Source organism: Amblyomma maculatum, chromosome 6, assembly GCF_055883805.1.
Source record: "Amblyomma maculatum isolate TAMU_Amacu chromosome 6, ASM5588380v1, whole genome shotgun sequence".
Classification (NCBI taxonomy): Eukaryota; Metazoa; Arthropoda; class Arachnida; order Ixodida; family Ixodidae; genus Amblyomma; species Amblyomma maculatum.
Window position 1 is genome coordinate 17,206,756 of NC_139349.1, and position 72,089 is coordinate 17,278,844.

A 72,089-nucleotide genomic window follows, 5' to 3' on the forward strand; every position below is an offset into this window, starting at 1 on the left:
CGCGCAACTTCCGCGTAGATCACCGGCTCAGCTGAGCCCCGTAACAAAAGCCTACAGCGCTCGCAGCCTGCCGACCGCAAAGTGACCGGTTCTGTGGTCAGGCCGAGCTCCACTTCGAAGCAGCTGCTGCCGGCCTATAGGCTCTAAATATAAAAAAAGAATAATTGACGGCGAGTGACCTGTTGCCTCCATCAATAAAACACAGAAGGAAGAGCTTTTCCGAAATTCCAGATTGTAAAGGTTTGCTTGCAGGATTCTCCATCTGTAGTACTCAGTGGGCCACGTAACATACGGCCCTGTAAATGCTTCACTGCTTTTCTCCGCGAGCCATTTCTCAGTTTAGACATGCCTGTGCAGAGAAGCTTCACAAAAAATCATAAGGATGATTACAGTAATCCTCAATGCGAAAATTGAGCGCCTCTATTTAAACGTTTTTCGATATATTGAAGCAAATAATTTTAAAAATGCTTGTGTACGTATGTGCAGTTACAAAGCACTCCTTACTTTCTTCAGGAGCCAAAGAAAATTTCTCAGACGCAGAGCGAAGAGGTTTGAGCGAGCGGAGCAGACCTCGTGGCTCTTCTTTTTCGGAGAAATTCTCTTTGGCTTGTCACTCTCTGGTGGCTCGTGAGTCGTGACTCTTTTTTACTCAGTTGGACTGGCGACGGCATCAACAGCGACGCGGCTCAACCGCCAAGCGGGCGCATAACAGCTGCGCTCTCAAATATGCACCTCTGAAGACTGGTTTCGGCCGGGCACATTTTATCACGAGCAAAAAGAATGATCGTGAAAATTGAACTCGGGGCTAGGCGTCCAGTAGTTCACGTTTTCATTCACGTTCTTCTAAAGTAGCCCCGGTAATTTTGACTGGCTCATTGTCGCCATGTCCACTGTTTGCCGGACGAAGAGAACTCTTAGTGCCGAGGCATTGCCTTACCGATAGAGGTTCACCCTCCGCTCACATTATGCGTCACCTGGCACAACGCCACTCTGGCATCGGAACGAATCTATAGGCACGTGTTTTCTGTACTCTCGGATGCTCACTGGCTGCACCGGCGATTTGTCGCTGCCTGCTCTCGCACTCTATTGGCACAAAAACAAACGATGCAGTACATGCTACGACAAAATGAGCTGACTCACGCACACTTGAGCTGCAGAGAATTGACTTGTTCTCGTCACGGCGCCCGACAAGCGCAACATGCAGGTGTGTGGCGCTCAGTTTCGAAGTGGCCTCCTAATTTGCCACCTGGGTGCCGAGCAAGGCATGCTTGGCCTGGCAAAGGTCTTAAGTGGCTTGTGGAATCTGCAACCCTCCAGAGAAAGTTTGGTACATGCATCTGCATGGGGTCATATCTTCTTCCTTTTTCGTTTCTTTTTCTCCAGCAGCTTGTCTTCCCGCGCAATCAAACGAGGGAACGGTGGGTCGCAGCATTGACACTGTAAGCTGAGTAGCCCACGGAGTCTTACGCAGATGCACCAAGCGCACTTTGTATAGGCTTCTGCTATTGCCTTCGAACGCATGCATGATGAAATTAAGCTGGTGCTTCCGGTGTGCGGATATTTTAGTTCGTAATGTCACATACGTATGCACGACCTGCCTGTATCTTACAAGAAGAACAGGTGTAGGTTTAAGACAAGGGGCCAAGTCAAGGAAGAGAGGGGGGGGGGGGGGGGGTGGCTTGGTGTCAGAACACCCCAAAAAATGTTCCAAGCTGGATCCGCCTTCTTTCGTCTTCTTTACGCTTTTTTGTGACTGGTGGCGTACAACATCTTTCTGGCTATGTCACTGGTTTCGAAGAAATACCACATCTGACGGTCGGCTCTCACCTTTGCGGGTTTTTGTTCCGTTTTTTCAGCAGGCACTGCTTGCTTTGAATGTGCCTTCCAAGCCGTGCGCAAATTCATTTTAATTTTGTTATTATTTTTTTTACAAAATGAACTCTATCTTGTGCGTCTCACCTTGCAGCGAATAATCGGCAAACCGATCGTTCACTTGATGCATACGAACGCGATCAATATATTTCTTCCTCACGTTCGATCTCACCAGTCATATTTTGCCTAAAGGGCTCATAAATCGGTGCGAAAAACTTTAATGGCTGCGGCCAGAAGTTTGCTGCGTGAGCCTTTCTTTGGGCTCGAAGCATACTCCATGGCTTGGCATACTCCTTGAATCATACCTGACAGAAAAACTAGAGTGGTCGTTTTCGCATGGAGAGGGGCGAAACAAGGCGTCGGGCCGAGAATGGCAAGGGCGGTGCGGGAGAAAGCGTTCTCGGACCGGAAAGAGGGGTTTGTGGTGGCTGCCGCGGCCGGTCCTCGGACGCGGTGGCGTCGTCAGTCGCTTGTTATGCCGGCACGGGAATGACTCTGGTGAGTGCTCTCTCTCTTGTCGGACGGACGCTTCCTTCCGTCGTGCGCTCGCGCGCGAGTCAAGCACGTCGCCGCACTGTCCCCGAGAACTGAGTTTGGGAGGTGCCGCGTGTAGAAAGGCGAAGAATAAGAAGGCGGAGTAGAACGCTTCGCTATTCACTGTCTTTGCCGCAACTTCTGTTCCAAAAGAAAAATTCGTTATTCTCGCTCGTCTATGCTAGTTGGGGACCCAACGGTTGTCTATTTGGTAGATGGTAGAAGCCACTTTTATGGCACGACAGCGTACGCTGCGACTGCAGCTGTACTCTCCATTGTTCTTCAGTCGCTTATTACTGCGGGTATAAATCTCGGTGGATACACCAAGGCAGTATGTTGTGTAAGTTTTTTCTCGGGCAACGCCTCGTCCTTCCCTTTTGAAAAGGTCACCAGCACTTCCCACACGAACACCACTCGAGCGCACTCCTCGCTCAGCACTGTCGACAGTTGTAACGAGCAAACTAGACGCTTGTCTATTTAGACATGATCTCTGATATACAAGAAATTTCGACATGTCATTTAAGTTATTTTAATGGAACGCCGCTGCATCATTAGGAGATACTCGCGTGTTGATGTTTAAGTAGTCTTGGAGAAAATGACTTTACGCGCTAAAGCTCGTCGTAATGATATGTTAACCAAGCTGCTAAGTCAGCACTGGCGTCATTACTGGATGCTCTCTATGGCCAATATATATTCGTGTCCGGGCCATGACAGTTTTTGCAGAAGCTTTGGCTTTTGTATCTCAGAATTTGTGGCATAAAATTAACATCTTACTACGATATACTTTACTCTTTTATGAAAAGAACTTATTTTTGATAATGCAATATTTTTAGTGTTTCAGGGTGCTGCGATTACTTGTCTTCACATCAAGGCTTCTGATGATTTATCTGCGCAGTGCAGGAAAGTAGAACTTCAAATGTTACAGATGAGTTCACAGAGAACTGTACAACTAAAAATGTGTGTATTTCTGCACGTGATTCCAGAAAACGTTTCTTCGTCATCGATGTAGTTGTGAGTAGCTTTTATGGTTGACAGTGATGCAGCGCTTATAACAAGCCATATTCTACCTGAGACCACAGAGGTTTAGGCTTCGAGCGCGTAACAAAAGTTCGCTGTGCGCGTTCTGCTCAAGTGGAAGTTTCAACATTAGAACACTAAACATGAAGACCGTGATGCGAGGGTATTAGAAAGGATTCTGCAATCGACTTCCAACCCGAGGAAAAAAAAAAACTGAATATAACTGAACTCAATACAGGCAACTGGTACTCATCGGTGTATACAAGTCATTCGCGTTCCATAAGTTAAAAAAAAAAATCGCAACTTAGACGCCGCAGTGCCCAGGTGGAGCCGGTAGTTAAATGCGCTAACGCCGACCGCTCGCTTCGTTTCCAGAGCTGGCACTAATATTCGTTGCATGTGGGAAGTCAGATGTCTATATTTGCTTTGACAGTCTCTTATCAGACTGTCGAACAGAAATAAATTGTTCAATGTATGCATATTATTGAAAGTAAATCGCGAATAACAAATGTAGAGTTGCACATTTTGTTGTTAGTGGTTTGACATGATCGAAAAAGTGTGGTATTGTAAGGGCAGTTTCCGCTTCTATGAGCACAAGCAGTACAGAGAAGGCACGACAGCTTATAAATGTAAGGAATAAGAAGTGTGAGCGTGTAAACGAGGGCGAAATAAAGCATTGTTTTGACGGGCGCTTAAATAGAGCAAACTGGCTTTTTTAGTCTCCTGCAGCAGCTCTGCACTCCTTAATTGCTCGGGAAGGTAAACGTCACGTTTTCCCCTCCTTTGAACTGCGAGCAGAAAAAGTTGCGTGCTTTGGTTTTGGCCGAAACGTTCTTGAGCCGTTTTAGTCACTCCACCTCTCCCCATGACAAAGTAGCATAAGTGTTGGCCGTTGTGACCTACATTTTCCCAAATCTTTTTCAGTTTCTGCTTGTGTTGACATTCTTTCAAATGAGTCTGTCATGGGAAGGAAAATATTTTATGTGCTTAATGCTTGAGAGGGATAGCGCAATGCAAAAATAGACATCGCAGTTTCAAGGAGTTTCATTCGTATATGCGTATGAAAATAGCAATCTCGAAGCGAAGGAAAACGAAGAGAAAGAAATTTATAGATGAGGGTGCCGGTGTTTTTGTTCAGGGAACGAAAACATGTTACGCATTGCTTGATTCCCTGCTAAAAATGCGTTTTCTGCGGAGTCGATTCGTTCTAGTCTGTCTTTAGTGCAATCTATAGATTCAGAGAGGAACGCAGTAGTGATGCGTTAGTTTCTGAGCAGTGCGCAACAGTTAACGTGCATGCAAATATATTTTTTCTCTCATTTTGCTCCCTTCTCGATATCAATGATAACGTATTCGTGAGTAGTAAAGTGTAACGACTCGTCTAGTTCTAATTTCATTGATCGCCCCGCCATTCATCGCTGCTCTGGTCGCGTCGCCCGTGGGAAACGATCTCAGTCTGGTTGCGACAGGAATGCGTCGAAGATGACAGTTGCTAGCATGAGCCAGTCTATGCATATTCCAGTGTTGTCGAACGACTCAGCATGATATACCTGACGAGCGTTATCGACGCAAATCTTTTATTGGAAATGAAGCTGTGCGTTGGCTGCAAAAAGAATTTGCTGAGGGCATGAATAAAATGGAATAAAACTATAGCAAGTATGGAATAACTGCGTCTTAGTTGGCCGTAGCTAAGAAAATAGATGAAGCAAACGAACGCCCATTGCCGCATTTGCTTTTAAGCAGAAGCTAAAACTTCCTCTTAAGTTTTAATGAGACATTTTACCTTAACGTTTTTCTCGCTAGCGATTGCAAATAAAACAAAATGCTTTAAGAATTGAAAACCGATTTACTTTCAAAAAATGACAAAACATTGACATGTCGCATACGTTAACTGATTGTTGGTGAGCGGAAACCCGCGTTTTTAAATCGCAGGGGCAAAGTACAGACTTCGTACTTCGTGAGGGTATGTGGGTAAAGAACAGACTCCTGAACGAGGTCTGCACTGAGATGGTTAATACGAAGGAAAATAAGGGGCGACACCTTACCATAGTTCGTGATGAGCTAGCAGAAATTAACAACAGCGCAAGAGAAACGAGGGAGCCTGGTACTCTTATTTGCTTCGCTTGTCAAGCATGCAGTACAGCGAAGTGCATCCGTAGTAATTGCTCAGATATTGAGGCTGGAAAAGTGCCTTCTTCCGCGTACTCTTTCCGGCTAGCAAAGTACGGCGCCAACTTGCCATCGCTGGCAAAGCTATGAAAGAGAGCGTCAGGAGGAATCATCATGTTTGTAATATCGGTTGCCTCTCATCCAGAACTGACATGCATAAGAAAGAACGTTCATTTGTTTAAAAAATTTACGCCGTCTGTGTCAGTTCGAAAATAATCGCCCCGTCGCGTGTGGATGTAAGCATGCGAATGTTCTGCTAGGAGGCACAGATCAGACTACGACGCCTCAAACATGGTGGTAGCAACTTTCCAGCAATGTACAGGTTCCATGGCTACAGGAAGCGCTGCTTCCTTCGCCCGCATCTGTTCTTGGAGATAGGAAACACGATTCATCTCTTTATGGCTGCTTTCGGTGCTTTACATTATGCGCTCCCCTGCCAGCTGGGCACGTGCCAGGTTTCCTCGCTTTTTTTGTGGGCTTTTTATCGCCCCGCGCTTAGGCGCGTCTCTTTTTCATGGTGGACAGCCCTTTTAGTCCTTGTCGCTGATTACCCTACCTCATATACATACATTAGTGCTCGCTCCTCTGCGGTAATAGAGCGACGCGTACGGCCGATTTGGAAGCCCGTCACCATCGTGTACGGCTACAATAAATTACCGTTGTCAGCATAAGAGAGGCTTTCTCTCTTTTTCAGTGCTCATTGAAGCTTTTAAGGCAGCTGCATACGGCGGCCATTGTAAGCTATAGCATTTTGAAGAAGCGAGAAAACTCGTGAAAGACGACGGCGATAATTTAGACGCGTGAGCAAGCTATTTGTATATTAGTAATCCACTTATCACGATAATCAGCTGCGATGGACGAGTTGTTTAAGGTGCCTGGCAAGAAAGTCCTCATTTGCACCCGTATTATCTTGGATGCTGTTTGAGCTTCCTGGTTGCAACGTTTTCGCGGTGAAAGCCTTATATGTCTCAATCAACGCAGAACATGTCACCGAAAGTAGTGGTACCAATAGATACGGTACAGTATAAGAAAATAATTGTAAGGATTCAACTAGCCTTGAAACAACTGAGTTTCACGAGCGTTAGCACTCGGCAGCAGCTCCCGTCGCTACTGCCGATTTGGTCTCGGCTTGCTTTAGCTCTTGGTAAGCTTCTGGGCAATGGAGTATTCCGGAATCTCGTAGTTCGATTGTCTTGGCAGCCTGTCTGGCACGGCGGCGGTCTCCGTCTTTAATGAGAGTGGCTTCCTCTGCGCCACGCCGCCTGGTGGTTTCGCCTGACACTACGCTCACGGACTTCGTCAGCACTTGCCCAGGTGCTATATGTGTATGGAGTATATACCAAGCCTAAATGAAAGAGCCACTCAGATGATGCTTTATGAAGACGATGATGCTCACTGCAAAGCGCGATGGTTTTCTTTAGTTAGCATTTGATGAAGACGGCGATGTTTGCTGCACACCGCAAGAGATCACGGCCAAATGTTCCGACACAGATGACCTTGGCTTTGCCATGGGAAAAAAATAGATATTCCGCTCTAAAGCAAGCTTGCTGATTAATGCATTGAATTAAGGCCTAGTATGCTGCACGATAACTAGTTAAGACCAGATATCCTTTCATACCTTGGTCCACATTTGTCGTCTTTCACTAGCGCCACAGGCCCCATACTGACTGCTTTTGTCGCCTGTGGCATGCCAGTTAGTCGCAGGACATCAGTAATGGACATCAATAGGGCCCCAAATTTTTCGTCTTATTCAAAATTGTCACGCAATCGTTTTTCGCGAAGCGCTGCTGGTGAAGGTGCAACATTTAGCTGCATCATTGGCATGCATCTGCGAGCCTAGCTAGCGGTTGTGATTCGAACCGATCGATATATGTTCTTCTAAATGTATGCCCTAAGCAGCTCGCCATATCACGTGATCTAGCGTAGCCGGCGTTTTCAGAAGAGGAGTGGAGTGGTCGCTCCCATAGGTGCAGAAAGAGTACACAATGCACCAAGCAACCGATTATGTGATGGTGTGATGGCGCGCACTCCAGAAGGACGCGTGAGAATCCAATGCGGTTGCGCGAGCTAGCTTTCACCTGCGTAGACGTAGGCGCTTCTAGTTGTCTATAAATTTTTCCTTGCCCTAAATCATTAGGACCGGAGATATCTGAACTGTTCGAACATTTTTAAAACTTCAGGCTCGGCACATCTCAGTGTTAGCTTCCAAAATTAGGAACAATATGCCGCTCAGTTCACCAACAGTGAAACCTGTCGGCTTTTCACATGCCCAGTTTAACATTGGTATGTTCGAATCTTTGCAAAACGGTACGTGCTGCAGACATTGTAGCACTACTATGTCAGCTTTTATAAACACTAAGGAATCAGTGTAGTCTGTATTCAGGAAAATCCAAGGGATGCAAAGTTGGTCGCAAGGGAGGGATGCAAGGCCAGGGATTTAATTGAGCGGCATGCCAGTTCATCAAGAGAACTAAACCATCAAAAGCAGCACATTTCCACAATGTGTGTACTTTTCATTTGACGTGCGAGTGAAGAGACTGCCACGGTTGAAAATAAAACTGCAATCTCATTATTCGCATGGACATAGAAGTTTGCGACGCTTCCCACAATACACCGCTGAGCTGCATTACCAGATATTAGGGTGCGAGTGGAACCTTTTTCTAATATGCATTTCTTCACTTACTCTCTGAGATCACTGAACAAGAGCGATGCAAATAATTACGTTTTTTTTTTTTTTTTTGTGCCTACACCAACTCATTGCTAAAAACATTCCGAGAGCACTGTTGAATCTACACAGCAGAAATGCGAAAGCCTAAGCGTTGCTGGTGCACACGGTGCATCATTTTTTTTCTCATCATTATCCATTAAATGCACCGTCATTGTCATCGCTACTATCATCTTCACGGTAGACAAGCAGAAATCTGATATGCTTTTCACTATCCCGGGCGTGGAATAGTTAATTAAAGCGTGCGGAGGCGATCCGGGGCATTAAGGCTCGATTCTCGTTGGAGATAGGATTCTTATTTTTCTGATCACGTCATCATGATGTCATTTGATTGGCAGCTATGGTGTGACCAGAAGGACGCCAACAGTATAAGCCTTTAAATGCTTTCGCCTTAATAATGTAGAAAGAATACTTCTGTTACCACAGAAAACTGTAACACTTAGGCATGTGGTTATTATGACTTAGGCATGGGGTCATGACGAAACAAAGATATGATCAGCGTTAACGGGAAACTTAAAACACAGTGGCTGGCTTAAAACGGCACTTATGTTGGCGCCACTTCTCCCTTTGTCTGTGTTATTACTGCGGTCAAATGTCTAGTTAGCTGAAGGCAGCACATATTTAAAGTAACTCGTGAACTGAGAGCGTCGAGGTTCACACCGGCGTCGCCTTAGTATCGAAAAAAAAAGATGAAACGGAAATAATACGGGATCCCTGGGGCCTCGTTTTGCAATGTCTCTTTTTCGTCTTTTTCAAACCTCGGTCGTTGGTGTCGCCCGACTCGGCCGACACACAACCAAACAGTCGCGACCAACGACAGCTGAGCGGAAAAAATGAAATGGAAACGTTACAACATACGTGCCCTGGCCAGCTCGCCATAGAGGTATGACCTCTTTAATGCCTACAAGGGCGGAGCCTGCAGCATTGTTGACCGGACTGGCAATTGCCGGCGCAGCGGCACCGCGGCGGTCCGGCATCGTTGGGCTCAGACGCTATCAGCGACGCAGATACTCGGGGAGACAGCGAGACGGACGAAATAGCGAGTTTCCGCTCATTTCCTGTTTGCGTGGAAGTGGCCATTGGGTCGTGCCGTGTTTACAAGTATACAATCCTATTGCCCTCGAAGTCATAGTGCGACGTTCGAAACAGGGCTCTTGCAAAGGGCTGGGTAACACAGGCAGTGCTGCCAACCTGGAGATTTTGTTGAACCAGGAGATGCACCATATATAGTGCGAGTGTAATATGATTCAGTGGCTCCTAAGCCCAGGTACCTGCAGTGACTATCGTTTAGTTTGTGGTTTGAAAGGTGTTGCCACTGCCACGACTAGTTCTCAAAGTGGGATGTGCGAGTATAACGGACGCCGTAGTAGCAAGCGTAGTACACTCCTGATTAATTTAGGCCACCTGGATGAGTTTTATGAGGGCTCACATTTCATAGCAAACTGCCTCCTTACGTTTCGCCTCCATCGAAATGCAACCGTCACGGCCGCGATCGAACGCTTATCCCCATCAACGTTTGGGGAAATAACTCTGAAATTTCTTCAACCCTAATGTCGCAAAAGGAAGTGTTTACGCATCGCTGGCTGCTTACAAAAAAAAAGCAAAATGATGTCACTTTCTGGGCAACCGAGCATCCGTTGCATGCCTTGAGAGCGAATTACAATTCTGAGCCCATACTTGAATAGATGAAAGCCCTGAGTCCTGGTCCGAAGAAGAGGACAATGTTCCGGCGGCTTCTCGTATGCCGTACACATGCATATAAGCGCACCGCTAATACCGCGTAAGAAACGGCCTCTCGCCCCTCCGCTGCGCTGAGGCAGCTCATGGGCCGAGGCGCCGCTAGCCACCTGTACCGGTTAGTCAGCTTGCGACTCCATATCGGTCACGACGGCTCAAAAGAGCGGCGCGATATGAAAGAAACGCAGCGGAAACTAAAGAGGCTGACCTTAGCTCACGCTTGGATACGCCGCTCTGCTTTCGTTCACTTCGGTGGTGTACACGCGAGGTTACCAGGGCCTGCCGGTGGAGCCGCCTTGTTGGACGCGAACTCGCCTCGCTCTGTGCTCAGTCGAGCATCGCCAGAGAGAAGGCTGCTCGCAAATTTCATTTTCTGCAACTCAGTCTCAAGGGCGGGCTAGAATCACCATCCGTTTACCGCTGCCGCGAAAGTATCCATGCAGGAATAACAGCGCTCCCTCGACTCCTCTTGATGTGAGATTGTATATCGTTTGAACAGCGTAGCCACTTTCGTTCGTTTGTTGGTTCATTTGGTACCTTGTTTATTTCCTGGGGAGCCGAGGAAATGAAAGTACCGAAGCCACCTCTCACTGTCTCCAAAACGCTGTGGTAGATCTCTGCTGCAGGAAGATCCGCGCTCTCTAGGCCGCTCGCAAATGACAACTTTTCTTTTCACTTCCGTTCTGATAACACCGGTGGAGAAAGGTATACCCTGACAATTGTTAGAAAAAGGCACAACTCTGCTCTGTCTAAAACTTCTCGTCACAATATGTCTGACTGAGTTGGTGGGCTTTGCACTAGCATGCACAACAAGGCTAAACGTTTCTCTCTTTAGCATTCTGTTCTTGCGTCGGCAGTGTCAGAAGACAATTGCAACTACTCAAAATAAAGCCCGAATCCACATGGCTGCTGCAGACGTGTGTACTATTGTGGTTCTTCCACGAACGCCGTGAGGTTTCGCCGCAATTTCTTCGCAGGCAGCATCCGGCAGCGCTGGCATAGCAGGCCTCATTGCGCAGTGCCGCGTCTAACTGGCAGCGTAGGTGTGCGTCGGCAAAGCGTTCGCGCGTGAGTCTCCCACGCCGTGCCGCTCTGCTCTCGAGAGAAACACGTTGAATGAGCCCAGCGCTGTCTGTCGTAAAGCCTGCTCGCGTGGGACTACACTGGCAGACAGAATACGCCCTTTGTGCATACTTTCTGCATTCCTTTCTGTTGCTGGCAGAAGCGTTACTCGCAATCGAAGGCCAAACGGGTGTGGGCGCCACCGCCTAGCGACGCATCTGGACAACCGTTCGCAATCGCACGTATCTGCAGCTCAAGCCACGAAATTACCCGCAGTGGGCCGCTGACTTCTCTTCAGCGATGAACTCTGGTTTTGTTTGCATTGCGCTGATGGATAGCTCCTCTATACACCTCTGTTGTCTCAGAGGTCTGATCTGGGAAGCAGCTTCCGCAATCGATGGGTCTATTGCTTTCACACACATGCGCAATCACGTGCAAACTTTGCGCGTTCAGAATGCGGTCACGCTACAGCGATATGAACGGCAGTCCGCTTTACGGCGGGCGTTGAGTTTCCTTCACCAGCAAGGGACGAAGGGTGGGGTATTTTCTCACCTGTAATGAAAAATTCTTCTTTAAAAATATAAAGACAGCGATTAGTTTCACTGTGGGTGGCCCGCAGTATTGAATTTGCCGAAGCTGTTTCCACTTAAATAAAGAACAAAACCCGAGCGAGCAAGCTATTTGTAGCGTAAAGATATAATCATATGCTGCACCAAGGGCAAAGGTGGCGTTAGTTTTTTTTCTTTTTGTTTCACTTCAGACGGTTTTGAGCGTAGGTGTGGTATTTCGATATTTTTTTGGAAATAAAAAAAAATGTAGATTTAGCGTTGTCCACTACTATACCTCTCGCATAACCAACAATCGGTGCTGCTTTCACCGTACAATACTACAAACCAGTGGTGATGGTAAAGGTGATTACAAACCCCTTGCATTGCACAAGTGCATGCTTTTATGGTTTGGGGGAGTGCCACCCGCAGTCAAGCTAATCGCTTTCTTTATATAGTTCAAGTAGAATTTTTCATTACAGCCTAGAAAATACCCGACCTTTCGTCCATCGCCGGTACAGGAAACTCAACGCCAGCCGTAAAGCGGGCTGCCGTTCAGAACGCGGTAGCGTCACCGCATGATTGCGCAAGTGTGCGAAAGCAATAGACCCACCGATTGCGTAAGTTGCTTCCCAGATCGGACCTCTGAAACAACGGAGGTGTATAAAGGAGCTATCCATCACCGTAATGCGAACAAACCCGGAGTTCATCGCTGAATAGAAGTCACCAGCCCGCTGCGGGTTATTTTGCAGCTTCAGCTGCAGATACGTGCGATTGCGAACGGTCGTCCAGATGCGCCATTGTGCCACCCTCACGCGTAGAATAAGGCCCGACGCTGGCCGTGAGTTCGAAGCGCGTTTGTGCATTTGGAATGAAGACTGTCACAGCGTTGTGGTGCCAGATCATGGCGTTTCCCTGTTTAGAAGGCGGTTTTACACACGCTCGGGGAGCACTCGAACGCACTGTTTCTCCTACATTCTTGTCAAGAGAACGTCTCTTGGTGGCCGCTTATGCTTCTGCATCGTTCTGCATTTCAATATCGTCGCCATTACAGCTGCGTAAGCCGAGCAGTAGAGCTTGACGAAAGAAGCAGGTAGCCTTTTGCAGAAAGCTATCACTTTGCGAATTGAATACTACAGTAGAAGGCTGCTCGCACCTGTAAACAACATGCTATGCCAGTAACGATTTCATGCTGGCACCAGAAACGTTCTACTGCCGACTACAGGAGATGCAGTAATCTTTTTTGGCTTCGCCTCTGCCGCAGACGATGCGAATAACAAACTTTTTTTGCTCGAATCTGACAATTTCCGGCAATTTCCGGTTCTTCCCGACACTGCTGTGTCATTTCCAAACATTTTTCTGAGCTTAAGTAGCGCAAAAGGCTTGTCATTAGACTGCAGTGCCGACTAGACCAGGGTCCGTATTCCGAGTTTGCGTCGCTATCGAAAGTGTCGCTGTCGCCCCAACCTCCAGTCATCTGATTGGTGGAAACGCCAGAACATGATGTTGCCACCGCATCCGGTTCCAGGGTGGCAACACCCGGTTCCGGCGTTTCCACCAATCAGATGACTCGAGGTCACGTGAAATAGCGACACTTCGATAACGACGCAAACTCGGAATACGGACCCAGATGCCATATCTCTACTACGTTTTAGCTAGAAAAATTCAATGCTTTAGCAGGGAGAAGCATTTCATGGAATGCGCTGCACGCAATAGATATTTGCTGTCAATAATTGAAAATTGTCGCTGTTGGCTAAAATGATGGCGTGGAACTGCACTCCCGGCCATGAGTACCGTATGTAGGTGTGAAGGACGAACGTTTGTTAAGGGATTCTTCTCAGGTGGATGTTGCGCAAAGAACGGTTCGAAAGGCGTCGCGTTCTCCCATTAAAAATACGCTTCACACGCCGCCCAGACTTCGCTAGGAACAGACTCAAGGTAGGGCTTTGAAAAGCCGCCCTTCCATGAAGGCTACCCTCAGTGTTTAGGGCAAAGGTGTACACAGACGACTCCTGTCTGCAGCATCGAGACGTATTCGCTCCCCGCAGCGATCGGTCGTCGACACGACCAAGCACGGTGCTCTTCGTAACGGCACATCGTATCTGCTTTCAAAGGAAGGAACTAAGCCTTCCTCACTTGGAAGCCAACGTCACATACCCTCGCCAGTGGTATTGTACCTAGAAGTAAAAAACAAAACATATTCCCCTAAGTTAGCTATTTCCGTAGCTCACGTACGCGCGTTTAACTAAAATATCCAGCAATTTTGTAAGTAGGTTGCAGGTAAGCGGCATCTTGCCGTGAGAGGTAGTCTATTGCATGTCCGGTGCCACACATTTACAACTTTCGTTATGCATGAACGAGCGATCGCTCGCTAGAAGGCCGCAGTATGCGTGCTTGGTGCAGCGAATTCACTTTGTGCATCCTGCTTTTCCGAAGTTTGGAGAGAGCGTGGTGTGCATATCAAAACCATTGTATTTATTCAGACAACGAAAAGAGTCTTGTTCGATGTTGGCAAAAAAGGCAAAAATCTTACGTGATAATCTTAGGTGAAAATATTAAATTATGAGTTAGCAGTGCACATTTTCTTTTGATTAAGGTTAGATTGAGCTTCCAACACAATTAAGAAAAGACCACGAGTGTGCCTCCCTTCAAGCCCTCCTTTCTGTTAGGGCCTGCCCACAACAACAGTCTCTGCCGCATTTCATCTATACTGTACCTTTGCATGAAACCTGTTGAAATAACGTGGTTCCGGAAGCTGTTCATATTCTGGTATGCAGACAGCACACTGAAGAGCAAACCACAATACGCGACCACCAGTGCACACTGTTTATCCGTTATTTGTAACTGAATTGATTATTATGTACCTTTACAGTGGAAGGTAATAATATACATTCGTAACAGCTTACGTACTTAAATTTAGTTGATAGAAATATACGGAATACAACCGGTACTTGTAAATTTTGGAATGATTTGTGCGTGCGTGTGCATTTGGAGAAGTGCGAGTTGGATTTGATTCCCTCCCATGCATTTGTTGCGGACATTGAAGAATGATCAGTCGTTCGGTCATCCACCGTATACTTGCGACAGAAACTGTTATCTTAACTCTAGATTGTAATCTAGACTATAACAACGCACGCATGATATCGTCTTGGCAGATTTCCCGGAAAGCAAGCGAGCAGCCTTACCAGCAACACGCACGACGAGCATTTATTGACAAGCTTTCCTGCTCGGACGTTCTGCTTTGTCCCTCTGTTTAACAAAGCTGTTTCCTTAGTGCCGCGACGTCTGCGGGCGGATAAGCGTTGACCGTTTCAGACAGCAATTACAGGAAAGCATGCACACCTCTGCCACCTCTCGTTGTCCTCGAACTTGGTGCGGCGTGTCATCGCACCACGGTGGCCCGCTATCGCTCTGCGCGATCGAACAGTCCCACTCGGCGTGCGGCGCCCGCAGACATTTCCGGGTGCACCCGTCGATTCGCACGCGCGAGCGCCGACCGGATTTTCCCAGGCGTGCGGTGCCCAGGACTTATCAGGTGCAGGCCGTAGGGTCCAATGTATAGGTCGCGTGCCGTAGTAAACGGCTTGCTTCACGCACCGCGATCGGGTGACTTAGTGCGACCGGAGCGGAGTCGCGTGGATATGTGGTCATGGAGAGCTCAAGTGATGTGCGGAGTTCCAGATTCCTAAAACGCTCCTCCTGACTCTGAGACAGAGAAGCCGGAGCGAGGCAAAGAATGGTAAAGGGGAAAAGGAGATCCTATTCTTCATGTTGTTCCCAGTAGCTTTCAGAAAAAATGCCTACTGCGAGCCACCGAGACGAGTGCCTCCTAGCTGAGAAAGACACAATTTTCTCAATAGCGTGTCGGACGGGAAAAGTATATCACCGGAACAATTTTGAAGGATATTTTCATGTGCTGGGCCCGAACTCAAACAAAAGCGTCCTGAAAGGACCGAAAATAAATCTCTCCTCTATCTTTTCACACTCCGACACCAATAGACACCAGTGGCTCAGCGTGTTATATACGTATTAGCTGACTATGTTTATAACTTACCTAGACAGCACTCCGGAAAGCTGCCCCGTAGAAAGACAATCCAGCATTCGCGATAACAACAGCCATGGGGCAGGACATGTATTGTAGACTGAGAGCAGGTAGCAGATCATACGACTTTAGAACTGTGGGCGCTCTTCGGTGGTCTGTCAGAAGGAACTGAGGTGAGGGAGACCTCGAGATTTACGCACTCGTTAACGCTGTAATCGAGCGGAAGATTCGTTCGAAAGCTAATACCGAGGACGCACAGGTCTGAGGCTACACCGGCAAAACTCAGGCGTATAAAATTAATTCCCAAAAGCTTTCGTTTTCATGCGGAGGTGTTTGGGATTGAGTGCGTGGTAACAAATAAAATAATGCAAGTACGTATAGATTTTACTTCATTCCACTAGGTAAACTTTGCGAAGCCAATAAGAATAAAACATGAATACCAAAGGGTATTACGAGAAAATTTGAAGGACTGTGGTATAACCCAAGAGCGTTTTGGATTTTATAATAGAGAAGGAAAAAGAAAACTTTGCGATCCAGCCAGAGCCGTTCCCGATGCCAAAAGCAACAAAGTACATTATTTTAATTTTCCGGGCTTCCCATTTATATACAATCCTGCTGTGATCTCGCCTGTACTTTATTTCACTGATTGGTGCCATGGAGGCGTTGGTACAGAGAGATGACATAGCTCCTCAGGAAACGATGTGTGAACAGGCGCAACGCTGCAATGTTTGCGAACACACAAAGGTTACGCCATTTTGGATTTGTGGAATTTATGAGTAGGTTCTCTGGCCCCAAGTCTCAACACCCACTCAACCTATCAAATCCCACAGGAGTCGTAATGGACAGAATATGCCCTCCACAAATAAAGCTGGAAGGTTGTGAGAAAGTACCAGCTTTTGGAATGAGAGCAGTTAGGGATAAGGGTAGGTGGAGAATACCTCAGTAATCTGCGATTTGCTGATGACATTGCCTTGCTAAGCAACTCGAGGGATGAACTGCAAATAATGAGTGATGACCTAGACAGGAAAAGTAGAAAGGTAGGCTTGAAAATCAATATGCAGAAGACTAAGGTAATGTTCAACAGCCTTGGGAAGGAAGAGCAGTTTACATTAGGTAGGGAAGTACTGGAAGTAGTAGGCGAATCTGTCTACTTAGGACACGTAGTAACCGCAGATCCGGACCATGATAAGGAAATAACAAGAAAAATAAGATTGGGATGGAGCGCATTTGGCAAGCACTCGCAGATTATCTCTAGCAGCTTACCGGTATTGCTCAAGAGGAAAATATACAACAGTTGCGTCTTACCTGTACTCACCTATGGGGCTGAAACGTGGAGGCTAACCAAGGGGGTTCTACTTAAGTTGAGGACAACTCAGAGGGCTATGGAGCGAAAAAATGGTAGGGGTAACATTAAGAAATACGAAGCGTGCAGATTGGGTAAGAGGAATAACTCAAGTTAGTGACATTCTAGCGGAAATCAAGAAGAAGAAATGGACATGGGCGGGACACGAAGTGCGAAGAGAGGATAACCCATGGTCGCTTAGGGTAACAAACTGGATTCCAAGGGAAGGAAAGCGTTGCACGGGGCCGCAGAAAGTTAGGTGGGCGGATGAGGTTAAGAAGTTCGCAGGGGTCAAGTGGATGCAGCTAGCTCAGAACCGGGTTAATCGGAGAAGTATGGGAGAGGCCTTCGTTCTGCAGTGGGTATAGTCGGGCTGATGATGATGATGATGATGAAGACGACCAGCTTTTCAGGTTATCGAAATGCATCTACCCGGAACCCATTTCTCAACGTTGACTAATAATATTAGCACATAATTTCACTCTTGGCTTCATGATCCGCTGCGTAAAAACAGGTTTGTCCGCTGACAGTGCAGCTACAGCTGGAAAACGCTTCTTGTTATCCGCGGATGCACGAATAGCCGCGCTAAGCATCAATCCATTAACACAACTAAATCTGCCTGCTTAAGAGAGCTGCGCATCACCTGAGAAGTGCAACATAAAGGATCATTTGAAAAAAATCTGTCGCCAATATGCTCAAACTGCATTGAATCAACATGTAATGGAAGACGCTTATCTTCTGTTGTATTTTGTTTGAGATTTTCATCGACAGCACTGGCGGAGGAATCAACGCGCAAGGCGCCAATAAAGCTGATCGACAGTAGCGAAGTCACGATGGTGCCGATCACTATCCTATCGAACATCGGCGAATAGTTCTATTCAATGCTGCTTCTGGGCTACTTGGTGAATCTTGTTTGGCTGAATACAGCACTAATAAAAATGGACTGGAGAGGACTGTCTATGTAACGCTCATCCAGACTGTTTTACGAGCTGATTTTAGCGAAGGCTGAAGGGCAAAAGGGACAGGGACGTCAGAGAAACACATTCTACGCACGCTGTATTTTCACATGCGGTCACAGAAGCGACTGATATGGACATCGTCATCTACCAGCAGCACACAGAAGACTCGTAGCTGTTTCTCTCGATTCGCTTAACGCCTTGAAAGCACCTTTTGATTAAGCAGAGAGGTTTGCTACCTGTAGGTGAGCTGGAAAGCAGACATTCTGCGGCAGCCGCAGTGACGGTACACCTGAATGAAAATAGTGCATCTCGTCTGGCTGAAGCCCCGAACACTCATTTCAATAAAGATGTCCTATATTTCTTGTTGCCTACTTGTGCTGAATATTTGGCTTTTTTTTTTGGTACCAGTTTTTTCATTTCCTCCTAGCGATGACAATTATTTGTTACTCTCATTCATGTACAAATTCAAATTCTTTTTTAGTTAGGAAGTAATGTTTATAATTAATTTTTATTGAATAATGAATGCAAGAAAACCAATCTCCCTGCGCTTTAAACCAACTCAATTTTACCTCAGATAAATGAAAGGTTGCATTTAAGATTTTTTTTATGGCTATTAGCTGAGCACAGTGCTAGAGTGTGCCCCTTTATGTCAATGTGATACTCTGTGAAGCAGTTCTTAACCTTTCTTTGGTCTAGGTAGAATAAAACGCTGTTCCGCTATCAGCGTTTTTCTGATGGAGGTATTTTTGACGGATGCTTGCATATATTTACGACGTGCTCCCTCCTGCTAATTTTTTCGAACGCATGCTCAGGCACGCTAAACACAAAAGCAAGGAAAGACAGTTTTGAGACGTGAATGGGGTGGACCGGCATCCGCTTTGTGGCGCTAACCACTTATGATTAGGCGATGAAGCAATTATGCAGAACGCGAAAGTAGACCGTAAAAACCAGTTAACTGGACCCTTCTTCCTTGGAAGAGTAAAGAAGCTGCAAAATGGCTCGGTGTCCTCTTAGTTCACTGCTTACTGCAGTAGTTCTCTTTCAGTGCTGTTCCCCTTTCTCTCGGTGTAGCGCTAGCCGGGCAAGGTGTATAATGTGAGCCCACTGCGCGCAACTGGGTTCATGAAGGAAATGCTGGTCACGAATGAGATCACAAAAGAGAAATTTGTTGGTATTCAGGACGGGTCGCAAAAGTGTATGTATACTCAATATCATGCGCCCGTCTCGCAGAGTTCACACTCGTCAGGCAGGCCACTCCCGGTGCCCCTGCAGTGCCTAATTCATACTTTTTGTAATGGTAATCTAGAAAAATAAAGAGGAGGACTCCTGCTTTATCAGGTACTCTGTTCTTCACTCCTGCTGAGCTGAACAGGCTGCGTAGGTTATATGCCTCACCAACGATTCCTGTCAGGAAGGTACTCTTGACGAAAATGCTGTACATCCGCTTCAGAAAAATGCTGAATTATGCGGAATTATGTGCCACGGCTAGTAGCTGTAACACAATTCACTCGATTCTGCAGTTGTTTGTTTAGATTTCAAGGAGTTGATAGACAGATTTGTTGCACTGAAACACCAACAGAGAAAGTCGGAAGGCATGATTGTTCCAGACAGGAAGATCTCGTGCAGCACGCAACTGGAGTGAACTGTATATGTTCATTCTCGCATTGTGGATAGCATACGGGGGCTCACAACGAAGGTAATGATGATGATGTCAATCATACCAACGTGTAAACTTTCCTCACGGGCGCGGAAAGTGAAAGGGCGACTGCATCCCAAGATTGGCAGCTGCACAGTCGCAGTGCACAGTGGGTGGGAGTATTTAAGCAAAGCACTCTCGCCGCGGTGGCGCCGGAAGCCATAAGGAGAGGTCGCAAGCGGGGACCTGCTGCTGTTGCGAGAGCAGCGACCTGGTAATCGCTAGCCCGCAGCGGTCTCGCCTGCTCTGGATTCGATAGCCGTCTCATTATACGCCTGGACAGTCACCGCCAAATGGCGCGTGTCACTTGCCCACGGGGTGAAGTTCGACAAGAGGGTTCGTAGAGCTGTCGAAACGGCAAAACGCCATCGGCCAGGTTGGCCCAAGGGGCGTCGGGGTGGCGTGGTCGGTGGAAAACTCGCCGGCTTGTTGACACCTGCAACACTTGCATGGGCGTGCGTCTTTCAATGGCGCTTTTGCGTATCAAAATATGTGGGCTGTGCTTAGCTCTTAGCTACTGCGTACTTTTTTGTTCATTTATGCCTCCCTCTCCCGAGCAAAGGTAATTAATTGCGATACTCCTTGATGGCTGATTCGATTGCATCGTCGCGGTCTGGGACTTTCCGTTTCATTTTTCCACTAGCCCGGATCGAGGCATTGTGTGTTGGTGCTGTACTTCGTTCTGCGTTATTAGTCCTTCAACAACGTTCTTTCGTGGATTTATACGCTCATTATCAGCGAAACTACCAGAATCGACCTACTTGCATTTTGCTTCTTTCTCTGTGATGTAGCTCTGAGGCTGGTTTATTAGGTACATTTTGTTGTTAAGATTCAGTTCGGCCTATGCGGTGAACTACAGTCACAGAAAAAGCGTACGTTGGTGAGTGAAAAAAATTAATGACGCTTACGCTTATCGTGTGTCGAGCGCACTAGTGGGCTCGCGAAATGATTATGCAATGAATAATGACGTTGGTGACGATTACTGTGGTTGTGTAGGATTATATGCGGTTAAATGTAGCTAATATGCTTCACCAGGGTAGAAATTTGGGCAAGTCGGTGCATATCCATGCCATACGAGAAGCGCAACACAGGGAAGCGCAACACCTGTAGCGCCTGTGTTGTGGTGTGTGTTCTCTCGCCTTTTGTCCATAGTCCTGGTGTCGCCCTTCTTGTATGGTAAAGCTAATATGCGTATTTTTATATATAACGTTTACGCTGAAGTTAGTTGGCCTTATGCTCAATAAACCAGTTGCAATTGTTACTTTAGGGACACTAGGATTTTGCCAATATTTAAAGAAAAAAGCTCGAATGACAGACACCGAGCAGAAGAGTAACCACAGGCAGCGCGATGTATCACCGGCTTTAATATTTATTACCAACTCGCCTGTTTAATATAGTGTTGAATTCCAATCTTTATGTGTGGCGATACTTCATAAGCATTCACTTGTCGACCCATTACGTGATTAAGCAGAATCTGATATGTCACGGAACGTGTGATTCTGTCGCCGGTAAATAGATAGTAGAGGAACGCACGATTTCTAAAGCCCCACCGTGATTGTTAGAGCGCTCAACTACTGCGCTCAAAAATGCTAGATCAAATCCCGGCCTCGGCGGCCACTTTTCGATGCAGGCGAAAAGTGGCCGCCCTAAAACTTGTTTCGCACGGGAGCTGCGCACGAAACAGGAGCGCCATGCGGACAACGCCAGCTCCACTGCGCTCAAAAATGCTGGATCAAATCCCGGCCTCGGCGGCCACTTTTCGATGCAGGCGAAAAGCAACGCGCCCGTGTGCTGTGCGATGTCTGTGCACATTAAAGAACTCCACGTGGTCGAAATTTCCGCAGCCCTGCACTACGGCGTCTTTAATAGGCTGAGGCGCTTTGCGGCGTTAAACCTCATAAACCATCCGACCAACGTCATTTTTGAGTACCAGCCTTGCTTCCATAAAGGCTCATAAGAGGAAAGATTCACAGCTCTACCAAATATTTCCTTTTATGACCAATGGCCCAACTAGCGCAGCAAATAGTTTTACTTGATTTCATAAAGGCTGCTCATGCAAAACACAAATTTCTGGAGTAACCCATCGCATTTATGAAGGTGTTGATGCTGCTAATCACGTCGACACTTTATTTCTGCACGTTTCTAAACGTTTTCATAGGGTACCTTCCGACCTTTTACTGACCAGATTAACCCGTATTAGCATCCAACCTCTAGTTAAAGATGTTCTCTCATCCACAGTCACTGTCAATAGCCACAATTCATCTTTCAGCCGAGTACATGATTACTCTGGTATCCTACAAGGAAGCTTGCTTAGCCCCTTACTTTTCATGATATTTATTAATGATTTACATAACTTCATTTGTTCTCAAATTGTCTAATGTTTTGTAACATTTATTCTAACGATGATCACATAGAATTTCAATCAAAGCATCAAGGAGAATTTTGTTCAAACAATTAAATAAAAATATAAACCGAGTGTAGTCAACTCCGATATGGGCACAAGAGTAATCCCTACCCAGGCGCAGCCAAACCGCTACAATGAAAATCTATATGGCTTTCCCAGAAACATCGTTTTCAGATAAATATTCATCCTGCTATGGGTTCAATCTAGGGATCACGATTTAACCAGGAGAGCTAGCAGATGAGCTGGAAAGTTGTTAGGAAATTAATCAACAGGCACATGGTGGAATAGATTCCATTGAATGCTTTGGGTCATCCCTGAAGATATAGTAGATCTAGTATAGTAGTAGTAGCAGGCAGAACACAAAACAAACACTGCCAGAAGGCCGCCCTAAAACTTGTTTCGCACGGGAGCTGCGCACGAAACAGGAGCGCCATGCGGACAACGCCAGCTCCACAGCATGATTAGTGCCTATGCTCGTCCGCTGTCCTTAGTTTCGCCCCCCCCCCCCCCTCCCTCCCCGGCTTCAACACGACACTGCTGCACCCCGAAATAAATGTTCCCGAGGTGCTAAAAAACATCTGAAAGGCTTTAAGGCCCACCGTTTCAAGATGCCTACCTCGCTCAGATTTCCCTTTATTACAGTCGTTATAGTTGTCTACATACTTCTCTAATGATGAGACACAAAGTTATGCAAACGTCTCACAATTTAATTGTGGTACTGGCTTCCATGTATTTGGCAGTGTCGACCTACTCCCGGAAAGCTATACTAGGTTGCAGACGGAAACTGCAGCGCATTCAATTTTCTTTTTCTGTAGGACAATTTCGGTTTACTCAGCTATTAGTAAATATAAACCTTGATCAGGTATGTGACAGCCATGTGTATGAAGCGTTGCCTGTTGAAACAGCATAACAGGTGCCATAAAAATAACTATCGGCTTACTTATGATTTAATAAAAATTCACCTTATCTGTGCAACAGCATAGTTAAAAATTTGATGGCAGCCCTCACCGGAGGATGTTGCAGTTTAATGGATTCAGCTCCGTATAAAATAGTGTGCGTGGTCCCGACCATGCAAAGACTAAGTGTTTGTGGCGGAACAGTGCACACCGACCGGACAAGACATACACTAGACAAGTGCTATATAAAAAATAGCGATTTTCTCTTTCTTGTTCCATTGCCCTACGCTCTTTTGTCACAAACGAATAATCGACATGCTCAAGCTGCTGTTCTGGCGAAAGACTGAGCAGCCACAGAAGCCCCTCTAGTCGGAGCCATTAGCCAAGCCATATCTTAGGTAAGCAACCAATTGTAATTTTTCCACTCAAGTTTCGAAGCACCAAAAAGTTCCTGTGTCTTGCTTCTGATTTTCTTATGTCCAATCATTATTATACTTCTATGCCGGTCAATTTGTAGCGAGAAGCTTAGGCGTACTTTTATTCGTCGTTCTCTCCTGGCCCCTTCGATGATGGCTGCCAAAACATGCTCTTATCTGTCCGTTTTATTATTAAACTCAATTAAAGAGGACTAGAGCTCCGCTGCTAGACAGTATTCCCATATTTATACGCAACTTTGGACAAAGATGTTTATGAGTGGGCCTGCATTATTCTCTATATAGTTTTCGGCTATCAACAGCGGCTGTCGACACGGTTTTATAACGTGCAGCCCTGAAGGATAAGCAGATGTTAGGATCCTTCTAGATTCTTTCATCAGCTCAGGGTGCCACATACTTATAAAATGCATGCAGGAGCTAGACCAATCTCGATAAAATTACCTGCGCGTCCAGCTGGACTGACGGATAAAAAAAAACAGGATAACAGGATAAAAAAAAAAAAGAAAAAAAACATAACGGGGGCATCAGAAACATTGCCATAAATTAACAAGCAAATTACACATGCACCTGTCCATGGCTTCACTATTATCGATAGGACAGCTGCACACATTCATCTTTAACAGAACTATAGCCATAGTAGGGATAGTAGCATACAGATACAGTCTCTAGCACTATAGCACACAGATACAGTCTCGAGGTTGGTGCGCTTGAACTGGACCAATACAATCAATCACGACTTATTGGACAATCGCGCCTATGGCAATCTGATAGTGGTGCAGCTGCGCCCAACTTTTGGGTCGTCATTCTATGTATCCGCACAAGGTCAATTCAGGGCGGAACAGGTCGAGCGCAGTGCGAATGCTTCATTTTGCTGCCAGCGTGGCGGAGAAGGCGTGGAAAATGAGGCGGCCAAACACTTTGCTGCATAGTCAATACAATGCCTCCTGGAAGTTAATTGACGACATGTAGCACTGACGCAATACCGAATATCGCGTCCTGAGCTGGCGTGCTAATGAACAGGTGTGTTCTCCGGTGATCATTATGTACTGATGATGTAACGGATGGCCGCATTATAAACCGAATGAGAGAAAGAGAGAGCGAGAGAGGGCCAACAAGAGTGTCTGTATTAACTTTATACCCTCTGTCGAGTGCATGCATACTCCAGTCAACAGTATTCCAACCACAGCGTTTGCCTTTCAGTCGCTTAGTGAAGCCTTTCGGATCGTCGTCAATCTGTGAACCTATATAAGGCTGCGAAGAGCTCTAATCGCAGCTTTTCAAGCCCATTTGCCTTTAAGGGTACTCTGAGTGATCCACAAAGCGATTGGAATGCAAGCGGTATGTGCCCCACACAACTGCTTGAAGCTGTCACTTCCGTTCATTTTCAATTTCCAGGTGTGCTCATATTGTCCTTAGGAATTCGTTACGATAATTCGCCATCGAACTGTATAATTAGGAACGCGCACTGTCAGTCAGAACGTTTTTCTTAGTCGTGGCTATGTTGCATCGAGAACCGTACGTTTGCATATTGCAAAAATGTCAAGCAGGCCCTAAAATTAACATTCCTGACGCCAGCGCCATAGCACGAATTTTTGAGAAGGGCTCCAGTTCTCTCTTGAAAATAGCAGAGCCTCAGAACCAAACCCGGGTTCAATGAGCATGAATCGGGAACTCCCCAGGCAACCTTAGTGCCGCTCACTAGTCGAGGTGGACCGTGAGTAGGATGCTCAAGAAAAGAGCTATAACTAAGGAAGGCCAACTGCGCACCTGTAAACTTGAGAAAACATTGGCGTGCACTTAGCCTTTAAGCGTATCAAGCAACAGCTTTAATAGCTTCCGCTTGCTGGCTTCCTTTCCAGATCCTCTCTTGCATCCCTTCGCATTGCTTCTCGCTTAAAGTAATGTTTTATTCGCACCACTGGTATCGCATACATACCCATCACAATACTGTGGTAAGATGTCAGATTATATGAAAGACCATCTGACAAAGGTATTTACAAATCGCCGCTTTCACCAAGCCGTGTGAACGCGCCTGCGTGTCTTGAGCGTCGGCATATTGCACCCTGAATTGAAAGGTTCTGAAAGCAACTATTACCGACCTCGCCCTCTTATCTCAATCGCTAAGCCAGCACCTGCCAACCCGGTCACGTCATGTGGTGTCGTGGCTTCACGCAGCCAGACAATTAATCAACGCCCGGATGCGTCACCTGCTAACTACCACCCACCTACTTGAGATTTTTCAAACTTGAGATACATACTTGAGATTTTTCGCTGACAACGCCAGCGCCAGTTTTTCTAGAGAATGGGGCCTTTGACGTTGCCTTTTTAAAGCTGCTCATCAGCATAGATTTTCGCCTGATTAAAAACTGAAGTGTCACGCCCATTGATGAAAAGCTGTCAGTCATATCCAACGGTACCCAGATGGTGATGCAAATTAATGTTAACAAAATCGGAAGAAGGATACGGGAAATGAAGTCGTCCTTCCGCCTTTCGCTTCATTGAGATGATTGGGAACGGCGAGGCGGTCAGTACAAGAGACATTACCAAGGCGCCGGTTCGTTACGCTCGACTGTTCTTGTCGAGGCTCCGTCGAGCGTGGTGACCTGCCAAAGAGAAATGCCGGCTTTCTTTTTCCAACCTGTTGTTTTCCAGCAAGGTATATGGCGCATCGGAGTTACGCGGATCGCATATATGAATCCCGCACCGGGAACGTGAGATGAATTCAGTGAGAGGGAACGTGCCCAACAAGGCATCTTTCAGAAGATTAGAACCCGACAGTCGAAGTGAACAAGTGAAAATGATGGCTACGGGAACACACGTGCGCAAACAAAATATGTGGTGGGATTTCTGCAACCAGCGTTGAGACGACACAAATAGTATAGTGTCATGCTGTATGAAAGACATGAAATCGCTTTGCGAAGGTCGTTTGCGCCATGTACATACAACGTCAGCTCGCCTTACTGGTGTAGAGAAGCAAAGTGCAAGCGGTAGGCAGCGATTGAGGAAAACACGGAAAACTAATTTCGCGCTACTAACGAGAAGCACGACAGACGCCTATGAGATTCGGCTAATTTCAGCCACCTGGGCTTCCATAATGTGTTTCAACATCACACAGCACATCAGCATACTGCATTTTGCCGCCATCGAAGCGCGGCCACCAAGGCTGGAATCAAGCCTGAGTTCTTCCCTTCCCAGCTCGCTAGTCGAGCTTCCTAACTACGTAGTCATCTCAGCGGGACTCCCACCCTCGATCCCCCTTGAAATTAGTAGCGAAACGCTTTGAAATGCTAATTAAAACCAGGCCGAGACAGCACTCGCAGAGTTTCAAAAAGTGCTTAGGCTTCAATACCGCTTGAGAAGCGGAAGAAAGGCGCTTTCGACGTGAGTGTTAGCATATCCCTGAAGCTCAACTGTTTATTATCTTAAGTAGTAATCTGTAATATATTACTAATTGTACTTGAATCTCATGAACTTGTATTTAAGACGATAAAGTAACAGCACAACGGGCATTCCTGCTTCAGCAGACAACTGTTTAAGACAAATAATCTGATACACCCCATCACGAACAGATCACCACATCACTATAATATTTAGCATCACTTGCGGCGCCTTCCAAAATGCATTGTGCAGTTAAAGATTGAGCTAGAGTGACTGCATATTGATTTTATTCGACTGTTCCCCTCAACCTTGCACAGTGGGCAAGATTAGTCAGCGTGGCAAAGAAACCACCTGTTAATCCATGAGGTCTTCGTTGTTTGCTTGTACGGCACCATGGGAGGTTGCATTAGGACTGTTATAAAAAAAAGCATATTCTACGTTTCGGTGCGTTCAAAGTTATAAAAGATTGCTTACATAGTGGCTGGAAAAAACGCCGTTCGTCTGGCATGCTAATTTCGCGGAGACGATAGCGCTCGTTACGATCAAGACGTCCGTGCTTGGCCCAGAGCAAATTTAACTTGCTAGTACGCAGAGTGCCCGCTTAATTTGTTCCAAACTCGCAGCTTTTGAGTCTGCTAGTATTCGTGCCCGAAATGAGCACGCACACAAAGACGCCATTGTGGCACGCTGAAAATTCGCAGTTCCAGGAGAGGGTGCTGTCTGAATCACGGTGATCTGAAGCATCAGCCGCGCGGTTGAGGCTGGAAAGAGAAGCGGCCCTGTCGGCACATTTTCGCGTCATACGCACGTCTACTGCCTCCGGCCCTCGCAGATGAGGAGCGCTTGCTGTCACTATCACCAGCGAAAGATGTCGCAACATACTACGTCACGGTGGAGCTGCTCACGAGTTCCTGTCTGGTTTGAGAATGCGCTCCGTGCAACCAGTACAACCACCGATCCGCAGGGGGGAGGGGGGATGGCCAGTGATGGGAGACTGTTGCATCCGCCTACCACTTGCCCTCCCTGCTCTAATCTCGGAAGACACGTCCTCACGACTGCGACGACGCCTTCCGTGAGCGAGCGCATTGCTGTTCTATATTTGCGCACTGCACTGACAGTGGTCACTGCACACACTTATAAAGCAGGAAGCACAGAAGAGGAGTCGCTGCTACTTCTCCTGTTTGTTAGAGCGAGCCCTGACTGGCATCGCGGGGAGTCGTCGCGATGCACAGAATCGTGCCGCAACAGCAAACCATGCCCTTCCTAGAGAACGGCGTTGAGAGCTCGCACCAGATGGACAGCTAGTTGGTCAGGACGCTGGACTGCTTAGGATAATGTTCGAGTGAAGATGCTGCTCAGTTATGAGGTGCCCATTCACGAAGCCGCGTAATCGCTAAGGACAATGGAGAAGGAAAATAAACTGTTTGTCATGCTGCTCCACGAGTCATCTGCTTTGTTCAACGTTGGAAACTTACGCCTAATCGTAAGAGAAATCACCGCAACTCACTGATATATTTGTGAGATACATGTATGCTGAGTGAGCAGAGGAAAAGAAAATTAACACGAGAAACGCGCGTACCTCGTGATCTCCCTGCTAAAAAAGGCTCTTTGTGAACACCGGTACCACCTGCTTAACTCTTTACAGACCGGCAGAGCGTGTACTGAAACAAACAGCGGGTTCTGCATATGCCATTTGCTTGAAAATATTTACCAAAACTAGATTTTTACTTCGATCGCGTTTGCCTCTGGCCACAATGGAACTTATGTTGCGCCCTTTGTTGGGTGTGGATTGGCTTGCTTTGGTGTGGTCTGGTCTTGTGTACAGTGTTTAGCATTTCAAAGCCACTTGGGACTCCGGAAGTATCGGCCAGCTACGGTTCATCAGTGTGCACTAGAACCACACAGTTTTACACGGGTGCCTTGCTTTTCGCCTCTATCGAAAAGCAGCTGCCGCAGCCGAGGTCAAACCCACGTCCATAGTATCAGCTGTCGAATGTCCTAAACACTGCACAGGGATAGCTCGCTTCATTACGGTTATCGAATTATCATTCAGAAGCAACGAATGTCTCAACGTCCATCACATTATCCGTGTCGGGAGCTGCCGCTTATCGCCACATATCGGTTACTGACAGGCGATAATTGGTTCGTTCACTACGTGTTGCACATTCCTTCAGAGAAACAAACTGGAGAAGCCTAACAAAAATATGTGCAATTTTTGACACCGGGCTATGAATTTACGTATTACCAACATGCTGCAATAAAAATTATAAAATAGATGAAAATGGCTGTACCTTTTATTGCGAAAGCAATCTACTCTAAGTTTCGAGCCTGCAGCGTGGCGCGGCCGCACCCACGTGACGCTGTGACGTCACACCCCACGTGACATTAGGGTGAGAGCTGGGTACCAACTCAAGCGGTCGGCGTAGCGCGACCGCACCCACGTGAGGCTGTGATGTCACACCCCACATGACAACACGGTGAGAGCTGGGCACGTTCATACAACTTGGTTAAGCGGGGCTTTATATGTGGGCTGGCAGGAGCTGCCAACTTGGGTCTCTCGTTTCACATGGGACGGTTATGTCAGAATCAGCCTGCTAGGACACTGGCATTCACGTTACCCCTACAGGCCACTAAGGCACGTTCATACGGGTTGGTTAAAGTGGGCTTTATATGTGGGCTGAGAAAGAAGAAAAAGAGAAGAAGAACGCCCGGTCACCCGCAGCTAACGCTTTCACTCAATATTTGGTTCAGCAGCGTTGAACCCTTGTAATTTTTTTATTTCTGTATATATAAAAGTTGTTTCCAATTTCTGAACCCGTCTGGACACTTTCTGATACCCAGTGCATTTAATGATTCACCTATAACATTTGCCTAAACACAGAATTAAATAAGAACTCCGTATGCATACAGGCGTACAGAGCATATGTTGCTCAAACAGATGCAGTTTTGTAGGTATACTGAGCCAAAAACGTAATGACCTTTTGCGCGATAAATTGTGAGAAGATCAGGCATTTCGATGCGACAATCTTGCTTACGCAGTAGAGGTGTTGCTTTAATCCAACTACGGTTAAAATATTTCCAAACGATTCCATTCCTTGTACAAGGTACTCACAAGAGGATTACGCAGATGCGGAATGGAAAATTAACGGGGAATTCGAATTCAAGCATACAGTGTGAAATACATGGCAGCTGTATTTCACACTGTATGCTTGAATTCGAATTCCCCGTCAATTTTCCATTCCGCATCTGCGTAATCCTCTTGTGAGCACCTTGTACAAGGAATGGAAGATGGGGGGGGGGAGGGGGGGGGAGGGGGGTCTAGAGAACAGAATCAAGCATGGGATGAATAGAGGGTTAAAAGGGGGCGGAGTTAAGGTGGAGGCGGGGATCTTCTTCGACAGTGGTGGAGGCTGGATGGCGGCCATTCTGAAAGGTGTAATATGGCGCGGTAGGATTCCCCGCCGACTGATGCCGGACTCAAAGAGGTAGTGGAGCAGTATAATATTGCTTACGCAGTATAAAAGAAATACGCTTACAATACGATAGTGGCTTGGCGACAAGTTAAGGCAGTGACCGAAATTTCGAGGGCCGGGAGTTGTCAACTAACTTCTAGCCCGACGCGAAAGAAACGTGTTGAGTCAAATAACAAGGCAGTGTCGGCTCCATCTGGGTCGAGCTCTACATTCGGGACACGCGCTTTGAAACGCAGACTCTCGTGCGTTCCTGCCGAATGCGTTCACAGCCTAGACTGCGGAACAGTAACCCCCCCCCCCCCCCTTCCCTCCTGAGAAAAGGCGAGCGGCTTCTTTGTTTCGCCCACGTCAACAGCGTCAGCGAGCCTCTCTTGTGTCGAAAAAGAAAAACTAGCGTGCAGCTTACCATAAACGTCTTGCAATTTTATCAGAGAAGTCACAAACGTGGCTCCGCCTTCCTGAAAGAAGAAAAAAAGCATGTCGGAATAACTGGTGCGGAATTTGGCGCGTTCCGCCTTCGCTCAAGCAAACAGGCGCGAGACCTAGAAGGTGATTACTTCCTTTGATCGCGAGCATCGCTTACACCGGCATTTTGTTCTGTTTGTCTTCTATAGAGACTTTATTACCGTTACCATTTCCTGCGTAGCATGAGTTTCCATGACAAGATTTCACGCTATCCTCCTCGACTTTCGAGACCATTAGTTCTAGAATATTCAGTTATTTGTATTTTTTTTTAAAGCAAATAGCTTTCACGCCCCATATTTGCATGATCAGCCGGAACTGCATGGGTTTTACGCCACAAGATATTATTTCAACTCACGAAATTAAACAAAAAATAATCTTTGGGTGTACGACTTTTGGAAAAGTAAACTAAAACACACTAGCGCCACTTAACCTCGCCGCGGTGAAGCAGGGGCTATAGGGCACTCGACTGCTGTGCCCAAGGATGTGGGGTCGAATCCTTACCGCGACGGCCTCTTTTCGACGGAGGTGGAAAGCAAGGCCCCCGTGTGCTGCACGATGCCAGTTCATGTTAAATAACCGCAGATAATTTAAATTTCCGGAGCCCTCCGCTACGGTGTTTTCATAGTTTGAGTCGCTTTGGGACGTTAAACCCCACAAACCAAACCAAATTAAACCAGATCTATTTCTATTTGCACCTGGCATGCTCTGTAAAGTGCAGTTACCCAATCCAAGTAAAACAGCTTAGTTAACTGCGGCAGATGACTCAGAGGCTCAACAAAAACTGCGCAGGTGGCCTGGGCGTGACTTTAAGCAAAGTGTCACAGAAAACACCTGCATGCGCGGAGGAATCGACTACGTGTCTCGCACAGCATATGGTGGTACCTGCGAGCTGACCACCCCCAAAACCGGATACTGTTCCTGCAGTTTGCAAATTGAACCCAGTGAAGTGACTGGAACCCAGTCAGAAAGAGCTTACCCAACGCAGTTGAAATGTATGGTGTCAATCATGCATATTCATTTACTTTTCCCCGCCTCCCATACAGTGAATTGTGTCGGGTGTCTCGCCAGCTATCCTCACAAACCCGTTGGGGCCCCGACGCGACCGATTTTCGCAACCGCACAAGCATGCCGCCGGAGTTCCCGCCGACTGGACTCCCGACTGAAGGGCGTTTGAGCCGAATGGCCCCCTTCAGGGGAGCGCCTTCTTTTCTCTTTCCACCGCAGCCTTCTACAGCTCGTCTCTGCGTTCGAAGTGCCTCGTCATAAAAAACAAGATACCCTGCTGCATCCCGCGCAAGCTTTCGCCGCACTCTCCATTATATATACCGGCACCGTTACGTGCTAGCGTAACCAAACTATAGCGTCCTTGAGCTAGTCCCGTTGGTTTCTTTGATGAAGGCTGGGACTCGCTGCGGGAGCCTTTAATGCTCAGTTTTCTGTGCCTCTTCACGTATCGTCGTCCGCGTTGAGGAAGTGGGCTTGGGCTCAATAAAACAGCCCCGTGAAGATAGCGCACAGATTCGACAGCTACCGCGCGTGCCCGCTAACGCGCACTCCTCGTTGGCACTTGAAGCCTTTGGCCGGCGGTCAGCAGCGACCAGATAACTAGACATCGGAAAACACGAACGCTAATCACTTCGGAGCCTAAAGGTCACCGCGGGAGGCATTCGCGCACCGCAGAGCGCTCTGGTTATTGGGCTTCCGTTGAACCGAAACGCTAATTCTGAGTAAATAATTTCGTGCTAAAAGCCCGCAGCGGGGTTCTCATAGGCTAGACGTGTTCGCCTCCTATCTCTCTCTCTATTATGTCGCGAAGAATTGTGTGATGCGCGAGCCCCACCGGGGTGGTGCAGTGGTAAGACGCCCGACTACTGTGCCGGAGTACCCGGGTTCGAACCCGACCTCGGCGGCTGCGTTTCGATGGAGGCGAAACGAAGTGGCGTCCGTGTGCTGTGCGATGTCAGCGCACGTTAAAGATCCCCAGGTGGTCGAAATTACTCCGTAGCCCCCCACTACGGCTCCTCTTTCTCTCTATCCACTTTCACTCCCACCTTCCTCCCTTCCCTTACGGCGCGGTTCGGGTGTCCACAGAGCAAGTGTGACAGTTACTGCGCCTTTCCCTTCCTGTGAACCAATTTTTAATTAATGCGCGAGCCCCACCGGGGTGGTGCAGTGGTAAGACGCCCGACTACTGTGCCGGAGTACCCGGGTTCGAACCCGACCTCGGCGGCTGCGTTTCGATGGAGGCGAAACGAAGAGGCGTCGTGTGCTGTGCGATGTCAGCGCACGTTAAAGATCCCCAGGTGGTCGAAATTACTCCGCAGCCCTCCACTACGGCTCCTCTTTCTATCTTTCCACTTTCACTCCCATCTTCCTCCCTTCCCTTACAGCGCGGTTGCGGTGTCCACAGAACACAAGTGAGACGGTTACCATGCCTTTCCCTTCCTATAAATCAATCAGTTTTTTGTGTGATGCGCGAACCTTTCGCTTTGCTCACCTCGTTCGAAATAGAGCGTTCCAGGTATAATATATCGCAGGTTCTTATCTTAAGGTTTATTATCAGTTTTCACAGTTACAGAACTTTGAGAAACGATGTTGTCATGTCATCGGTGAGGCACAACGCAAGAATCGAGACTTCTAGAAAGGATTGAAAGAGCCGCAACTGATTCCAGGTCATAGATGGATTTATTGGCATCGTTTACGTTCCCTGCATTCATAACGGCATAGGGTAAAATTGTATACACTAGTATCCCAGCAGCCGTCGAAGCCACAGGGCTAGGAAGTGACCAATAGCCGCGGGCTCAGCAGACTCACAATGGCGGCGCTCTTGCGCTGTAAGGATCTTCAGAGCTAGCGACGCGGGACAACGATGCCTAAAGTAGGAAACCCTCGCTAGTTTCGGTTTGAACTACTTCAGCGCACCTGGCGACTGAAGGAAAATAATATTGATAAAGGAATGACTCGCTGCGCACGCATGCGGCGCGATTAGGTGAGGCGAGGAGGGGGGAGGGGGGGGGGGGGGCGTGCTGCAATGGGCTATTAAAAAAGACCTACCGCTCACTTTGTATTGAACTAGATTTTTCCCTAGTTTTAATGAAAGTGGTTGTCCTTTTGATTTAGATATGCTCGAAGGCCTCCATTGTATATGGCGCTCCCGAATGGCTGGGTATCTCTGTGATATGGATGGCCGGCCTGCATGCATGTGCTTGCGTTAAAGTGTTCACGAGTTTATTGAGGTATTGAAATCTCAAATATATATGCCCCGGACTAGTTACCAGGGTTAAAGCAATTGCTCGCGCTTCGAGAATTTCCGTGTGTCAATGAGATACTCATAGAAGTTAGCAGGTTTTACATTTTTTTTTTAAATTACTTTATCGCTTGTTAGACTCTGGCAATAAAACAAAAAGTATGCGGCGATGGCCGAGTTGTCTGAGGCGCCGGGATCGGGAAGTCTTCTTTTCCGCCGGTGATGGTTTGAATCGCGCAAGACAGCGAAACTGTTTCTTGTTTTTTCTTAAATAAGGACAATGGGCTTGCAAAATTTTTTCTGCCCCTGACGACGCCTCTAATCAGGACAAGCACGTACCGATGAGCTCCTGAGTGTGTTATGCGCTCGACTAAAACTTTGTTTACGAGCAGTCCGGAATCAGCACATACCACAGAAAATTCAGCGATATAAAATTTTTCATTTTCTCTTTGAAAAATCAGAATGAAATTTTCCTGGCGGATTCCGGTATAATTAGGGAGAAAGTTAGAATCATTTTTCAAATGCTTTGTTTATTTTACTCGCACACACATTATATATATATATATATATATATATATATATATATATATATATATATATATATATATATATATATATATATATATATATATATATATATACATATATATATTGTTACGGTAAATTACGGTAAATATCAGAAACGAGGGTGTTTATTTACACTGCTGAGGCCGTTGGACAAGGTGAAGAAACCAACGCTTCTATTATTTCTCTTCTTCTGCCACACTATCACAATCCTTCATCGTCGTCAGTAGCGTGACAATATATTGGGGATTGTACTTTCTCTTTTTTTTTTAAATTTTTGCTTCGGTAACCACCCAAATTAGTAATGTAATCTGTTTAGAGGGAGAGATAAATAAATACAAAGTAGAAGGAAAAACAACGTGCCGATGGTGGGGACCGAACCCACGACCTCCGAATATCGCGTCCGGTGCTCTTCCAACTGAGCTACATAGGCCGCTGTCCCCCCTGCTACTTGCTTGGGGATTAATGTTGTCCGTATACGAACAAGACTGGCGCAACGCTCTTCTGTATTCACTGGCTGACCGCACAGCAGCAACTAGTGGTACTGCAGGTGTTACAAATACCTATTAAATGATGGCTCCATTTCGATGCTGCCTTAAATACATTGTTGAATAAAGCAGGCAAGTCAGTCGTAGCATAGCGGGATCCTGGGGGAGAAGCTACTCAGGGAGAAAGAGAACACTGAGTCTATGAACAAATGCTTACGCTTGTCGCTCTGCTTTCGGCACCGGTTTGCCTTTTCCTATTGGAGAGGGTGTTCTAGCCTGGATTTAGCTTCATTATTTCTGAGGCTTTGTGTAATATACAATAACATCAAACATGTACCGAAGTTGTGTCAATAATGTAAGTTTGAGGCATTAATTTCATTTTGATCTGCTGGAATGAGAATCAGTATTCTGCAGTAGCACAGACAGCATGACTTGCAAAACATGCGAGAATGCCTCTGCTACGTGGGAACAGAAACATAATGTATCGTTGGAGAAGCCATTTGAGGTAAAGCAACCAGCTGTGTCGTTCATTAACCTGCCTCTCTCCCTCGTATCTAATCACCCTAATTTCCTTCCATTCCCTCGCCCCACCGTTCTCTGCAAGTGATGCTGGAGTAGCCACTGGCTAGCTTTCTTCATATCCTCGTCCATCATCTACCTCCCAGGTCGATCTAGCCCATATACCACCACAGGTGGCCCCTTCCAGACAACACGCACTGTTGTTCCCCCTATACCGCCAGAAACACGCAGTCGTCGCGCCTGGGATTGAACACAGCGCCTTCAGCTCAATTGCCGAGCGACAACATAGTTTTAAAGCTGAATGTTTTTTGGAGGGAGGACAACAGAGAGATTTCACAGCACTTTCCTCATTGACGCAGAGGCTTCCATCCATCGCCCTTGTGTTGGCGCTCCTGTGGTGCGTAGTGGCGCCCAGCCTCTCGGGGATCATCCTGACAGGCGTGGCACCCGGATACGAGCCCGAGCAGCCCACCTTCATGTATACCAACTTTGGCGTGGTGTTCGGCACTCGCGACCTGCAAAAGCAGTACCAGTTCAACGCGGCCACGGACGAGATAAACCACCACCACACGGATATCATCGGAACCAGGGGTCGGATCCGCGAGAACGTGACTCCCTACCAGGGAGATCCAAACCGCAGGCCTGGACACACTGTCGACCACGGCAAGAAGTGAGGAACGCCCGTGAGTAGCGGCGGCCGCCGACGCGGCGGTCAGCGAGGGTGCTCTGATGCCATCACCTCTTTTTAGATTGTGCCTCATAGTGCTGGCGGTCTCGGAGCACTCGAGCTTGCTGCAGCGTCGTGCTGGCAGGCTGCATCAACGACCGCGAGAATCGAGTTTTCTCTTGCATTTCAATCATGCTAAAAATGGAAGACTTACAGGCACAAAAGCAAGCGGTTGGATCTCAACAGCAGCAGCAGAACTAGAACTTCCAACTGTTGACTAGCTTCGTGAAAAATAGCCCCCCTAGTGGCATGTGAAATATTCAGAGGCTTTGGAATATAAAACATGCCAATTTTATTTTCTAGTAGATTACCAGCGTCTGTTTCCCCCCGTACGCAGTAAGCGGATCTTAATTCACAATGCGGCCAAGTAAAATAAAATCCTTGCAAACCATTCGGCAAACTTCGGCATTATCTACGAAAAACTGTGTATTAAACACAAAGAATCTGCCGAGGCTTTATGAAAATGTTTTTCAAAATACATTCAAACGCGTTGCATGTGAAGTACGAAGAGGTGGTCGTCGGGCAGCAAGTTACAAGAATTATTGTAAGAACTCAACGCTGTGGTCCAGCTTCCTCCCAGTGTCAAAAAAAAAAACAAAAAACGAGTCTGGTGCCTCTACCAGAGCGCATTGCAGAGTGCGTATAATTCACCTGGAGAGAACAGCAGCGGTCGTCTATTTCGGCTGGGCTTAAATAAATATGTTAAATATGCTTCTGATTCAAACTGTCCTCTGCAGTACGGTTCACGGGTATGTTAGCCAGTTGCGCAAACGTCAGCATTTTGGGTCAATTCCGAAAGCTAAGCGTACTTCAAAGAAATTTCGTAGTTTAAGGAAATCAAGCATTAGTTATCGTTTTCTGCAGTCGTATGGTTTTCAAGATTCGTGGATTCGAATGTGCCCATGAATGCTACATGCTCGCAAAAGCGGGCTTCATGTATGCAACGACCCACTTGAGCGAAACTAGTTTCACATTTAACAGTCCACAAAAACATAGGTTTGCCCCCTCTGATCTATTATGGTGATAAACATACTGACGTACTACATAAATATAAACGTATGGCTAGCAATTTAGTTACCCAGAATGCACTTCCCATAATTTAAATGTTCTAACTCATTTTATTCGTCTCGAAAATGGTCTTCCTATTGCAAAAATGGTTTTCCTATTGATGTGTTCTTTGTCAAACCGCTCAAAACCTACAGTGGCAGTATTGCGAAGCTTCAGTTGTTGGTTTTACATCGATTTTTGGCCTCAAATTACTCCGGCGTCGCCTCACTATTATCATTAATTACATCATTGAGGCGAGAGCAAGCGATATGAAGCTTATTGCACTCACCTGTAGAAACATAAGGCTGAAGAAATATTTGTGCATACGTAATGATTTTGAAAGAACAGCGCGAATTTCTACTCATGCAATTAAATTTGTTAGTTTTGTCTTACCATTCCAAATTTTCACTTCGTGAAAACACTCGTGTCATACCTCAAAAATCGTAGCTAGAAGCGCATACCAGCTGAACACTTAATTCATGAAGGCGCCATTTAATATATTAATTCAATATTTTCTTTTGTCAGGTAGTAAACACCAGCTTCAGGAAACTAGAAAGTTATTTATTCATTTCGTTAAGGCATATAGCAGTGCATAATGTCTTATACAAAAATGTGTTTTTACAAACTGTCAAATTCAATGTTATTTGCTAAAAAGCACCTTATTTGTCAGATGATGGACGCTAAATTCTCCTGAAACGAAAACAATCGGTGCTAGCCAGAGCAGTGTCTGAGAAACACCTGCGAGCTCACGCTGTATACAATTGTCTTTAAGGTTAAAATATGAAAAAGTCTTTAATACAACATAACTTCTTTTTTCCTCAGGTAGCAAATAGCTTAGGTTTTGATACAGTGACCAAGCTCGTACACGTGAAATACTTTGACGCCGAACATACTTTCTGAGCTGGTAGTGCATCGGTAGTGGAAATGAGAATGAGAGTTAAGAACGCCAGAAGATGCGAGCTAATGGCTTCAACAGTCAATACGAACGTCACAAAACAATGTGTATGTTTCTCGGTGAATACAAGCATTTAACATATTTTGGCGAGCCCCGGTATTTACGAGAAGAAACAACCTACGGGTATGGAAAGCCGAAAACGCTCCCGTGCATATGGATGCCGTCGCCAAACGCCAGTCTAGACGCCCTGGCTGAAGATTATTCATTCATGCTAGCAGCCTGCGCACACTTACCGAAGAAGATTGAGCCTTAGAGGTTGTGACCGTCAGTCGCCACTGAAAATCACAAAAGACATTATTGCATTTGAGGTACTGCAATATATCAGCTTTATATATTTCTCAAAGCTCACGCGACAGAATATGTTTTAAAATCAATTTGGTCATTTCGGAATTAAATCTTTTATGGTTAGCACAATTTCCAACTTTGTAATATTGGTTTTGTACTGCCAGAACTAAACCTCGTGCACTTTGAGTATTTTTTGTTCTGAAAAGGGATTTAAGATAAGATGATGTGGCGAACTGTTACCTGGCATAGTCGACATACCTGTTTTTTTTTTTTTTTTAAGTATCTCTTTGACCAGTAACACAAATGAGCGATGCGCAGTTTGTTCGGAGAACATTTGAAAGCGCAAAAGCATTAATGTTCAAGCTTACACGGACTGCTGTTCTCACTTCACTTCTAATTTCCTACACATTACAACGAGATGCCTGAAAACTTAGGAAAACCATTCGATTGCTCTAGACTTCTGTTTATTTCTGCAGGGTTCTAACACTAGTTGTGTGAGAATTTTTAATGACACTGTCCCGTAAGTAATTTTGTTATCGCGCGGTATTATTATTAACAGCCAAATAAGCTATATCATCTACAGCTTTAAAGCTATATATAATGCAAATCCATCTATCGAACATCATTGAAGTAATGGAATATCTTTGCTAATAAGGATGTATTCTTTTAGGAAATTCAGAACAGTGGCGAATATACAAGATTGAGTAATGACTGAAAGCAAAAATTCTATTTCTTTTTTTACACTTATGCAGGTACTGTGCTTTATAGGAATATTCATACGCATAAAAACATGCTGGATAATATATTTGCCTACTACTAGATATAAGACTGTATAATGGTCTTTAGGGAAGGCTCAGCCACAAGCACTTTTGCTTTTCCAGATATATTTTTAATAAATTCGAATATCTTGTCAGGCGGTGACTAAACATTGTGACAAAGTTTACATTTTTACGAAAATTGGGATCAATGCATCATAACGCAATCATTCAGGTTTCAGATGAGGACTATACTAAATTCGCATTTTTGGATTTTCTGCTCATGCAAGAAGGCTTAAGCGCTAAACACAGGAGGCGACAATTCGTTGCGACACACTACGCGACAGCGTCGCGCGGCCGACTGAAGGCCGCCAGAGCATGACCGCTCTTCGCATCGCTCAGATTCTATATATTTATGAAATTTCGCCCGTCGCCCGAAAGCAGATCGCGCGGCAGCCAATTGCAGATGTGTTTGGGGTACGCAACTTCCGTTTTGGTTTTTTGCAAGTGATAAGTTCGTTTTCTCCGTCCGGTCTGGGTGAAGAACCTGTACACGCTCCCTTTTTCTGATCCGTGCATATGTGAGCGGATCGAGAGTTTAGTGAAAGTTTATCGCTAGGATAATAAAAGTTAAATAAAGGCTACTGGGGCTGTAGATACAGTTGTTAACTATAGAAAGGAGCGGGAGGAAGTCACTTCTTTTATGTCTCTGCATCACAGAGCAGTTTGGCATCACTGCGTGGCTGCGTCCCTTAAAAATGCGATGCTTTACCAGAACTTTAATCAGTGCTTTTATAATACCTCATGCTGTCAAGCTCTAAAAATGGTATACTAGCCTAGGTATACCCTCTTTGACCAAAGAATGAGGCCGCGGTAACAGAGTAAAAACGCGCCACTCTGTCGCTAAGTCCCGTTGCTTCGTGCAGGCGCAAGAGGGCGAAAAGGCGATGGCATCGGTGTCGCATGACTCATCGTCAAATGATGTAGCCTCATGCGGTTATCGCTTTATTCGATGCTTGCAGCAATGAGCGCGAACCGCGCGTACTTTCTAGTAGTAGTACGCGCAACTGAAAGTGATGCTTTCGGTTGGACGCAATCGAGAAAATTTTTAACTTGAGTACTTTGGAACAAATACGCATGAAGAAAGCAGCCGTTTAACGAGGGCATGTCAAGCGTTCGAAACTTTTTTAATTGAACATTTTAACCAGAAGTTTCATATTTTATAAATCAAGACATGCAATTTTTGTTTTTGCAAAAATTTCGGATCCATTCAACATGCATTCTAAAAGCACAAGTAACAAAAAGGGCTAAAGTAGGTTTTCGGCTTTTACCGGCACTTCCTTACTGTAGGACGTTTTATTGATAAAAACATTTTGGAGCTCTTTGCTCTGTACAAAATGAATGCAGCTATTGCTGTATGTCACGAGAAACGCAAACAGCTCGAGTGACCGAAAATGCCCAACAGACGCCGTTGCCGTCGCCGTACACTAATTTTGAGAAAAACGTGCTAGAAAAATTATGTGCGTGAATCCGCATCAAGAGCAAATTGTGCCGCAAGCGTTCTTTGTGCAGCTTTTAGGGTATTTTCATAGCATTTCTCTTCCAATATAGCACCCATATTTTAGTCAAGTTGGAGGCTTGTTTTCGATATAAATTGAAACCAACTACATACCTACCTACAACTATGCCATTCATTTTAGGTGTAGATGTCCATCGAGAAGCGAGACAGATGCTCCGCCTTCCCTTCCCTCCCCCCCCCCCCCCAAAAAAAAAAAAAAAAACGAAACCTACTTGATTCGTATAATTCTTCACCATCTCCGGACTACTTTATCAATGCAAAAATGCAGCGAATAAGAAGGTGTTGAAGGCGCTCTCGCCCCTGCTCTCAAGGCGAAGCTGAAGCGCTCTCTTAATGTTTGTAATGTTATGATAAATTTTTGAGCAGCTTTTCTTTTTTAGGGTTTTTTTTTTCATGTGAAAGTGAAAGTTTATTAGATTGAAAATATTTACAAAATGCATAAAAATACAGACGAGGGTCCCATAGTCATAAGACTGCACCGGGACCCTCGAGGCTTTAGGTGGAGTAAGTGGGCTGAAGGGGGTGGTCAGAAAAAGAAACAAAAAATGTTAATCTGCATGTGGTTCATTTTCAGCGGGGGAGAAGATCTGGAAGCATGGCCATCTCGTATCCGTCTGGTGCGGTGAGTTGAACATTTCTTTGTATTTCTTATCTTTTAGATATAAATTTTGTTTTTGCCTCACAAGAGAAAGGCAAACGCTTGAGTCAGGTGTATGAAAGCTTGGGCTAGTCGAAATTCTGTCATTAGATTCATCTCATTTTGCACAAAAGAGAGGACAGCTGAAAAAAGAGAAAAAGAAAAAGAGAGACGAATACTAGAGCGGTTACCTTTCTGTGATCCTCCCTAATGTCTTGGCCTTTGCGTTAAGTTAACTCAAGTACTTGTGGATAGTTGCATGGCTTTACGTTACCTTTATGTCTATTGATCTACTTTTTTCTAAGCTCAAAAATTAAGAGCGTGTGAGCTTTCCGCGTGAGCTTTTTTTACAATTACCCAGTAGAGTGTTTTTAAGTGCGATTATGGAACACACAAAGATAGAGAAAGCATGGAGCATGTTTTGGTCCAGAATTTTTGCCCATTTAAGAAAAGATGATTTCTAGATTGCTCTGAATGACGTGCCTTCCTTGTATATTTTATTCAATGGCGTTGAGTCAGGCCAGATATTACGGGCGTGTTTATCTTATTTCCGCGCCATTTGCAACTTTTGCATGAAAAGAAGTAAATAAAAAAAAAAAGGTAGCATACCTCCCGCGGCGTGAAATATTGGTGGCCACGATGAAACACCCTCGCGCTGTCTTTCATCTCCACAGCCGCATGGTTCCGGCGGGTGTCGTCTGGATTGTGTGAAAGCGCCCAATAGGAAGAGGAAGAAGAGGAACAGTAACCATCTCCTGTTAGAGGAGAGGGCCGTGAAACTTTGGAAACTCTGTTCGTTACCATCCTTCATCGGTTCTTCGAGGTCACCGCAGTACGAGTCTTACATGTCTACCCCCCCCCCATCCCAAAACTGTGATGGTGCTTTGTTTTGCCCGCGTATGCCTTGTCGAGTGCCAATTTAGCAGCTGAAAACTAGAGTGAGAAGGTAGCCTTTCAGATTCAACGCCAGATTTCATGGCGCTTTGATATTTTTCATTTAGATTCGTCCTTGTGCTGCAGCGGTAACATTTACGTGAAGTAAAACACTACCGGGATCACAGGTTCAAACAGGTATTGAGTGGGGAGATTGGGCGGTCCTCGACATGGTCAAATACCAGTTGCAACACGAATATATGCAAAAGAAGAATCCGCTGTGCTGACGATTTGGTTTAGGGTTTTAAAAGTGGTCAAAACACATGAGAAGCTAGTCTCTCTCCAGTCTGCATACGACGCAACTTGCTGAAATTTGCTTTGGCTCTGTATGACGCAACTGAGTGGTTTATTCTTGGAAGAGGGAACATCTTTATCTTGCTGGTACAAGTACTGGTATTGGTTGGATCCCAATAACGTGGAACAATAGATAGATGGAAACTTCAGCTTAACGTTTGCTCGGTCGCACAGCTTTCTGATAGCCTTTGCGCAATGTATTTGTGATTCCATAGCCCACTCACCCGTCAAAGGAAAACTCGTGGATTGCCCCGTGCTTTTTGTCTGGTGCCCCGGAAAGGACCCTGCAGGCTACAGCTTTGCCGATTCATTAAACGTTTTTGTTTGGTTTTGTACAATTTCCTCATTACTTGTGATAACTATTTTTGTTGTGAAAAAATAAAGAGCAGCAGGAAGCACCCAGCTGATTGCTTTTTTGTGATATGGATATGTACACCGAGTGTTTCAGCGAACAATTCCACAGATTCCTACGAAATGTTAAGTTTGAAAAAGAAAAAAATGCAGCAACATCTCAGATGCTGTGAACATGGTTTGCTCTAACCCTGCTAATCATACAGTTGATTACCTAAACTTCACTGATTAACATTCTTGTTATATCAGTTGGGTGGTTAATTCCAAAGGGGAGTTCGAATCCGTCAGCAAGATAACGCTACGTCAGTTTAGGAAACAAAGACAAACTTGTCGCTGTAAAAAAACATTGGCCTCGCAGTTGGTAATAACTATACTGAGAGGCAATGCACAAGACGTGACGAAAGGCCGGGTGCAGTTCGAACGGAGTGCCGTAGCCACTGCACACTCCATCACTGCTCTTGCGCGACGCGACTCCTGTGCTCAGTTTCGGTTGCGTAAGAAAAAAATATCGTCGGATCTCTTCGCGCTGCAGGGCTTTAGTAGATTAATTTTCTTCGTTCCAAAAACTGATATGGCATCGTTTTGTTGAAGACTTCAAACTCCCGTCTCGGACTAAACATCCAACTGCAATAAAATTTCCGTCAGTAGATTTTTGTTTATTACCTTGTTCGTGCAAATGCTATTTTCAACTTACAATAATCGAGACATTTTTTTAAGTGTTCGCTAAAACACCCGGTATACCACATTCTTGTTCAGCAATTGCAATAGTCTATATTTAGGCTGAAGTTTGGTGTTGGCAAAACTGAATTCCCCGTGAGTGTGCTGTCTGTCTCTTTTCCTTTCTAATCCCCCTGCCCAAGTTCAGGGCAGTCAACGGATAATCTCTTCTGGTCTCCTTCCCTTTTGCCATATAAATATATCTGTCATTCGAAAAGAAGATTAGATGCAATGGTTTGTAAAAAGATTGTGGTTTGTAAGACGAAGCAGTGAGCGCAACTAGGAGCCTAAACAAGGCGAGGGGATCTAAACTCATATCGTTGCCTCGTGTATTTCGAGTGATCTTAAAAGTGCCCAGTACGAATTCTCCTGACAGGCAACGAACGTTTTATAAGTGACTATAGCGGCAAGAAAAAGCATGTTCCGGCATTCAGCGAATAGGCACCGTCTCGCAGTTCAAAGAAGTTGGCGATGTGCACCCAGGCATCAGATGTGCCTCTACAAATCTCACATTGTCGAACTTCATCTCCAGCTTGCGTTATGAATTCTTCTTTTAATTCCGGAAATTCATTTCTTTTGTTTTCTTCCCTCTTCCTGAGCAATTTAATTTACTGCCATGAAAACATACATCTCCAAACCCTCCCTGCATCCCAGTTCTTGACCGATGCACTTTTGTGGATATTTCCATCTGCTATGAAAACATGTGCTCTGGCCATATTATTACCGTCGTGGTCAAAGATTTAATATGACACAATATTTGGGGAAAGTAGCGAATGTTATCGCTTCCCTTGCATGCAGCGTAGTGCAGATATATAAGATGCAGCTTGGAAAATCGAGTCAAGTGAGGCTTTCTTTATCGGAAATAAATGGAATGGGGGTTTCAGAAGGTGCTCTCCAACTTCGCAAATCAAATTTATTGTATAAAGGAAATATTATAAATTAGAAAAATTATCTTAATTACTGTTTAGTTAATTGCAAAACAAAAAAAATGCCTGTGGTGCGCCAGATGGCTGGCAGCTGTACACAGGTGGTTTCTGTGGCCTACCTAAAATTTTTCATTTTTTAACCCTTGGCTATGTTAGCTTGGACACCCTATATATATATATCCCGACCTCGACGGCCGCTTTTCGGTGCAGGCGAAAAACAAGGTGCCCGTGTGCTGTGCGATGTCAGTGCATGTTAAAGAACCCCAGGTGGTCGAAATTTCCGGAGTCCTCTACTACGGCCTCTCTTATAGCCTAAGTCGCTTTGGGACGTTAAACCCCGCAAACCGAACCAAACCATATATATATATATATATATATATATATATATATATATATATATATATATATATATATATATAATGCTACGAACTGAGTAGTGCAGTAATGCTCAGAACTGAGTAGTAGCTCTCGAGCAGTGTTTCTTGGAAGCAAAGACAAAACAATGTGGGCTGGCACATGACGTATCCTTGTGTACAAAATCCCTCCCTGACCCTGGCTTTAGCTGTGTAGTTCGTCATTCATCAAGACGAAAAGGCGCCTAGCTATAGAGGAAAAGGAGCCGGTCAAAGGTAGCCAGGATCTGACTGCCGCAATAGTAGTCGACAGAACAGCCATGTGTCCCAATTTACTGCACTTTATGACGTAACACTCGACGAGAGCATTATGCGGAATCGCAACCAACACCAGAAATTTCAGTCAACGTCATACAGTTCCGAGCCATTTTATGAGGCGACAATTACAACACCACAATGAAGGGGCTGTTCAAAAAGTATAGATCGAATTAGAAGAGCAGCAAGATTACTGTATTTATTTCGTCTCATTTCCTCGGTGTTTCTTCCCCGTACTGCACAGCAGCTGTGCAGCATGTTTTTTTTTTTAAGAATACATAATGCGCAAGACGCAGACCATAGAGAGCATTTATTTATTTTAGCTAAGAAGTCGCACTTAAGGATACCACAGAATCACACGAGAACAGATAGAAGCTTCACTAATCAAGTCTTGTGGTTTAGAACTCAAAGATATCTTGTTTATTAATCCGGAAATGCATATCTGGTTCATTTCAAACATTTTTGATATATCGTTCATTTTGGCGCAAATAATAACATGCGCAGAGGAACTCATAAGCTTTTTGATATTTATGGGGCTTGCTTGCATTTAGCGTTTAGCCCAGCCTTCAGGACACAGTAACGGAAACACTTCTTTGAAAATTCTGGCTTTGTTCATTTACCAAGCTTGGTTTGTAGGGTGCTTCAAGGAAAAGCCTATAACTACAATTTCAAAGCAATAAAAGACTGAGCATACTTATTTGCTTCACACCTAAGAGAAACTTTTAGTATAGAGGGTGCCTCAGCGTGCTCGTCAGCTTTCCGGTTGAACAGATAAAATGGTCTCTCTCTCTCATAAGACAACGTGTTTCAGAGAAATTGATACGTGAGAACGAACATAGAGCGATGGTGAATTTTACATGCGGGTAGGAACCCCGAAAGTAGCAGAAAACAACACGAAGATATGAATATTCGAGAGAAAAACATTAAAGTGGTAAATGCGGAAGCCATCAAATTAAAAATGAGATTCAATAGTGACTATATGTTATATATATTCGTACATGCTACTTTTTCTGCCATAATAGTATCAAAGCGCTCTCATATTTGGTTTGTTCCGAGGCAGGGGGTGCCAGACGGACATGGATAAAGCATACATTATTTATTTCACCTAAAAGAAATATTTTCTTAGACCAACTGTTATCAGAAATCCCAAAGGGCATAGGTAATTCCAGAATAGAATTTGCAGTATCCGCTGTTTTGAGCTCGGGTTACTGAGTGGCTGGTTTCTGTTGAAAGCCTTCCTGGATCGTGTTTGCGCCACCTATTCGTCACTTGTAATACGAAAACAGAAGTAATGGGCGTATGGAGAACGCTGCGCCACATTTAGAAAACCGCAACTGCACTTGGCCGCTGGAGCTGTAACCGGCAGTGTCACGCACGGCAACACCTCGCGTCCTGCTCCCCAGAGCGCATAAAAAGAACTGAAAGACAAAATAACAGAGATTAAAGAAAACAGTTTCCGTTTGGGTCCACCCTGTGCGCTGGCGACTGTCTCGAAACGGCCAGACAGCACGCCGCTGAGCATTCGTAATTTTGACGCGGTGCCAGTTAGCATAGCGCCGCGGCAACAACGGGAAAGGCGGCTGCAATCGGGCAGTCGGAGGTGTAGCAGTCGCCCATCGGCCAATTTGTCTGCTCGATCACGCAGGCACCCCTGCCTCCACACCTCCGTCGACCAGGTCTCACCCACACGTGCACGCTTTCTCTAGACTGGCTTGAACATTACTCAAACGAGAACCCAGGTGTGGCCATCCATTGGTAAACACCCACCTAGAAAACAGATAAATACTTGTACTTATGGCCTCGAGTGAGATTTGATCCCTTGGAGGAGCGAACGTGTCAAGCGTTGCTTCCCACTGCCTTGGACATCATCGCAGCCTTTCTTCTCGATCGTGTACAAATGCCAGCTTCGTGCATTGTGCCTTAGAAATCACCGTTTTTAACAAACGTCGGAGAACGCGCTAAAGCGAGAATATGAGGATGACTAGAAACTAGCTATTCTAAAGCAAGGAAATTCATCGAGAAAACACATCTCAGCGAGCGAGCGTCACTGTAGGCTCGCTGGCACTGATGGTGATATCCTTACCTGTATAAGGGTTGAACATTCCACATATGTACAGCTAGAAGTAATATGAGAGGAAACACGGGAATGCGTGGCATTCGCATTTCGTAAAGCGCTACCACCAACAGAAGACGAGAAATGGTAGCACAGGGGCATGCACGGAAAGAGCAGTCGACCAACATTACTCTGCATACGCTTTTACAGGTCATTCTTATGACTTGTCGGTGGCAGCGCTGCGAAAACCATGGAGGTCACGTGCTCTCATGTTCCCTCTCATATTGCTTCCAGCTGTACATTTACGTATAATCCTAGAGCCTCTTTGTGCAACCGAAACTGGGTCGTAACCAGAATTTCAGAATGCTCACCAAGATTAGCGTATTCTTCTCTTTGGAGCGACTTCCAATATTCACGAGCTCGAGCCTTAAGGCAAACCTACTTCCACAGTGAAGGCTTTGGTGGAATTAGTTGAGAAAAATATGCAGTCAGTACGAGTGCTATGGACGAACTGGGAGAATCAATTAAAATGTATATGCGAGAGCTGACGGCACTCTTAGCGCAAGATGAGACAACTATATACAAAATTGCGTGGAAACGGCGTTGTTATTCCTGGATATAGTAAAATAATAATAATACTGTTTCCCCAATGGTCGTTACGCACTCTACGATATCGCTGAAAGGCAAGAAAACTGGTCCTTTGTATTTGTGATAAATATACGCAGAGAACGTTAGGTTCTTTACTGGCCTAATTATCTAACCCGAAGCAGCTTTATTCACTATACTGAATACAACTACAATAACTATTAATGCTGACCTCCCTATAGTAACGTTTCTCAACCTCAATTGAATTCCTCCGTCGCTTTGGCCGGTTATGGCCCTGTCGGGGTTGAACGAGCGTGCTTTTGCTGAATGCCACGATATCGGCGTACCGGTACGAAAGGCGGATACCTTGGCGTTCCCTTTACACACGCTGTACCACAAAGCAGGCCAGTCATTCAACTCGCCTTTAGCGGATTCACGCAAAGCGGCAAAAAAGGGATGTGTTGCGAAATTACATAGCCTTCTCAAAATTTATAACCGTTTACATTGCTTTTGTTATGACTATAACGGACGCACGCTTGGGTATTAGGCACAAGGTTACGCAATCAATGCTCGATCATGCATTTCAGCCCAATTTGGTCGTTCGGAGAGGTTTTAGAAAAACGGTCTATTCGCTAGACAGCCCCGGTGGCACACCCGTGAGGCCGATGGGTGGGGCCGCTCGCACCGTTTCTTTGTTCAGCGACAGGACAAGGCCGCTTGCTGGCAGCTGCTGTCCGCAGTCGCTGTTGGACCTTTACAACTGCCCGACCCACGCATCAGCAAGAACAACAGCGCCAGCAAGGGGTACCTTAAATAAAAATGTATGTCGGGTGTGTCTAACTTAGGCATGGAGGAACAGGAAAAATGACGGCAGTGGCAGCAAGGACGGGATCTAAACGGTTGCTTTGCCCGGTCGCCCGGTGATTCAGTGCGCGGGAACGCAACGCGAGCTGAAAAAGCGGCTGTCGCGAATGGAGAAATTCAACCGGGAGAACGCGCGGTCGCACTGGCAAACTGCCAGTTCCGCGGGCTGCTCCGGCGTTGTGTGAGAAATATACAAAGGAAGCGGAAGCATAAGTGAAAGATAACATTACGGAACAAAAGGGGTCGACTCTCGCGGTTGCGATTCTTTACGCGTCATTGCATCAACTGCGGCCTTCCCTTTGCATGTATACATGCCTTCAACAATGAGCATGCGGAGAGTCGCGATTCGGCCCAACAGCCGCCAGGAAGGACGCTTCACAATTTGTGCCTGACAAAGGAACATGTCTCCAGCATAAATGAACATATGGCCAACGATAGAAGCTAGAATAATAAGCACATGAACTCTGTCGTGATACACACGGTAATGGCTGCCAGTTTGATGCGTAGGGATAAGGGCTAAAAAAAAAAAAAACGATGTAGTTTTCTCGTTTTTGTCCGCCAACGATGTCAAAGAGAAAAGAAAAAGCAATTCAGGGCAAGTGAGGTTACCCATCGAAAAAGACTTGAGACAAGGCTTGAGTGAGCCCTTAGTGACAGTGTCTAAACCAATGACACGCTTGTCCTATTCACCAAACTAATCAAATAACCGGTAGCCTCATATGTCCAAATGAAAGACTAGTTCCTCTGCCTTCCTTCTCCGAAAACGAAAAAAGCTTCAGAGGGCACAGAGTGGACGGTTGTTGTTACATATGAAGCTAGCGTTCAAGACGTGCGACAAACCAAGCTCCAAACTTGCGCAGCTTAGGCGCAGGGATGCTTCTTCCGCTCTGCAGCGAAGACACTTTTGAAATTTGGGCGTGAGACACCCAGTTGTCTCTTTGCCGAAACTTGATGCTGATAAATAAAGCACAATAATTTTCCCAGGACATTTGTAGCATATTTGTTTATTTTATGGTTCCTTATCGTCCACACAGATGTCATTAGAAAGGAGGTGGCCGGGAAAATATTTTACACATAACTTAACAATAGACAAAATGTTATTTACCTTATCTAATAAATAGCACAAGTAGGAGAAATCTTTTGTAATGTCATTATAAAAGATTAGCAGTTATTTATTACGCACTTATAGCAAATTGGGTCTTGGACACTATAATTCTGGTGCGTATGTAATAAGCAGTCAATACGACTGCAGCATCGTTCGGAGCGCACTGAAAAATAGTTACCTATTCTTGCAAAAATTTCCCCCAAAGATTTCATTCCAAATTTTATTTGATATTAAGATCGGGAGGGGTTCTTGCCTGACTCGGTCATAATTATTCAGCAATGCTTCATCCTGTGATGCGACGGCAAACCTGAAGAACCAATTTTAGCAGCACAGGTTTCGGCAGCGCCATGTTAGGCCCATCGGAGGTATGGACGTTCTTATGTGCAGGCTACGACTAGTAAGTATTATTCCTGGGATATACATGAGATAGCATTACTGGTGCTGCCGTTGCGAAAGTTTTTTTTTTTTTTCTTCTAAGTGGCAGCATAAGTAGTACACCTATAACTCTGTGCTTATTTCACGATGTTTAGTTTTGTCTTTATATCAAGAAATAAATTTACACAGTCGAAGCTTTTTCAACATGTGCGCGAGTATGAAAAACAAAAAGAACTTGCGTGCTCCTTTCCGTGGCACGAAACAGCTCTTTAGTTACTTCGCAATCCTTTTTGTCTTGTTTGAAATGGCTCTAACAAGAACTGCTTAGCTCAATGACATAGTTGACGGCCGCTAGATATGCCCAACACCCGCGTTCATTAGTAGTGTGCCCCTTGTGCATGGACCACGTTAACGATGGGGACACGTGCATGCCGATCGGTAAGCGTGAACGGTCCCGCTTTTAATTCGAGAGAAAGAGCGAGTTTTCAGAAAGAAATATCAGCCCAGATCTGAACTCTCTTTTGCAATTTTACACTTTTTCTCTAAAACCTCACTGAGACGTATCTCGAGTACACGTAAAGGTAACAAATTCTCATTGAGAGCATGTCGACCACGCACCATTTTACAAGCGTATTCACAGAACGACTATCCTTTATAGCGCAAGTTCATGCTAAAGCTTCTGCGGTAGGCACTGCTGAAACTTTGTGCCGAACAAAGCCGCAATTTCTAATACCATTTATCCACCGGCGCTGTCGGAGTCGCTATACGGCGCACGCTTGTCAAGAGTGTTTATGCAGTAAAGCATGCGTCCGAGGCGTGGAGAAAAGTAAGAATCGAGACACGAAGCTATAGCGTTGTGCGTACTCTAAATCGAGGTATCAATACGGGTTCCTTAGTGAGGCGAATTAAAAATATATATATGGTAGACGGAAGCTCAGCAATCCTGGCAGCATCAGAAATGAGGTAACGAGAGCCTAAAACGTTTACCTCGTGTCTTCGGGCTCAGCAGTTGAAAGCTCTATAACCACCTAACTACCGCAGCGGATCGCGTCATCGTCCTGCTACGTGTGCAGAAAAAAATGGTTCACCGATTATATTTCTTGCTCTTGGGGAATTATACAGCACAATAAATTTTCTGTGCTGGCTAACAGTACTACCCAATCTCACTGAAGTGTGGGGATTGGAAATAGCGACAAGAACGAGAAATAGTTCAGGAGCAGACATCTTTATGAGATAAAAATAGGTTTGATTGTGGGATATAAGGAGTGAGGGTTGAGAGGATGACGAGATTATAGAGGAATGCACGAAAGAGTGTGAGGAAGTGTGCGTGAGGAGAATGCCATGAGTGCGCTAGTGACCGCGTTTGTCACTGGAAGAAGTCCTTTGAGTAACAAGTTGAGACGTCATCGGAGTACCAGTTCATGAGGAAGCATAAGATTTGTGACTGGCACAAGTTCTGGAACGCAAGCTCAATGTATGCGAAGACCCAGATGGTGGTGCAGCCTACGAGCGAACATTACGAAAGCGCTATAAACTTGCCAGAAAGTCAACAAATATTCAATGACTTCAATTTTGACCAAGTTGGAAACCGTCAACTTTACAGGTGAATAATCCTTAGTGAAAAGGTAATTATATGAAGTCGTCAGCAAGCCGTTTCAAAAGGGGACAAGCATTATATATATATATATATATATATATATATATATATATATATATATATATATATATATATATATATATATATATATATATATATATATATATAAAGTAAAGAAGCCAACAGTCGGCGAGGCCAAGGAGAGCGTTGGGGATGATACTTTGTCTTTTTTTTAAATGTTTACTTGGATAATCACAGAAATTAGTAATGTAATCTCTTTAGGGGACAGATAATTAAACACAAAGTAGAAGAAAAAACAACGTGCCGATGGTGGGAACCGAACCCACGACCTCCGAATATCGCGTCCGGTGCTCTTCCAACTGAGCTACATCGGCCGCTGTCCCCCCTGCTACTTGCTTGGGTATTTATGTTGTCTGTATACGAACCTTGAGAGTGTTCACCAGCGCCACCCTCAACCATAGCGGTTCACGTGGAACGTCCTTTGTTACCGCCAGCGTCACGTAGAACGTGATCAAGAGCGAGGGCTAAAGCTGTGCTAGAACCCTCTTACGCTACCTATGGATTCAAGACTGCCAGAACCGAGACCTCCGTAAGCTATAAGCAGATCAATTAAGGGTAAATGAGGGTGCTCGTTATAATACATGATGGAAAGAAGCAAACAGTCGGCGAGGCCAAGGAAAGCGTTGGGGATGGTACTTTATGTCGTTTTTATTTAATGTTTACTTGGATAATCACAGAAATTAGTAATGTAATCTGTATATATATATATATATATATATATATATATATATATATATATATATATATATATATATATATATATATATATATATATATATATATATATTATTGACTGTCACTCCACCTGCGGCATCACGTTTCACATAAGCGTTGCAAATATGGTGTGGCGGGCGCTTACGCACTTTTGCGGTGCGAAAAACAGAACCAGTAAAAGCCGTGGTAAGGTAACCTTTCTAAAAAAATCATTTCTTAAAGTCACGTTCAACAGGCAGACATAGCCTTCCGGTGTACAGACGCTATGTGTCTTGCTTGGTTGATGAGCTTCTGAGTAGCAAAGGCGGAAACATCATGTTATGCGGTGCCCTTTTGCTTTTCTTGCGTGAAAAGGCAAAAGCCAACGAATCGTGCCAACAAGGCGTGTCGAGGACACTGCGGCACTCACAAAAGGCGTACGTCGACACATCGCCTTCCACGCAGGAGAGCAAAAATATGAGGAAGTCAATGCAATATAGACGACAATAGAAACTCCGGAAGCTTGATTCTCTCACACATGCTGCACACCTTCATCCGTACATTGCTTCTTGGGGAACCAGGTATATACAGCGTGTCCAGTTTCCGACTGGAGCAGCCGGTCTTTTGTCATGGTATACTCTCGCTGCGTATCGTCAAGTCGTCCGCGAGGCGAGAGACTCTTCGGCGAGGAAAGCCCCGATAGAGTCGATTTATGAACCCTTTGTTCGCGCGACCCCAACTGATGGTATGCCCGGAAAGGGGGCGCTGCTATCAATCGGCGCCTTTTGTCTCAACTTTGCGCTCGCTTGGTGGCCGGCCGGAAGCCTTGTGGGAGGTCTTACGAGAACCAGCTTTGCTCTTTTACACGCACCGTGTCCTTGGCTCTCTCCGGTCACCAGAGGCTATACAAGTTGGTATGCAGGACCATTAACAGCCATCAAGCACCACCTTTGTGTGAGAATTGCTATGTGAGCTTGACAAACGGTGCTGAGACAAGGATACGTTGTGTTGCTGCGGCTCACTGCAATGTTTCGCAGATATTTGTGTTCGCACGTCCAGGCCCGAACGCGCTACACAAACCAGAACTGAACGCATGGTTTTGAAGCGCTGAACGATATTTCGAAGGAGTATAGACACCACATTTTTTGGATTCGTACTTTTTTCTTTGTCATGATGCGTATTATGTTACTCTACACGGATCACCACGTGATATCTGCCTACGACCGCTGAATGATTTATCATCGAATTTCATTTCTCACCTGTTTCGGTTTCAACAGTCGAGCGATGCCTATGACATAAAAGACAAGTCTAGGTCACGTGATAGGCAAACAAAACCGCGATATATTTGTCGTTGTGTCATTTTAATTCACTGTAATGCTAAAGCCACTCTGCCTCAAGACCAGGAATCAAGCAAAACAAATGAAGACTCAGCGGCAATATCTCTGTTTTTACATGCGGTGGGTGGCTAGACTTGACTGCGACGTCACAGACATCTCTCTCCTGCTGAAACCTAAGCTGAAGAGAAAAGAAAATTCAATAAAAAATGTTTGGCCGTCGTAGGCGAAAGGTAAGTGCTGATCCGTAGCAGGAATGCCTTAGGCATCATTAACAAGAAGAAAAATGCTACCAAATTCGGTGTCTACACTCCTTTAAGGTATGCGGCACTTTGTGCGCTCGCTTTGAACTGCTGCCAGGGGTAGATGCTCTCGAGGCAGGAAGGTGGATCTATTTTGTTGAGATTTTTGCTATAAAGTAATAACTGCACATATTGATTCGACAAGACAGCATATCGATTTTGGGTTTATATTCGGGGCGTAACGAGATGCTGTATGGTGTAAAAGTGTCGTCTTATCATTGTAGCTGCTCTAGTATACCAAAGTAAAATGGTTAAGCACCTGCTTATTCAGAAAATCCTGTTTTGGTACCATGTGGTCCCTTATTTCAACTACGAATACTATTCGGCCGCTTGCTGCACTATACATTCTGCGGCTGGGAGTTGCATTTACAAACGCTATTTCCACCTCATCGCAATGGCAAATTCTCCCATGTGCGAGCGCTGCGGGTGTGATGAAACGTTCGGACACATAATTGTGACTGGCCTCGGTATGAGCGATAGCGTACCTTCAAAGCGGTACACTCCGCCGCTTAGACTTCGTCCCGTTACGGAAGCAAAAATTCTGGGGCCTTGGACAAAACGTTTATCACAAAGTAAAGTGATGAAGGCGCTCCTGAAGTTCTTAAATGACTCAAGGTTGAGTTTCTGACTATAAACGTTAAGTGTGCGCCTTCTTTCGCCTTATCACAGCAGTCTGTAGACACGGAAAAGGTAGTTTCATTACCGCTCTTCCTTTCCTTTTTTCCCTTTGGTTCCCTTCCCCACGTGTTGGATAACCCACTGGGCATCGCGTAGTAGCCTTTTGTATATTTCCGTTCTTATGTTGCTCGCTCTATCTCTTGTGTTAGCGTTATCATCGTCGATGGCATTTTGAGAGCAAAATCACGAGCACGCTTTTTTTTTTTTTTTTTCAGTAGATATAACTGTTGGTCCCTAATAAAGGGTTTTCTTCTCCCCCTTCCGACCAATTAGCACGCGTGTACTGATTGGTCGAGGCTTTTGTGACGCAAGAAAGAGACCACATGACACGACCGAGTTGATAGGAGTTGAGAGTCTAACCTGGTACCTTTGGATTGCAATCACAAGCACTGCTTCTAGGTTATGCAGGTAAGCTTGCTTGTAGTGTGACTTTGTCTGTGTCCGATAGCCTTTCATATTATGCGGTAGTTCGCAACTGCACGGTAATGAGTACGCGTAAGATAATAGCAACACAAAAAGAAGGGGTTACTGTGATTACGAAGTAGTGAAATGCCTGTAGGCAAACTAGGACACGGAAGGAGAGCCGTCAACGGGTGCCGCTAACGCTTTCGCGACCGAGCCTTAAATGCGGAGCTAAAGTTTCCTCGAAATTCTTTTATGGCGGTTTAGAGCCCCGCCACAGTCGGGTGACTTTGGGATTCTCGCTTGTGTACATTACATGTTTCAGCTTACAGAAACCAATGAACCTTCATTTGAACTGAAATAGAGGCGATCCAGCTAACTTGCGCCGTGATGAAGTATCAACGCCGGTAAACTGTTTTTCTTCTCTTCAACGGGACGCTGGGAGGACGTGAAAGCTTATGAGGAATAAAGCAGTGTGCGATTTCTGATTCCATCAAAGGTAAGGACGAGTTCTACTTCACAAGCCTTCCCAATGGCTCAAGCATATTCTAGTTTAGAACGAGCGATCGAGTATCTGCATAGAATAGGTTGAAGGGAGTAGCGATATGTAATGTTGTGTTTAAACTTCGAGAAAAATTCCAGTTCCAGTTCAGGCATTCAGTCGTGTCCGACTCTTTGTGACCCTATGGACCATGTCACGCCACGCTTTCCGGTCTCTCACTATCTTCTTAACATCACATAGCTTCATCTGCAATGCCTCGAGAATGCCATCTAACCATCGCGTTCGCTGCCTACCCCTTCTCCGGCGACCCTCAACCTTTCCCAACATCAAATCTTTCTCCAGCGACTCCTCTCTTCTCATCAGATGACCAAAGTAGCTGAGCTTTAACTTTAGAATTTGACCCTCCAATGAGCAGTCAGGGTTTATGGTCGACAATATCGACTGATTTGATCTTCTGGCAGTCCAAGGAACTCTTAATAGTCTTCGCCAGCACCACAATTCAAACGCGTCAATTCTTCGGCGGTCAGCCTTTTTCACAGTACAACTCTCGCTTCCATACATCACAACTGGAAAGACCATAGCACGGATTATACGGATCTTGGTTGGCAGACTAATGTCTCTGCTCTTTACTAGGCGGTCAAGGCTAACCATTGCTCTCTTTCCCAGAAGCAGGCGTCTCCTAATTTCATGGCTGCAGTCTCCTTCCGAGGTAATCTTGGCGCCCAAGAACAGAAAATCTGTCACAGCTTCCACTTCTTGTCCATTGATGCTCCAGGACTTGATAGGGCAAGACGCCATGATCTTCGTCTTTTTAATGTTCAGTTTAAGCCCAAACTTCTCACTCTCTTCTTGTACGCGCATGAGAAGTCTCTTGAGTTCCACTTCACTTTCTGCCATTAAAGTGGTATCATCCGCATATCTAAGGTTGTTGATACGTTTTCCAGCAATCTTCACTTCAGCTGAAGACTCGTCCAGACCGGCCTTCCTCATGATGCACTCTGCATATAGGTTAAATAGGCAGGGCGACAGTATGCAGCCTTGCCTCACCCCTTTCTCAATCGGAAACCAATCAGTAAGACCATGCCCAGTTCTGACTGTGGCCTCTTGCCCTTCATAAAGGTTCCTGAGGAGACAGATGAGGTGAATTGGAACTCCCATCTCTTGGAGAGCTTGCCACAATCTGCTGTGATCTACGCAGTCAAACGCTTTCGCATAATCAATAAAGCAGAAGTAAATGGGTTTCTGGAACTCTCTTGCTTTTTCCATGATCCAGCGAAGGTTGGCAATTTGGTCTCTAGTTCCTCTGCCCTTGCGAAACCCAGCTTGCACGTCCGGAAGCTCCCGATCCACATACTGCTGCAGCCTACCTTGCAGGATTTTTAACATCACCTTGCTAGCATGCGAAATAAGCGCGATCGTGCGGTAGTTGGAACAATCTTTGGCACTGCCTTTCTTTGGAATGGGGATGTAAACTGACCTCCTCCAATCCTGTGGCCACTGCAGGGTTGTCCAAATCTTTTGACATAATGTATGCAGTGTGTTAACAGCGTCGTGGTTGAGGTTTTGGAGCAACTCAGCTGGAATACCATCAATTCCGCTAGCTTTGTTCTTAGCAAGGCTGGCTAAGGCCCATTCAACTCCACTCTTCAGGATGCCCGGCTCGAGATCAGTAATCACAACCGCCCTATGTTGGGTTTGCACATCCGGGTCCTTCTTGTACAGTTCTTCTGTGTATTCCTGCCACCTCTTCTTTATCTCTGAGGCTTCAGTGAGGTCCTTGCCTCGTTTGTCCTTTATCACGCCCAGCTTAGCACAGAAGCTTCCTTTGATATCTTTGATTGTCTTATACAGAGCTCTTGTGTTCCTTAATTGGCTGTTGTCCTCAACTGCTTGACACTGTATGTTCAGGAAGGCATTCTTATCTCTCCTTGCTATTTTCTGAAAATCCGCATTGAGAACCTTGTATCTTTCTCTTTCCCCCATACCTTTTGCCATCCTCCTTTCCTCAGCTATTTGCAAAGCCTCTTCAGATAACCAGTTTGCTTTTTTGCATTTCTTTTGCTTTGGAACTACCTTAGTAGCAACTTCTTGTATTATATCACGAACATCAGTCCACATCTCTTCGGGCTCTTTGTCTTCTAGATCTAATTCTTGAAATCGATTCCTCACTTCCACAGCATATTCTAATGGAATCTGACCCAGATCATACCTGAAAGGCCTTCTAGTTTTCTGCATTTTCCTCAATCGAAGCTTAATTTTGGCAACAAGAAGCTGATGATCGGTGCCACAATCGGCCCCAGGCCTTGTTTTTACTGCTTGTATAGCGCTTCTCCATCTCTGCCGGCAAATAATATAATCGATCTGATTCCTGTACAGACCGTCCGGTGAAATCCATGTGTACAGGCGCCTCTTGTGCTGTTGAAAATGAGTATTCGCTATGGTCAGGTTGTTTTCTTGACAGAACTCTACTAGCCTCTCCCCAGCTTCATTTGGCTCACCAAGACCGAACTTGCCTGTAATTCCGGATATTTCTTCACTCCCGACCTTAGCATTCCAGTCTCCTATGAGAAAAACGACGTCTGATGATGGGGTGCGGTCTAATCTCTCTCAACGTCAGCTTCTTCAGCAGCAGTGGTCGGTGCCTAGACTTGGATAACTGTTATGTTGAAAGGGTGACCTTGGATCCGAAGTGAAATCATTCGGTCGTTTTTGGGGTTGTACCCTAGCACTGCTTTGCCCTCGAGAAACATTATCAGTTAAATACTCGACAATCGTGTAAAATATTTTATAAGGCATAAGTAAATTAAAAGAGTTTCAAGCGTTACAGGCAACGGGCGGAAAAATACCATTGAAGGACTATGTCGGAAGTAGTTGAGGGGGAGACGTGTATATTTTGTTAATTATGGAATGGAAAGTGTGGACTAGATCGATGTACAGGAAAGGCTTGTCTAGGGTTGTAAACATAATCAATAAGCAGTGTAGATTTCCGGCTAGCAGCACAGCACCATGGCCGGCAAAGATCAAGGTAAGGAGTCTTTATGAACAAACCTAATTTTGGCTTTCCTTGGCTATCTCTGCAAAAGTCTTGAGGGCGCATTAAGGTTTGAAACGCTCCCTTTCTATGCAGATCTTGTGAGTAACTACTACTACGAAAAAAATTTTGGAGCTAACAAGGACTCCGCAGCGTTCGACTCTATCACGTCAGTCACCTTTGATTGATGGCAAGGGGTGAGGGGGAGTGATCGCATTGTGTTTCTTCCATCTCCTCCCTAGCCAGCTTTTCTTATACTCTCGAAAATAAGATATAGATTTATAGAGCGTTATTTATATATATCGGCTTAGAATTATAGATATAGATGTCTTTAAATTGGTCTACCTTGTTATGAGGCTTTTGTTGTGTTAAGGGTGTTCTCTGCGTGTCGTGGCAGAATTCTCGTACCATAGAGAAATAACGAATACCGGCAATTGTTAAAAGTAATGTGTGGTTATTTAAATGAAACCTATATATAGCAACAATGTCTTGAGTGCCTGTGCATGAAAAATAGTAAACCAACAATTTATTCATTCTTTACTGAAGCCCTATCATTAACTAAGAAAATGGCTTACCTTCACAAGGATGTGATAAGATTTTGTATATTAGAAGTGGCAATTCGTATGTAATATTATGTAGGTAGCTCATTGTAAACCTCATGTCAATGCTTGTTTTTCCTTGAGTCTATATATCGCTAAAGCTGATTGCTTGTTTCTAGGGCTAATGTGACCCCGGGACAGCGTAGGATCCCGAAGATACAAAGTAAATGCGTTCTCATTTAAAAAACTCGCAACAGCTAGTCCTCATATCAAAAAATAAGCCCGAAAACATTGAGCTCCCGTAGAAAATCCTGGGTCGGGAAGTACCTCGCCAGTGTCCCTCACCAAAAGCGGCCCCACCTAGGGCTTTCAGTGAGGTCGGGCCGATCAATTTTGATCGCCTGACCTACCTGAACCAGGCAAACGGCACGATCATTTTTCCTAACATAAGAAATAACATAATTAATAAGAACTAACAAAAGAAATAGCCGCTCCTGGCTCTTGGAGCGCCTCCAGATTTCGGTTCAATGCTAGGCGTGTCGGGCTTCACACACATAGCACCTAGCGTCGTCCTTTCACCTTGCCTTTCAGCTAAGCAGTCATGCATTTTCGTGCCTGCATAATTACCCAAGCTTTATTGACATCCATCGGAGATAAAAAGCATTAAAAGCGTCCTGATATGACGGTTCAACGCATTGTGATTTTATTAGGCGGTGATTAGCACAAGAACCCGCGATATTATTTTCAATGCTGAACGGCCTGGATGTGGTACAGATGTTATTAAACGCGAACGAGATTTGGGCATGAGAAATCTGCACCGGTATCGACCGCCGTAATGAAATAAATTGCCATACAATTAAGTTTATGTAATATCTCAGCTACAACCAAGCAACGACATATTAATGAAAGGTTGTCATTCTCAGACACACCGCTAGAAATTAAAACAAATTCTGGGCACAACTTCAGAGGTTTACACGTCATGGACTCATCACATAGAGTCATTACCTTCGACATTCTTTAAATGGTTGGTGCACTATCACTATTTACCGCGTGTCCTGTGTCTTCTTCTCTTGTGTGTGTCTTCCTGTGCGCTTTATCTTCAGTCAAGTTGCAATGCACCATCTAGCCCAACTTCAAGTTTCGTTAAACTATCACGGTGTCGTCATTTTTTTTAATAGAGCAAAACTTAAGTTTGCCATGCATTACATTTCCTATCCCATAAATAACCGTACACTGATTTTGCTCATGTCCACACAAGCAAATGTTCAGCGCCCCAATCGACTTCTCGAAAAGAATTCGGTGTTTTTGAGATACGTCGTAATTCCATTCATATGCACAGCTGTTCACTGAGTACAAAACATAACGATAAAACTTGTTCTGTCGGCTGTGCCGCACATTTAGCGATGAAGCGTTCTAATTTTTCAGGAACTGTCATTTAAAAGACAAGTGAAATGTTCTTGTTTTCTTTTCTTTTTTACACCTCTTTTATTTCCTCTTTATCTCTCCAATTCCCTTTCCTACGCAGGGTTCCATGTCAGCGAATTCTAAACACCGACTAAATTCTCTGCTTTCAATGAAATAGTTTCCTCCCCTCCCCTCCCTCCTTTCCTCCCTTTAAACAAGCTTTCAACAGCGTATTGGACTGTAATCCTCTTTAAAGCTAGGGTAGAAAATAAGTGGGATGCGTTTTTCACAATAATTGGCAGACAACGAAGGCATATTCCAAAATATCGTATACAAAAATAACGAAAGAGTTTCTAATTTTCCAACATGTAACGAAACGGTGCATTTAAATGTTTGCCCTGCGCTTGCCCCTTAGCCTGCCATGAACAACCAAAGTGGTGAGTATCTGAGTGATAATATACCCTCAAACACCAGGAGGAAGAATGTGCGCATATATTGACTTTTTGGCGCAATGTATGTGATATAATGAGTTGATTAAGAAGTTCCCTTTGAGATAAAAGTTCCCGAAATTTCTGGATATGCGAGATAGCTCGAATAATAATAAGAACGCGGCGTTTTTCTAAACTTCATTTAAAAGTCTCTCCTGCCTATCTCCCCTTTGTGTCTTGTGTCTTGAGCAGCTTTTGCTATTAGGTACCATCTGTTCCCACATCGTATTCCCCTGGCTAATCCCCCTGCTTTCAATTCCTTCTGGCTTCTCCCGCGAAACCCGGCAATAATATTGAACAAAAATAATTCTCAAGGCATAAAAATGGCATCATCGGCACTGCACACAAGTGGTAGCAGATGTCCAAAAGCTGTTTTTTTTTCAAATTTCAATTTTAATATTATCGTCCTAGGCTAGTTTGGTTTGCTTTATGGGGTGCAACGTCCCAAAGCGGCTCAGGCTGTGCGAGACTCTGCAGTCTCCGTCGAAAAGCAATCGTTGCGGCCGGGATTCAGTCCCACATCATTGGGCATAGAAGTCGAGTGTCCTAATACCTGCATCACAGCGGCACGCACTTTAACTGTACTATATCAGGGGGTCACCGTCCCCAAATAAGCGCTCACTTTCCTTGAATCAGCGCAGCACAAAGGAAGCGCGCGCGTGGCTTCGCGTAGAGATAGGTAGTGTTGGTAGAGGGCTCCAGAACATTGGAGAAATATCTCTTTTTCCGCGCGAGGAGTATGCGTAGCCTTGTATGCATCGGCATCAACCCCTCCTCACCACTTGGCGCGACAGTGACTCATCCGGCCGGAGAAGCAGCTGGATGTCTCCAGAAGGATCTCAACAATGACGACGCGCATCTCGACGAGGAGAGGACACTTGCAGAGTGCAAGTTACGTGTATGTGCGCGCCTGCCTTGGCGCGTTGTGACAGACAGACGCGGCGCACCTATTCATTGAAGCCGCGTCGATTCGGCAAGCTAGCCACTGTTAGAGTCTGAGTTGCAGCGAATGTTGCAGTGCTACTGCTCGGTTCTAAGGGTCAACCTGCTGCTCGGCAAGCCCACTGATCTAAATGCAAGGCAGTGGCGCTCGTCGACGGCTACGTCGTGACTCTCCAGACGCCGGTCTGTGACAGTGCTCGGTGAACAACTTGGTATTTATTTGCTGTGCCTCTATCGTGTATTGCTCAGTGTTATAAAGCCTCTGTGTTTATCGAAAGCCTCTTTATTTGCCTGCTTTGTATTGCGTTTCTGTGAACCTCTTGGCCGTGTATTATAAGTGTTAGTGTGAATTCCTTTCTATCATCTCTTGCTCTGTATATAGTTTTTTTTTTGTTTGTTTTTTGCTAACTCTGACTCCAACCCTTTCTCTGGCTTGAAGCAGCGAACGATGGGCACCAAACAGCCACCCTCTCTGTCACCATAAGTAGATGGCTTCCGGCTGAGTTCACCACGCAAGTCGAGGGAGTCTCCTATCAGATCGGAACAGCTACCCACACACTTTAAGGGCGTCTGGGAGTGTGCGCACAAATAGGGGCACATCGTTAGTAAATTATAATTATTACCTAGTGACACAGGGTTGGAATTCATTAAACACACACATAAAAAAAGGAGATGTCATAGTTAACGATTGTTTTGGCACCCTTCTCGGCGATGATTATCCTATTTATGGGTGAGACCTGCCAAGTAGCTTTTTTACTTGTATATTTATCCAGACCATGCCGGAGGATACTAAGGGCATTAAATGAAGCAGGCAAAAAACGCTGTATAGAACAGAAGAAAGGAAACAGGGAAAGTAGCGTGCCGTGAAGTGATCAAAACAATTCATTTTGTTTTCTTTCCAGTCTCACCTTGGCGATTGTTTCTTATAGCAGCACTGAAATCCACAGAACAGGATTGGCATTCGCAATAAAAATAACATAGGAGACGCTTTGGAGAATATCCTTGCGAGTATTCATAATTTCTCACGGCCGTTCTCGAAGGGGGCCGCTCAAAAGAGATCATGAGGAGTAGCGCATGAGGTAGCGCAAGGCACGCACAAACTAAGCGATGTGGCCTGATATGTCACTTCTGCTTTCCTTCAGTCACAGAAGGCTCGCAGGATTAATCAAATTTGATTGGCGAATTAGTGCGCTGTGCATAAGGCATTATAAAAAAAATACACGAACACCTGAAGTTTTGATGCGCAGAGCGACGACGTGAGGGCATTTTTGATGAGGTGATAGAGTCAGAAAAGAAGGGGAGGGGTAAAGGTTCAAAATGCTCTGCGTGCGGGCACGAAAGCGATGAAATTCGCCAGCAATCAGCTCAGCATAGGGTCCGTTGATGTCAGAGAACGGCGGCTCTGCATCGAGGCACACAGCCGAGCGTAAGGAGCCTACATGTTGTGGGGCGCCGCGGCACATGTAGGCTCCTTAGCCCAGCGGAATATGTGGCGCCACCTTGCCATGAATAGAGCAGCCAAGAGCAAGGGAGATAGTTCGGGTTTGAAGGGATACTTCCCAGGTGGCGCGAGCCTCCTTTAAGCTGGACAAAATCAGAAACCCGGGCTATTCACTTAGCTTCTGCGCTGAAAGGTGGTAGGAATTCACGGTCAAATTATTTTCGCGCTAGAAGGAAGCAATAATTTGCGCAGTTGGTACACGAAACAATCGAATTGCGTTTTTGAAACCTTGAGCGACTCCCAGCCGCACAAATTGACAGTATTTCTCCTTCATATTTTTTACACTGGCTATTGGCAGGGAAGAAAGCGTACACTGCTGAAAGGTATTTCTGGGAATTAAAACTGCGTTTTCCTATGTCGCGGGTGGCGAAGACTGAGCTTTAGCTTGGTAATGGGATCAGCTGACAAGGCTGCTGTGAAGTTCGTATAGCATCGACTATTTCTTACGTAAGAATGTTTTTATTCTGGGCACTGAGAGATATCAAGAGCGAGATCTGCGGAACCTTGCTCAAACACTTCAATAGCGCTAGCGGGACGAGATGGAGGACTTGAGGAACCTTAAACACGCACATTTCTTGACCTAGGCAATGCGACTCTTAGTTTTATTCAACGACGCCTCTAGGGGGCATCGGAGAAGGCGATTGGTGATGACGAGATGATGATCGGGGAATGGTGTACATCTTGCAATCTCGAGATAAAAATGGGGATCGGGTGGAGCCGTTGACGAGGATGGCTCGCTGTCATTGCACGCGTAGAATCTCAGATCCGGGTGAGAAGGTGGAAGGCGCTGGCGGCAACTGGACATGATATTGTCCGGCAAGCCACATGCGTAACAGATCGGACGGTTTTCTGCAGTACGCCAATAGTTTGCAGGAAGTTGGCAGACACTTCAGAATGGGTTTGGCAGTAGACCTTTGGGAGAGATGGACCTTTAAGGCATGTGCCGGCAGGTAGGAACCAGCTGGGAATGAGAGTCGCGGCCTGAAAATCATCTCGGCCTGCCTCAGAAACATCATCGCCGGCGGCAGCGCGGGGTTAGACGCAGGACATCGGCAACATGGTCTTGCAGTACACGGCGCATGGTAAGGCAAAGACGGAGCCAATTTTGGAACGAGGAAGCCAGAGTCTTGACATTAAGCAGTGAGCGAGAAATGATGGGCGATTTATTCCTGCGAAAAAAGCTTTAATTTATTGAATAAAAGTTATGTCTTCAGAAGTCGTTGAGCCCAGGGGAGGTAAGCGCGGGCCATTTTCTTCCCGGATAATTCGAGGAGCACAATTTCACTTGTAGACACGAAAAGGAAACGTTTCTTGGCCTTCTATCTCTCCCTCTCTATATGTCTCCCCCCCCCCCCCCTCCCCCTCCTCTCAATTTTCCACCTGTTCCCTTTATCCCTTTTAAATTCTCGACCTTTATCTCGACCGCCACACCAACGCCACCCTGCGACCGTTGCACTGGCCAACCGCTTCCGCGCGTTGCTGGCTTCGTTTAAATGGTGTGTGCATGTGTCTCTGTGCGTGTCTGCGCGCATGCGCACGCGCGCGCGCATGTGTGTGTGTGTGTGTGTGTGTGTGTGTGTGTGTGTGTGTGTGTGTGTGTGTGTGTGTGTGTGTGTGTGTGTGTGTGTGTGTGTGTGTGTGTGTGTGTGTGTGTGTGTGTGTGTGTGTGTGTGCGTGCGCATGCGGAAGTGCGTGCGTGCGTGCGCGTTTCTTGACCTCCGCGCGCCGCTTTGCCGGGGTTGCCTTTGGACGTGCAGAGTGTGCGTCTCTGGTGACGTCACCGTGTTGTTTCTTCACGTGTTTGTAATTTCGTCATGTCAGTGCAACGGCAGCATAAGGAACCCAACCTCAAATTTGTCTGCGCGATCGCAGCGCGCGCTCCTCCCCAAGCGGCGAAATTCAGAAACGCTCGTCGGGCGCGACACCGCTTCTCACCGCGTGCTGCTCGCGCACGTTGTGCTAGTCTCCCCTCGACCACGACGGGGGCAAGCAAATGCCCGGAGGCAACACCGCGCACCGTGTACGTTGGTGGGGGGCGTTTTTTTTTTTTTATACTTGAAGCTGCGTCACGGCTGTATAAATAAAAACGAGATGCGTCTTGCTTTCCCCTGATGACGCTTTCGTCTACTGTCTTGCGTGTTATGCATTGAAACTAGGCAGGCAGTACAAATTGCATGAGTCAAATATCAAAGCAAGTCCGCCATGACTCTACCGTTGAAACTGGGAATTGGAATGATACAACGCCTGCGACAAGTGCCACACCCGCGGTCGTTCACCATACAATTTCCACTTATTCGGCCCCTGTAAACCGGCAGTGCTTACAATTTCAAAGACCAAAATGACAGGCACGATCTCATTCGCAAAGTTTTGTCATACAAGTGTGGTAGTAAGTAGCGCAGCTCTGCAGTTTGTAACCCTTCTAATTTATAGACTTCTGCGTGACCGCGCAAAAGCGATGCTGCATTAAGCGTATATGAAAACAATGTCATGGTAATAGTTTTTGAGATTAACGACCCAAGTCAAAACCGGGTGGGTGGTCAAAGCCGCTGCGGGTGGTCAAGCTGCGGTGGGTGGGTGGTTAAAGCTGCGGGTGGTCAAAACCGCTTTGAAGGGCTCCGGATCAGTAGGCGTTTGATAGAATAGCTCGTATGTTAAATACGTTAACCACGACCATGAATTAAGGCAGCACCGGCTAAGATTACAAGGGAGCCAAGTGCTGAACAAGGGCCGGCCCTGTCATGTCGTAGTCGTCGAAACAGGGATGGACCGAATATTAGAGAGAACAGGTTTATTTATATGGTGAGCGCTGAAGCAAAGATCTTTCGGCATTATTTTTACTTTCCTGTGAACCTGTGCACTTTTAAAGGCGTGAGGCCTTAGTTGTTAGTCTCGCTCAATTGTCCCGTGGAATGGGTGTAGATAAAAATGTGTTGCTAGCTTGGTCGGTCTGGTAGTGTGTATTGTTTTCTACCACCGAAGAAGCCACCGAAGAAGGTCGTAATTATGTCTTAAAAAAAAAACCTCCTCACTGCTTTCTGGATTTCTTAAAACAAACACGAAAGCCCTGCACGAAGATTTTGTACATGGTGTATGCAGCGATGTGAACACTAATTGTGAGGTTAATTGCCATCGTAATAGCAATGCTTAAATAAATGTAATAATTAACTTTTTATCAGCCGCATTTAGCAGGCATGTTTCTATAGAAAACTTAACCATAGTGAAATTCGACAACTATTTTATTTTGTAGAACTTTAGTAACGCCCATGTGAGCTAAGATACATGCGTAAAAGATTTCATCCTAATTGGTCTAATCAAACATGCCAGGCCGCGGCATTCGGCACAAAACTCGTCTCTAGTTTGACGGCCTTTTTGGTGCTTTTGCTGGCAAAAAAGTAGATTTATAGCCAATGGTGCCAACGTTTCGCTCTTGGCCAAATAACCAATCGTTTTAAGAAACACACTTCATTTCGCTTTGTGCTTACAGAAATTCGTCGTCGATGTCGCAGGCCTAAAAGGAAAACGATGGCTAAGAGTTAGTTTTTAGTAGTACTTGTTGTTTTCGACCGTATAGGAAGAAAGAAAAGAAAATACTCGGACTTGCTACTGGCTCTGTAGCTGAGCCACTTCCGGTGCCTCGTGCGGACAGAAGAGAAAATAGAGAAGAAAGAAAGAAAAAATAAGAGGTAGAGAGAAAGACGCGCATCGCAACAGCCGTCGTCCGCCACCGAAACGGTGGCGGGTGCAATGACGGCTTATAGCAGGTACAACCACCGGTGGCTGGCTAGTCCCCGCCGCAAATGGCGGAACCTACTATTCTCAGCCCCGTAGGTCCAGGAGCAGCCACCCCCAAGGCCTCCATTTTCAGCTTCTCGTGACCCTCCATACTCTTCCCAAGCGACGCGCCAAATGCAACAGCTGCGTACTCAAGAGAAGTCTTCATCGTATGTGAATTGTTGACCGTCACTTCTCGGTGCCAGCACTCTAAAAGATGCAATGTAACACGCATGATTACAGCATATACTTCTGTGCCTATCAAGTGTAACATGCACTCTAAGATGATGATATAACGGCCAGTACTGGTAAATTATGGTAGTTTGAGATGTGCCTGCAAAAACCCGATGCCTAATAAGGGTGAAACACTTAAGACACCTCCCGATAAGCACTAAAAATATTTCGCATGCTCAGAGGGCAATCCGCCATGTACGACCTCAACTTCGGCACTTGAGAAAAGATAGAACAAAAGACCGTATTTTTAAAATCCATGATGGCAGCAAAGAAATGCGAACTCAAGAGAAGAAAAATCGCAATCCATGGACGAATGCTAAACCCAAAACTAGTTTTCTTGGTAGCATTCCAGTTTTTAATTTCAATTTATTTGATTATATAAAAATCATACTAAAACGGGTGACAAAAGCATCTGTGTCCTTAGCAAACTGCTAGTTTAGGCTCATGTAATAAATGCGCAAAATGCGTATCGACGCGACAGTAACAAAAATTGTATTCACCTTTACATGGATAAACGTTTGTACCCTACAAATAGCAAGCAATTGAGGAATACATCATGGGGCATGTCACCATGAAAGAAACAAAAAACAACATCACGCAATATGTATACACAGATCCAAATAGGGCACATATGGCAACAGAAATCGAGGTTTTCCAAGATGCTAGTAAAAGAACAACAAACACTGTGTCAAAAGCAACCAAAGATTTAACAAAATCATAGTGCAAAAATTTTCCGAGATCACTGTCTAATCTGCACTGGAGAAATGCAAAAGCCTAAGAGTTGCGGTGTTTTCCTTGAGATGTGTCAGCCGAATTCCACCAGTGACAGATATTGTGCCTTCCCTTTCCTGAAAACCAATTATAGAACACCGGTGAACTTTGATGCGGTCAACGGAACGGTGGTTGTGTTCGACAAGGGGTGCGCGATGTACCGTGCACAGCAGCAACGCTCAGGATTTCGCATTTCTGCGTTGAGAGCCGGGACTGCAAGCTGAAAACTGAACCGGAAGTTGGCTGGCGGCCATCTTGGTTCCCAATTACAAACCTAATTGGCTCTAATAAATTACATTATTATTCTACCTCAATCACACAACCACTTGCACATCTTCCCTTGACGCTCTATTCGATGGTATCATTGTTTTTACGCATTAGTTACTTTTTTACAGCTCCGAGAAGGTCCCGCCCATGCGAATCCTGCCTACATATGGCATACAGCGCTTACAAATTAATAACAACAAAGAAAATTCTTTAGGATAGTTACATTTCAGCAAGAAAATTACACGTTCTACGCGTCTGCGCGTTACGGAGAGTACAAAACAAGCGTGTGCCCAGGCAACACCAGAAAAACATCTTAACTTCTTTCCAAGAAAAGGGCAAATTCCGAGTTGTGTGTAAAAATATACACGTTCGGCCGATCCCGATTTTCTCGACGCGCCGAAGACAATGAAGCTAAGTTTTCCGCTAACTGACGCTTATCGCTTCAGAGCAGAGACCGCTAAGTTTGAATCAGAGTTCGAAAGAAAAGACACTGATGGTGAAACTGCTAAATGCATGTTATTTGGCCGGCAGATTTGAATCTATTTCGACAGTTCAAGATGACAGGAAGCTTCATGTAGTTAACATAGCTCTGGCAATTTCCGCTTTGCGAAGTTTTAGTAAAGCACCTTGTTTTGGCCGCATTATTGTTAACGCGTGCTTTATCCTGGTAAATGTCGTATAGTTGTAAGCGAATAAGGCTTCATATAGTATTAAACAATGAGCATAAAATACGCTACGCGACTGAGCACCTTGTGGTTCCGAGGTAGCATTGCTATTTTGCTGCTTGTAAAAATACATTCTACAGGGCTTCATAGTTTCCAGCCGTCAGAGCGCAGGAGACTCCATCGAGGCGCCGTACATTTTTCGCGCAAGAAGGTTGATGACGCCGTATCACTCTGAACCGCTTTTCCCCTTGCTGTTCTGGCTGTTTGCGAATCCATTATTATCGCTTACGCTTTGTAACCCGAGTTTCATGTGTCTGCTGAAAGGACCCCAGCAGCCGCGATCAGATCGAGAGAAATTTGATGCTTTCGAGGCATCTCCTAAAAAGGCTTTGTTGACGGCAGACACATGTAGAGATTTCCTTTCGGGTCATGTGAAATCGCCCTCGGATTTCAAAAGCACGTATATTTTTGTGGTCCTGCCATACTGAAATGCGAGACGGTTCATAGATTTTTAAACTGACTCTTTTGAAAGCATTTCTTTATCGAAATTGGAAACAAAATCATAAAGCAGCCCTTTTATAATCCCAAGCACTAAGGAAGAGCTATATTTTACTGAAAGAAGTCAATGGCTTTGTTTTTCCCATCCAAAAAACACATTGCTTTTTTTGTTGAGTAAACGGATGCCTTTATTGCTCAATTCTTGTTTTGTTTTCAGTATCGCTTCATATTGCTCGTTCCAAAACACACCTGTGTGTCATATTTCGTGTTTATCTTGGTCGGGCTGCCTTCTTGGCTAATGAGGTGGGATCACAACGCAACCAGTGTTTTTCAGCAGGGCAGTACATTATCCTTTTTCTGGGTTTTCGGAGTGTAATTGTACTGACTAACGCGAAGATTATCAACTTTCATTTTTATAATACACAGGATTTGGATTCTACGATGGTACTGCAGAAGGCCAGGTTGAAGTTGCTCAGGAAACGGAATAATGCGAACTACCCTATGAAAGTGCACTCTGAAATATAATTAAATGAAAAAATAAACTAAGTGCAAATGATGCGCCAACGCCGATTGACGCATATGTTATAGCGGCCTGGGATTTTTTTTTTTTTTTCAATCGCATGGTGTCACAACAACATTAGCATTGGTGCTCTTGGTTTCAATACGACATATTAATACACCCCCCCCCCCTCCCCTTTTTTTGGGGGAGTTATTCTGATTTTATTTAAAGTGCTGAAAATGTGTAAGGACGCCCTTATTCCCTTGCATTTTAAGAAGATGTTATATTCGAAAATACAAAGGTGTTATCCTACTTACAGGCCAGTAACTCATATTAATTTACTCATGCATCCGAGAAGAAACAGCAGTTAGTACAGCCTACAACACCACTGAAAATAAGTAAAAAAAAAAAAGAATCAGAAACGGTTTTCGCTAACTGCTTCCGTTTGCTGAAATCATCTGAGCCGAGGATGACATGATTCATCCTAATTTATTGGGCCTCACAATCAGATAGAAATTAAATACAGCTAAGAAGTGTTGATAACTTAATGCGCGTTCTGAGTAACGTTCTAGGCAAGTGACAACAGTTTTTTCAGTTTTTCACTTTATTTCAATGTCAGCAGTTGTGTACCCGCATCACAGTGTGCTCAGGCAGCGTACAAAGATCAGATTTCAAAAGCAGCGCTCCTATGAGCCAAACGATATGTTGGTGCGTGTCCTGTTTTGAAGGAATTCTTTGGAACTTATTCCTGCCGGCGACTACTGCTCTTCTGGTAAGATAACTTTTTTTCAGTGAAAGTTGGTGGGCCTTGAGTCGCTTTGTGTCATTGGAAGCTCTTTCTCCGCTTAAGTAATCAGTTCAGTTCAGTCGTTCAGTCGTGTGCGACTCTTCGTGACCCTATGGAATATATCACGCCATGCTTTCCGGTCTCTCACTACCTTCCTAACATCACATAACTTCATCTGCAGCGCCTCGAGGATGCCATCTAACCATCGCGTTCGCTGCCTACCCCTTCTCCGGTGATCCTCAACCTTTCCCAACATCAAATCTTTCTCCAGCGACTCCTCTCTTCTCATCAGATGACAAAAGTAGCCGAGCTTTAACATTAGAATTTGACCCTCCAATGAGCAGTCAGGGTTTATGGTCGACAATATCGACTGATCTGATCTTCTGGCAGTCCAAGGAACTCTCAAGAGTCTCCGCCAGCACCACAATTCAAATGCGTCAATTCTTCGGCGGTCAGCCTTCTTCACAGTCCAACTCTCACATCCATACATCACAATTGGAAAGATCATAGCACGAGTTATACGGATCTTGGTTGGCAGACTAATATCTCTGCTCTTTACTAGGCGGTCAAGGCTAGCCATGGCTCTCTTTCCCATTGTTAATAGTGGTGTACTGCTAAACATGCTGCGGATGGCTTTGTAAGCTGTGGCCTAAAATGGCATGGCTATAGAGCATTCAAG

General features: G+C 45.4%; 1 protein-coding gene across 1 annotated transcript; it reads left to right on the forward strand.

Annotated features, from left to right (window-relative positions):
- Positions 1 to 2,336: 2,336 nt before the first annotated feature.
- On the forward strand, positions 2,337 to 43,176 carry LOC146185172 (uncharacterized). Its single transcript, XM_084605488.1, has 4 exons — positions 2,337 to 2,370; positions 35,928 to 36,238; positions 41,491 to 41,538; positions 42,228 to 43,176. Exons 1-4 carry the CDS (start codon positions 2,362 to 2,364, stop codon positions 42,262 to 42,264), a joined length of 405 nt encoding a protein of 134 aa, XP_084461614.1. The 5' UTR covers positions 2,337 to 2,361; the 3' UTR covers positions 42,265 to 43,176.
- The last annotated feature ends 28,913 nt before the right edge of the window (positions 43,177 to 72,089 follow it).

Excerpts from the sequence above, each read along its gene's own strand:
- LOC146185172 (XM_084605488.1), top strand. Across the intron at positions 36,239-41,490 it reads ACTGTCGACCACGGCAAGAA|CGGGGGAGAAGATCTGGAAG; the intron begins GTGAGGAACGCC and ends GTTCATTTTCAG. Across the intron at positions 41,539-42,227 it reads TCTCGTATCCGTCTGGTGCG|CCGCATGGTTCCGGCGGGTG; the intron begins GTGAGTTGAACA and ends TCATCTCCACAG.